Source organism: Mustela nivalis (assembly GCF_964662115.1).
Source record: "Mustela nivalis genome assembly, contig: HAP1_SCAFFOLD_1205, whole genome shotgun sequence".
Classification (NCBI taxonomy): domain Eukaryota; kingdom Metazoa; phylum Chordata; class Mammalia; order Carnivora; family Mustelidae; genus Mustela; species Mustela nivalis.
The window spans coordinates 8,078-80,166 of NW_028135459.1; the positions used below are offsets into that span (position 1 = coordinate 8,078).

The following is a 72,089-nucleotide window of genomic DNA, read 5'->3' on the forward strand; positions in this document are numbered from 1 at the left end:
GTTGCCATGTTCTGTGGAATGGAAGTGAATCACTAAATTCAGACCACACTCAGGGGAAAGGGTTGCAAAAGGATGTATACAGAGGAGTTGGGGAACCAGTACAGCCCCTGCAGGGAGAAGGTGATAATCCCTGAAGAATCGTTGCCTTGCCCAGAATCAGGCTAGTAGGAAGTATTATTATGTATGAACCCAGATCTTTGAGTTTCCTCAAAGGTTGGGTCCTGGATGTACCTAGTCATTCACTGGGGGCTCTGGAAAAGGTTGTCTAGAAGGAAGTGGCTGTAGACATGGAAATGGTATTGGGCTGAGGGTGATCATTGATGTCCTACATAGGAGACATCTCTCCATGTTCTTGTATGAGGAGGACCCCAGGTCATGGCAACTCAGTGAATGGACCCCTATCAACATCACACCATTTGGAAAGGAGGTCATGGCTTGCCTCACAGGACAGGCAGTCTCTAGGGGTAAGGGTGGATTCTGACCATCAAGGGCCAAGGCTCCAGTCCCTTCTTTAGGGTTTGCATGGAAAATTAGAAGCCTAAGGTCTTGGGAAGCTATTGCCCACCCCTCTCTAGGTGGGGCTGTCATCTTCTGGGACTCCAGAATGTGAGCACTGATGAACACTTGCATGCACACAGGAGTGAGTGTGCATGTGCACACAAAAACACACAAACCAGTCGGGACTGTGGGGTGGGATCTGACTAGAAGCAGATTCAAAGAAGTTGATAAGAGGAAGGAAGTTTGGTTGGTGATATTTCCTACATGTGACACTACTCCTCTAATATCATAGATATTATCCAACCTATACCTGTGAATATCTGGTAGAAGGGCTTGCTAGAATCATCTGTATTTTACAGAGAAGACCATTCCAGTTAGGCAAAATGGCTTATTTAGAGTCAAAAACAGGTAATAATAGAGAGCTGTGCCTGAAACCAGGTGCGTTTCCAAGCTGAGGCCGTGGCTGCACCCAGATCTTCCCTGGGGGCCTGTGGAGAGGGATGTGTTGTTGTCACTGTTTTCACATGTGGCCTTGCATGCAGAAAGGGTCTGAGGAGAGGGCAGACCAGAGCACTGTTTGTGTAGGTGCCAAATAAAGAGTGGACTCTGGTAGGGGATTCCAGGCAGTGATGTCACTTCCTCGACCAGAGACCCCAACAGAACTTGGTACCCCTGCAACCAGGCAACCACATTCTAGTGTAGTCCAGTATCAGAGTTACTTGGCTGGAGACATCTGATATGGAAAGATGTTCTCTTGCTTCTTGCCTACTTCCTGGGGCTCTGGCTCCCAGAAACCCCAGGGGAATGGCGTCTTACATGCTGGGGATGTTGGCTCAAACCCCAACCCCAATTCCTCAGGGCATTTGGCAGGAGGTGCTATAAGGTACTTAATACTGAGCAGACTAGGCGGTGCCCACCTCTCTGAACCATCCAAGGGCAGCCCCATTCCTTCCTCTTAAGTTTTAGGGAAAGAGGGCTATGTGTGGTTTCCCGCCCATGGCCTGGGGGAGGTTGAGCACAGTGGATGCCCTGGTGATCTCTTCTTGTTCACACCAATGTCATGGTGGGCAGGGTGGAAACAGGATTCCTGAGGTGACTGTTACCTGTACCAGAGCACATCCAAGGCCCTGAAGCTGTGCCACGTTTCTCTCTCCTTGGTGGAGGTGTGTGCATACTGGGGTATGGTGTGTCTGGAACAGAGTTCCCTAGATCTGAAGACCAACAAAGCCATTCAGACAGGGCTCTGAGGGCACCTGCCTGGCTGCCGGGCACTGCCTCTGTAGAACTCTACAAAGCAGATGAGGCAGAAGCTGAATGATGAGATACCCTGCTCTACCTCCGTGAAGGACACGAAGGTGCCCCACACTGCCAACAGAATCCAGTGCTGGCTCAGGGTGAGTGCACCTGAGTGCAGGTGCTAGGGGGAACTGACTCCCAGGGCACTGATTCAGCACAAAAGGCCCCACTTCCTAGAAGCCAGCCTGAGCTCCTAGAGTCCTGTACTCCCATGAATATGCATCCCATCTCTTCCCCAAACTTGCCCTCATGGTCCTGCCCATGCCTTGGATAGAAGCAGAGTCACTGTCCACATATTTATAGGAATAGAGACTTACTAAAGAGACTTTAAACTATGTCCCATCCCATTTATCTAGAATCCTTTTGCACTGTGCTATGGATTTTCCTAAATGGTGCTCCAGGTGTCCCCATTGGCCCCACAATCCTTCCCCAAATTCGACAAGTCTTGCAAATGATCATGGTGAGTTGGGAGACTTTTATCTAAAGGGACCTCTGGCTCATGGTACTATGTCTCTTGTTCTGCCCTTCTGTTTTGATGGAGCACATCTTTGGGGCCCTCCAGGGTCAGGAAGAGGGATGTCACTGCACTGCACCCCTTCCTGAATGCCAGTCATTTATCACAGACATTGAGCCCTTTACTGATTCAGGACTTTGATGTGATCCCCTTCTGTCACCAACACACAGTACTGCATCCAACATTCTCCATGCCCTAATATTCTAAGCTCTTTCACCTAAAACATCTCTGTGTTCTTGTCTCAAGAATGGGATATGTTATCAGTAATCACAGGATCCATGCCATTCATGCAAAGACGTGCTTCAATACTCAGCTCACATTGTGACCTGAGATACTATCAAGTTCAGACATCATTTCCTTCAATTCCTTTAATAGATGCCAAGAACATCTTTTTTTCTTTTTCCTTAAAGGTTTACTAATTGATTGGTCAATTGATGGATTTGAGAGAGAGTCAGGGGGAGGCTGGGGAGAAGCAGAGGGAGAGATAGAATCCTCAAGCAGACACTGCCCCATGTACACAGCCCTATGAGGAGCTCAGTCTCAGGACATTGGGACCATTACCTGGACCAAAACCAAGAGCCTTATGTTTAACCCAATGAAACACTGAGTCACCTTATTCTTTTTAGGACTGTGGGCCCTCTTGTCCCACCTGTTGCCACAAGTCACTGAGATCTGGGGGTTCAGTCTGCCCTCCAATCCCCACCTCTCCTGGTGGCTATAGCACTGACTCATGTCTCCTCTGATTCACCTCATGATAATAATGGATCAAACAGGAAGAGAAATGACACCTCCATGCTAGGGACCAACTGGCCCAACATGCTGGAGACAGAAATAAAACACCTGGTGCCTGCCTTCCTAAGAAGAGATCTTAAGTATGTCTACATGTTCCTGGGTACACACCAAGCCTTTGACACCACCCAAGATGTGTCGGACCTCTTATTTGCAAGATGAGCACCCTGCCCCTAAATACTAAGTGTGATTTGGCCAATGCGTAGTTGTGAGACTTTGGCATGTTCCCAAACTTCACAAAGCCTCAATTTGCTCCTACCTGGGGCAGAGTTATTATAAAGACTCAGTGGAGTCTTTTAGGGAAAGGACACCTGGGTGTCTGCTCCTGTGGAAAAGTGTGCTAGAGGGCCGTGGTCAGGAAATTTTAGCATTCTCCTGCTACTCATGATGAATCCTCTGCCTAATCCTTCACTATCACTATGGTCTTGCGCTGGGCTGTTTTGCCATTTAAAGGGAGATCTGAGACTCCATCTGGGGATCGTGGGTGTGAGTAAGGGGCAGGCCCACTCACATATCTGTGATGGCTGGTTGGGGCACCTTCATTCATCAAGCATTCAGGAAGCTCCAGTCAGTAGAGGCATTTATCTAGGAGCTGAATAGGATCCCTACAGAGAACAGGCAGTACCCCAGGGCTACAGAGTAGTAGGGGGTCAGATGTTGGCAGAGCCCAGAAGAAGCGGAACATTTGAGTGAGCTTTAGCTGATAAAGGAGGGCCTTCCCTCTCCACCGGTCAAGCGAGGTACTGTAAATTAGAGGGGCTGCTGGACCTTCAATCACACATCTGTTATTCGCGCTTTAGGATAAAGGTCTGAGCGCTTCTTCTGGAAAATGGGAAGTTGTCCTGGGGAGATGTGGTTGGTGTGTGAGCACTGTGGGAGAGCATAGGGGGATGGAGGACCTCTTGAACCCCTAAGAGGGTCATTCTCCATCCCTTCCTTCTCCTGGCTCTATCTCTACCCTATTCCGGGACCCTGAACTGAGGATTTAGGAACCATCACACAGCATTCTGTTGGAACCTGGACACTGGGTTCTCAGATGATTCTCAGGAGACCCAGTAAGAGTTAAGGGAGCAGACATCCCACACTCTGTGGGATATTAGTGTCAGTGGAAGGAGACCCACTCATGGCACCTAGTGAATAAGGCAGCACTTGCATACAGGAGGTAACGTTTGAGGCATTGGGAGGGTCCTGGGAAGGCCTGGCTAAAGACAAAGTCCCTTAGTTCCCTCCTTGGTTGGATCTTCACAGAGCAGTGACATGTGCAGTGAGGGTAATCAGGAGGCCAGACACCACCCCTCCTTGGCACATGCCAAGGAATTGAATTCAAGGGGCAAGTAGGCAAGGAGACATCAGGGGAGCTGGACACACTCCTCGGTCTAAGGACAGAAATGGTCACACCATTAATCAAGGACTCCCACTCACAGTGCCTTTTTGCCAGCCTGCTGTCTGTGACCAGGCCTGTCTCAGGCAGGACTGCCAGATCACAGGTGGACCAGGACTAGGACTGGACTCTGACAGGAACTGGAAACCCAGGGGCCCAGTTTCCCACAGGGGTTCCCTGGGATATTGGTTAGGATCGGTGCCCTGTCCTCTGACTTCTCTGCCTACCTGTCTGTCCCTAGGGCACTCTATTCCATCTTGAGCACATGGCTAGAGCAGTATCTTGGGGATTTTTTCCAGCCCCCAGAATTACCCAGCCTGAATATGCTGATGGCATACCTGGGGCTTAATATGCCAGGCTCAGACCTGGAATGCCGTGTCCAGCTTCTGCTCTCACAGCTGCAACAGCTTGAGCCCACAGAGCCAGAGCCTGGGGATGAGGAGGACTGGGGGTGGCTCATGGGATCCTGAGAAGGAGACAGTGTGGGCTACAGGTTGGGCCGAGGGGAGTGAGTAGTCTCAGATCCCTGTCCCTATGGGCTTCAGTTGGGGAGACCTTCCAGGAATTGGGTCTTGAATGCAGACCACACTGAGTGGTGGGAAAAGTTTATTTTATTATAAGGCAAAAGGAAATTCGGTCATGCTGATGATACTTTCTCTTCTTGGAGCTACACTACCAGCCCCAGAGCAAGGTCCTGATCCACCTCGGGAGCTCATCCTAAAACCTGCTCTGGCACCTGCTGCATCTTTGGATCCTGAGCTGGCCCACCCCATCGCTGCTGCTGTGGCTCACCCGTCAGGAAAAGCAGTGACAGCACTTGCCCTGTTGGGGCCAGTGCAGGTGGTAGTCAGGGCTCTAATGCACTCTCCTGAGATGGAAGAGCCATCAATCCCTTTGCCTGACCTGGATGTCCAGAAGGGTCCTGCCCCTGCTCCTGGGGTTCCTGAAGAGCATAAACCACCACCTGCCTCAGTGGAGCAACCAGCCTTAGACCCTGAGCATTAGCTGGTGCAGGCTGCAGCCCCAAACAATGCCTTCCCCTCCCCTGGCATTGCCTTCTTTATAATATTTGTGTTTTGTATACAATTGTGTAATGCCTTAATAGATTTTGTTCATTAAATAAGTAGAATTTGAGTTTACATAAAGTTTTACTCACATATTTTTCAATGGTATATTGATGTCTCATTAGGTACATTCAGAGTTTGGCACAACCACTTACTTCTACAACATTTCTATCAGAGACACCTGTGCTACTAATCACTCACAGCTCATTCCCTCACCCCAGTCCCGGAAACCACTGATCTTCTCTCTGGTACTCTTCTCTCTGGTACTTTACCTCGTCTTGGTTTTTCATGTGCCTGGAATCCTACAATATGGGCATCTGTGTGGGGCGCCTGGGTGGCTCAGTGGTTAAGCCGCTGCCTTCGGCTCAGGTCATGATCTCAGGGTCCTGGGATCGAGTCCCACATCGGGCTCTCTGCTCAGCAGGGAGCCTGCTTCCTCCTCTCTCTCTCTCTGCCTGCCTCTCTGCCTACTTGTGATTTCTCTCTGTCAAATAAATAAATAAAATCTTTAAAAAAAATATGGGCATCTGTGTCTGTCTGCAGATCATAAGAGTGATTCACATTTTCTAATTTTTTATACAAATAACATTTTATTACATAGGAATGTTCCTGAAAGAACAAAGATCACAGGAAGCCCCCAAATGAACTATTTTCATTATCTGTGATAGGGTTCCCTTTGACAAGGATCCCTTGAAAAGCAGAAAGCACAAGAGAAATGTCTGGGTCCATGAGACACCTTTCAATTCTTTCATTTTCCTGGATAGTCTACATTTAAAGTATTCTAATGGGCATATTATAAAATATTAAAATTATAGCTTAAATATTCTCATTTATTGCTAATAAGTTAGATAATAAGATAAATAATTCTTCAGGTTTTATCCAGACTATGTTTATTTAGTAAATAATGATTTAAATATGAAAAAAGGCACGTTCCTTCTACCAAGAAATAATTGCCCATAAGACACAGTAACCTTCTTCCCTGCCTTTCCCTGTAATTGTAGTGTGTGTGTGTGTGTGTGTGTGTGTGTGTGTGTGTGTGTGAGAGAGTGGGTCAGGGAAGCTTCCAGGACTGAGCCCTTGTTCTATCGTATGTCCCCACAGTGGACAGGCACTGTTGCTGCTGTCTCCTTGGGAATTCTCAGTGACAGCACTCAGCAGACCCCATAATTGAATAACTAAGCCATTTCCAATTATTTGACTCTCATAATGTAAGTGATAAGCATGTCTGTGCTATAAATCTCTGTTTCTTTAGGAATGATTTCTATAAACACCAATACTGACCCACATTTTGGGGGAACTGGCTGCTGGCTCCTCTATGCCCTCTTTATCAAGGAGAAACATTGCTTTGGAAAGGAAGGATCCCAGGTTCTATAGATGAGAACTGAGATCATGAGGAGGACAAGCCACCAGTGATGCCATCGGGGTATTGGTAGTGACCATAGAGCATGGAAGAGCCTGCACACAATGCCCCTCATATGTCCTCTCCCACAAGCTTCCTTGCCTTGTGTCCTGGAACACACCTCACCCATGCCCTGTCTGGTGACACACTCCAGCCACTCCAGCCCCTCATGCTTTGTAACACAGATTCTAACTAGAGCAACCAGACCCTGCTCCAGGCCAGCAGAGGCGTTCAGGCGAGGCCACTCTTCTCAGCTTGATCCCTGTCCTTACTGGCTGGACCCCATCATCTCAGGGAGGAACCTCTAAGGACAGTGCATGTTAGCGGGTTACAGACAAGTTGTAGTTTTAGTGGCAACATCAAGAACCACTTGAACTTGTGTGAGCAAGAGAGGCCTTTACAAACCCACTGGCTGCTCATGTAAGCTGCAGGATAGACAGAGCCTCAACCAGGGGCTTTCACACTTGACACAGCTCAACCACACCCCTCAGGATCCTCTAGCTGTGACCCCCTGACACTTCCAACCCCAAACTTGGCATCCCTCAAGTTGAACCTGTCTGAGAGAGGGGGCTGTGCTTCCTGCTGAGACCCTTTTACTCCCACAAAGTCAGGTAAAGAGGAGTCCACTTGATCTGATGCTGTAATAGAGGCCATCGTCAGTAATTCCTGTCTTCTCTGCCATAACATGGAGCTAACCAGGCACAGAAGGTACATCTTCAGAGAAAGGACATTTGGGGCTCTCTCTGCAGGAAGAGAGAGAAACACCTGTGAGTGGGTCTCAGTAAGAAAGGAGAGCTCTGAGCACTAAGGGAAGGGCTGCCATGGGCTGGGAACTGCCATATTGGTCCATGGCACAGGATTTCTGTTGGCTTGTAGGTAGTGGCCAGGCTTCATCCTACTAATAGGTCCAACCCAAACCAAAATGATGCCCATAAAATACTTCCAACTCCAACTACAGAAAGGCTCTAGGACCCAGCATCCAAGGAGGCCCAAGATGCTATGTACCAATGATTTCATGGTGGGGGAAAAGCGGGACAGTCGTGATGGAACTGAGGCAGCTCATTTCCCTGCTTTGGGGAGAAAGAGCCCCATCACAAGGCACCCCAATATTTGTTCCAAAAACGCGTAACAGCTGAGGGGGCTCCTGCCTCCCAGTCTCCACAATGAGAATTGTCCATGTCCGGACACAAGCTCTGGGTGACATATGGTCCCAGGGCTTTCCTTGGTCTGATGGATGAGCCCCAGTGTTGTGGGATTCCATAGTGGAGGGGATGAAGGATTTCTAGAAGGACAACTGAGTCAGGGGAGCCTGGATTGGCAGGCTGAAGGGACACAGTAAGGCAGAAGCCCAGAGCCCATGACAGCAATGTGCTCCCAATGAGCTAACTTTAACAGGCAAAGCTAAGGATTACTGAGTATTTTTTGAGAGAATGAATCATGTCAGTCAATCCCCCTAACAATTCCATGAGGAAGGTAGAAATACTATCTCTATTTGATGAGGAAGGAAACCAAGGTTTTAAGAAACTGCCCCTTTCCATGCTCCGCATTGAGTCCCAGGCAGGATTTGAACCCAGGGCTTCCAGCATTATGGGCCTGACCTCACAATAAAGTTGCACGCAGATGCTTCAGAAGAGACTTCTCAACTCTGATGTTAAATGAGCCTTTGTACCCAGGGAGAAACCTCCTCCTACCCAGACAAAAGCTGGCTGGTACTGGGAGAGTCCTTAGTGCCAAGGCACAGCATCATCAGACAACAGATGCGGGACAAGCCCCAGTCAGAGGTGGCACCACTGCCCCTTGGATTCAGTGAGGTCTCCAGGCCTGTGGAGCTTTCTGCACTCTGAGTTCCAGGAGTGAGTTGTGGATGGAACACAGGGTCCAGTGGCAGAGAGACAGCAGTTCTAGCCCCTGCTCAACCTCTTTGTTGCTGGGTGACCCCAAGCAGGGCTCTGAAGTTACATACCTCTTACCTAAATTGGAGAATGTAATGGGTACTGCTAAGTGGGATGTAGAAAGAAATGACTCCTACGGTTCCTGCTTGGTGCCTGGGAGCACGTGTGGAGCCCAGAGGGAAGGCATTTTTGTCAGTGACCAATTTACCCATGCACCTGTTCTTCCACTTGTTGATTCTGGTGTCGTCCTTAAAAAACAGATGCCAAAGCTAAGGTGATGAATATTTCTTCTTAGGCGTTCTTCTCTGAGGTTTATAGCTTTAGCTCTTAAATTAAGATTGTGACCCATATGGGGTTCATTTTGTGACTCCTCTGAGGGCAGGGTCCATGGACCTTCCTTCAGTCATTTATAACTTTATATATTTGTATGTGTAAGAAGGGTCTGGTCAATAGATCCGCAAGAATTTGTAGAATAATATTTATTCTATCCTTGAAGAAATTCACTGAGATTGTGAAAAGGAGGTTAACTTGTATCTTGAGTGGAGGTGGAGCAGTGTCCTTGTTAAGAGCACACTCCCCCCTCTGGTGGCCACAGGAGACATTGCAGTTCCCTGATGTGTCTGCAAAGCAATCCACAGTCAATGTTGGGCATCTTCAAGGATTCATAGAGAGATCCTAACATTTCTGTAAAATTTAATGTTTTGGAGGGTGTCTTCTAGGAAATCTGTGATAAAGTGCACTATTTAGAGAAATATTTTCTGAGAATCCTAGTCAGGCCCTGAGTTCCAAGATAGAAAGTAGGGAGAGTGGTGGATGCTTCCCAAGAGTCACAAGGAGTACAGTGGGGTATAGTGTGGAAGATAACTGGCCTACACCAAAGCTCTGTATATCCAGTTGAAAGAAACAAGCCATATTTATGGATTACTGTGCTTACATTAACCATAAAACATTTTAGAAAAATTGAAAACTATCACTCAGCATATCTGTATCCTCTTTTCCCAGTTAGATGACATCAACTTATATTCCCAGCTTATTTTTTACTTATTAGGAGAAGATGATGTCATATATTGAACCATTAATGACTTTACAAAAATCCTTGCAGAACTAACAGATGGATTAAGTCCTAAACTTATTGACACAGATTTAATATACAAAAATGAGTTTCATCTCTATACATGAATAATGTGCTGTCAAGAACAGAAATTAAGAAAATAGTTTGTAATTGATAATCACTCAAAAAGAATAAGATACATAGGAATTACTTTCACCCAGAGGTGGAAGACCTGCATACTAAAAACTTAAATGATTAATGAAAGAATTTGAAAAAGCCAGAATTAAGTCTGAAGACACCCCATGCTAATGGATCCCTAGAATATATGTAATCCAAAGGTCCACACTGTGTAAAGGAATCTAAATATTCGGTGAAAACCCCATCAAGATCTGATGACATTTTCAGAAATAAAACCAATAATCCTACAAAGTGAATGATACCACAGAAGGCCCTGAATAGACAAAGCCATCTGGGGAAAGAACAAAACTGGAGACATCATGCTTTCAGAGCAGAATATCCAGCAAAAAACCCACACATATGTAGTCGATTAATTTAGAACAAAAGCTCCAAGAATATAAAATTGGGAAGCAACAATCTCCATGAAAAGTGGCTTTGGAAATACTGGGCAACCTCAAGTAAAGCAATGCAACTGAATGTCTATCCAACCCCATCCACAACAACAAAATCACAATGTGTCAAGGACTTCAACAAAACAGCTACAGCCATAAAATTCATAGCTGAAAATTGGACAGAATGTTATTAACACCCCTGATTTTTTATAATAAATTCCATAAACAAAATTTGAACTCCAGATTCTGAGATCAAGAGTCAGATGCTGTGCTAACTAAGCCAGCCAAGAATCTATTAAAACAATGGGGCACAGAGACACCAGCAGAGATCTATTCATTTATCCCCTTTAACACATTTTTTAGAAGAATGTTTCTTGAGTTCCTTCTTGACACTGACTTTTGGATTTGACATCAAGAGCAAAAGCTACAATGAAAAATAAAATGGGACTGAATCAAACTAAAAGCCTTCTGTACAGCAAAGGAAATCTTCAGTCATCAGCACACTGAAAAGACAACATACTGAAGAGAAGAAAATATTTGCAAACTACCTAATTGTTAACTGTCTCATATCCAAAATATTTAAGAACTCATACCATCAGGGAAATGCAAATCAAAGCCCAAAATGATGTCACCTGTCACCATGACTAGTATCCAGTAGACCAAACTAGAAGGTTTGCCAAGATGTAGAGGAAAGGTGACTGTGCTCCTTTGGTGGGACTGTAAACAGGCTCTGTTGGTAGGACTGTAAGTGGGTGCAGCCACTATGGAAAACAGTATCAATTTTTCTTAAAAAAAAATTCAAAATAGGGGCACCTGGCTGACACAGTCAGAAGAGTGAGAGACTCTTGATGTCAGGGTCATGAGGTTGAGCCCCACATTGGGGGTAGAGAGTACTTTAAAAATGGATATAGAACAACCATATCATCCAGCAATTTCCTTACATATTAAAATGAATCCAAGTCTTCTCTCTTCTAAAATGAAGGTGTATATGGGTGCCTGGTTGGCTCAGTCGTTAAGTGTCTGCACTCAGCTCAAGTCATAATCTTAAGGTCCTGGGATCGAGTCCAACATTGGGCTCCATGCTCAGTGGAGAGTCTGCTTCTCCCTCTCCCACTCTCCCTGCTTGTGCTCTCTCTCTCTCTCTCTCTCTCTCTCGCTTTGTCTCTCTGTCAAATAAATAAATAAAATATTTTAAAAAATAAAATAAAATGAAGGCATATAGTTTTATGTGCCCCGCTGTTTCATTCCAGCACTGAGAGTCTCTGTTCCTTTGAAGTAGACTGTGAAGGGCCCTGGCCACCAAGGCTCAGGTAAACTTCCCTCCAGAGCTCTACTCAGATTCTGACAAGTTAGCTCTCAGTCTATTCCCCTTGTACCCACAACTCTGCCTCCCCAGTCTTTCAAGACCCAGCCCACCATCCCCTGGGAACTTGACATAGGTTTGTGGTTTGACTGACCCAGGAGTTGTTGAGTCAGCACTGCCCCAAAGCTATGTCCTGAGCGGTCCCCTATAAACATGCCTGGGTCATAGGAACTTACGAACTACTTAGCAGAATGCTCTCATAAGCACAGCTTCCCAACCTGTATACTTGCTGATCAGGGAGCACATCCCGGCCTTTGCTGTGTCACTGTATCCAATGAGCCATAAGGTGTTCTGTACAAATTCCTTCCACACTCATCCCTCAAGCAGCCAAGTCAGATGCACATGGTCACCAAAATGTTTCTGGCTTTAAGTCTTCTGCTACTAATGCAGCTATTTCCTTCCTACCTCAGCAGTATCTGGAAGTGAGGACACGCTACTGAGTCTTCTGATCTTGAAACCTTAGACCCTTCATCTATCTCATGGTCTGATGTGCTTGGTGTCTTCCTTCTGCTCTCAGGAATCTTTTTCTTCATAAGGTCCAGTCCTTGGCTCTGAGTGCTGCATTAACGAATGGAGTCCACCAGGTAAACTTCATGATCCTTAGAGTCTCCCTGCTGATAGCTTGGGAACAATAATCTGGAGTTTATGGATTTCTAGGAGTTTCTGGAGTGAATAAGTGATATATATCAGTCTAGCTGTCTCAGATTTTGTTTTGTGGAGGGAAACACTGACACTGACAAGGCAAACAAAGTCCATTCAAATGTAAGATATTTCATACATATACATGATCAAAAAGGAAAATTCAAACCATAATTTGTCTCATTTTATATTTATTCAAAATGATGACCTAAGTTTGTTTCCTTCAAAAGGCCCACATAAGAAAGCAAGAGCCTATTATAATTGGTCATTTTGACAGAAATCTAGGTGGTGTTTTCCTCTCCCATCACTGACCTTTTCTTCCTCCAACTTGCAACACATAGCCTATTCTTTTTTCTTCTTTGGAAGGAAGCCAGGTGCCCACCTTAATGCTCAATCCCTGAAGAATAGGGTCTTTGGATAATCACACAGAAACAATGGCTGGCCCAGTTGGGGCCAGTACCCACAAGGGAACTGCATTTCCACTTTTGGCAACATTATCTGAGTTGAAATTTTAGATCCCAATTGCGGAAATTTGGAGTGAATTTTCCTCAGCTCCTTCCAGAGGTGAATGTGGGACGTGACTGCCCCAGGGCCTGACTGCTACAGCAAGGAACACTGCTCCAGAACTCCAGACTATGAAGACTATGAGAGGATTAACTCTTAAACTGCCTGTAATCAAAAAAGAGTGTGAGTGAAGGAAGGAGAAACAGTGAAGCATCAGTGTGGGAAATACCCACTGGATAACAAAAGTACTTGAATGCTGAGCAAGGACTGGGCCTGATGTCTTGCACCTGGCATGTGTCCCCACAGAAGGCTCTCTCAAGCAAGGACTAAAGCCATAGTTGATGCCAAACTCAGTAGAAATTTACAGTCCCTTCCAGGCAGTGGAGATGTGAGAGAAAGTGTTTGGGCTTTGGAACCAAGGCACAAAAAGTTCAGTGTCCAGTTTCTCATATAGTAGTCCTCAAGTCTCTGTTCCCTCACACAGCACACAAAGACCATGATGGTGCCTTTTCTTTTCTCATGCTTGATCAAATGCCATGAGGGAAATCTAAAACCTCCTCAGAGGTGAGGGTTATTGTTAGATGAAGTTATTACTGACTCATTAACAGAGAATCTGAAGTGTGTTTTTTGTTCATTTATCACCCTGTGAACATGTTTTTCAGTGGTGATGACATTTATCCCCAGGTTTATTGAGGTGCTACTTGGTGTACAATAAACTGAGGCCCAAGCATCACCAGGCTTCCCTCAAGAGAAGGCACAGGGTCCAAGTGGATGCTCATTGCTCACAATCCTTGTCTTGACTTCTGGGCATTACCTGTAAGACTGGCCATTGGGGAAGTACAGTCAACATGAGTTAAAAATTTGCCATACTAGCATTTGTAGGAACTTTCACATGATGACCCCATGCCAATGCTTAAGTGGTTCTTTAGATAAACAGAAAAGAGAAGGAAAATAAATAGAAAAAGAGATAAATAGAAAGAGAATGAAAACTTCTCATCTCTGTCTATGAAGCTAGCATTAACCTGGTCCTCAAACTAGGCAAAGATCCCATGAAAAAGAAGAATTTCAGACCAATATCCCAATGAATATGGACACCAAGATTCTCGACAAGATTATAGCTAATAGGATCCAACAGAACTTTATTAGCACCATGCTCTAACCAACTGAGCTAACCGGCCACTTCCAACAGAACTTTAAAAGGATTATCTGCCATGACCAGGTGAGTTTGATCTCTGGGATGCGAAGGTGGTTCAATATCTGCAAATCAGTCAATGTGACAGAACAAATCAATAAGAGAAGAGAACCACATGGTCCTCTCAATTGATGCAGAAAAAGAATTTGACAAAATACATCATCCGTTCCTGATTAAAATGCTTCAAAGAATAGGGACAGAGGGAACATTCCTCAACTTCATCAAATCTATCTATGCAAAACCCACAGCAAATATCATCCTCAATGGGAAAAACCTGACAGCCTTCCCTTTGAGATCAGGAACACGACAAGGATGTTCACTCTCACCACTCCTGTTCAACATAGTACTAGAAGTCCTAGAAACAAGAGACAGCAAAAAGAAATAAAACGTACTCAATTTGGGAAAGAAGTCAAACTCTCTCTCTCTGCAGATGATGTGATACTTTATACCCCAAATACTCCACCCCCAAACTACCAGAACTCATATAACAATTCAGTAATGTGGCAAGATACAAAATCAATGCACAGATATAACTTGCTTTCTTATTCACTAACCATGAAAATACAGAAAGGGAAATTAGAGAATTTACTATAGCACCAAGAACCACAAAATACCTTGGAATAAACCTAACCAAAGACATAAAGCATCTGTACTTGAGGAACTAAAGAATATTCATGAAAGAAACTGAAAAAGACACAAAAAGTTGGAAAAGTATTCCATGCTCATGGAACAGAAGAATAAACATTGTTAAAATGTCTGTACTTCACAGAGCTTTCAATTCCATCCTGGTTCCATGGAACTTTCAATTCCATCCTGGTCAAAATTCCACCAGCATTGTTTAAGGTGCTGGAACAAGCAATCCCAAAATTTGTATGGAACCAGAAAAGATCCCAAATTTCTAAAGAAATGTTCAAAAAGAAAAACAAAGCCAGGGACATTATGTTGCCTGATTTGCATATGGATGCAAAACTCTATTGTCAAATAATCTTCGACAGAACAGGAAACAGTATCCAGTGGAAAAAAGACAGTCTCTTCAATAAATGTTACTGGGAAAATTGGACAGCTATATATACAAGAATGAAGCTTGACCATCCTCCTACACCATGTACAAAGATAAACTCAAAATGAATAAAAGACCTCAATGTGAGGCAGGAATCTATCAAAATCCTAGAGGAGAACATAAGCAGTAAGCTCTTCGACATCATCCACAGCAACTTCTTTCAAGACATGTCTCCAAATGCAAAGGAAACAAATGCAAAAATGAACTTTTGGGACTTCATCAAGATCAAAAACTTCTGCACAGCAAAGGAAACAGTCAATAAAACAAAGAGGTAACCCACGGATTGGGAGAAGATATTCGAAAATGATAGTACAGACAAAGGGCTGTTATCCAAGATCTATAAAGAACTCCTCAAATTCAACACTCAAAAAAGCATATAATCTTGTCAAAAAATGAGTAGACAGGAACAGACACTTCTCCAAAGAAAACATACAAATGGCTACCAGACACATGAAAAAATGTTCATTATCATTATCATCAGGGAGACTCAAATCAAAACCACTTTGAGATGCCACCTTACACCAATTAGAACGGCCAAAATTAACAGCACAGGAAACAGCAAGTGTTGGAGAAGAGATGGAGAAAGGGAAATCATTTTCCAGGGTCCTGTCCCTTGAGCTCTCCAATTGGGAAACACTGAGTCACACCCCGCAAGCCCACCTGCCACCCAGGCAGAAACGATGCCTTTCAGAGCTGTGGAAAAGCCTCAGAGTGAGAGAAACCTTTGTGACCCAACAGGGCCATATCCAAACTCTGGCGCCACGGCGGGACAAAAGTCAGAGACTGATGCCTGGCCACAACCCCTTCCTCAACTCTGCTCCAGGAAAGCTCCCCTGCGCTGGGGCCCCTGGGTGGGCCCCATCGTCTCCACACATTTTCCAGATGGCCGAGACATGCCCTAGGCAAAAAAGCGCTCTAGGCCACAGGAGACAGGGCAGTCCGAAGGGCTGCCCAACACCGACCAATTCTCACGAGCTTTCTGTCCAAACCTTTATCAATTTGGGCATAAAGCTCATGAGAATTGGCCAGAAAATCCCCAGCGAACTCGCTTCGTGTGACGCATGTCTGCCTGGCTCGGGATCCCGAGTTGTCCTGGCTCGAACCCTGCCAGAAGGCCCTCTTGTGAGTCAGGTGCAGGCGAGGCCAATGCCTCCTGCTCCTCAGCCTCCAGGGGTCCCCTCCCTGTCGCTGGCAGATGGGGCCTGCCATGGCCCTAGGCCCGGGCCTGAACCCTCACCTGGTTTTTCTGTCTTCCTTTTCCAGGGTCCTGTCCCTTGAGCCCTCCAGTTGGGGAACCCTGAGTCCCACTCCACGAGTCCACCAGCCACCGAGCCAGAAATGGTGCCTTTCAGAGCTGCAGAAAACCCTCAGAGTGAGAGAAACCTTCGTTCCCCCACTGAGGCCATCCCCAAACTATGGTGCCACAGCAGGCTGAAAAGTTGGAGACTGACACCCTGCCAAAACCTCTCCAACAACTCTGCTCTGGGAAAGCTCCACTGTGCCAGGGCTCCCAGGTGGGCCGCATTGTCTCAGTGCATTTTCCCAATGGCCGAGACATGCACCGAGTGAGAAAGCACTCTAGGCCACGGGGGACAGGGCGGTCCCCCATTGATTTGGGTAGAAAGCTCATGAGAATTGGCCGGCATTGGGCAGCAATTGGGACTGCACTGTCCCCTGTGGCCTAGAGCGATTTCTTGCTCGGTGCATGTCTCAGTCATCCGGAAAATGCGCCGAGATGACCCTGCCCACCCAAGGGCCCCTGCCCAGGGGAGCTTTCTAGGAGCAGAGTTAAGGGAGGGTTTCGAGCCAGGCATCAGCCTCCAACTTTTCCTCCCGGTTTGGTGTTGACAGTTGGGGATGGCCTCAGTGGGGGCATGAAGTTTTCTCTTGCTCTGAGGCTTTTTGCGCAGCTCTGAAAGGCAGTGTTTCCTCTTGGTGGCAGGTGGATTCATTGGGTGTGACTCGGAGTTTCCCCATTGGAGGTCTCAAGGAACAGGACCCTGAAGACGGAAGACTGAAAAACCAGGCGAGGGTCAGGGCCCTGGCCTAGGGGCATGGCAGGCCCCATCTACCAGTGCCACCAAGGGTACCTCAGGAGGCTGAGTAACAGGAGGTGGTGGCCTCACCTGTGCCTGACAAACTGTGGGCTTACTGGCAGGGTTCGAGCAGGGACAACTCAAGATCCTGTGAAAGGCCCAGGGGGTGGCCCTGCAGACATGTGGTGCATGAAGTGAATTCGCCACAGGTTTTCCAGCCAATTCTCATGAGCTTTCTGCCCAAATCGATAACTATATCGATTTAGGCAGAGAGCTCATGAAAATTAGCCAGTGTTGGGTGACTATTCAAACCGCACTGTCTCCATGCTGCCCAACCGAGGGCCCCTGTGCAGGGGAGCTTTCCAGGCGCACAGTTGAGGTAGGGAGTGTGGCCGGGCGTCAGCCTCTGACTCTTCGGCCCAGTGTGGCACCAATGGTTGGGGATGGCCTCAGTGTGGACATGAAAGTTTCTGACAGTATTCCACAGCTCTGAAAGGAACCATTTCCTCCTGGTTGACATGTGGACCCATGGGGTGTGACTCAGGGTTCCTCAACTGGAGGGCTCGATGGACAGGACCCTGGAAAAGGAAGGCTGAAAATCTAAGTGAGTGTGAAGGCCCAGGTCCCATCTGCCTGAGCGAGGGAGGGTACCCCCAGGAGGCTGAGTAGCAGGAGGTGGTGGCCTTACCAGCTCCTGACTCACTGAGGGCTTTCTCACAGGGTTCAAGCTGGTGGAACTCGGGATCCCAGGCCAGGCCCAGAAGGTGGCACTGCAGACTTGTAGCACATGAAGCGTGTTTGCTGGGTGTTTCTCGGCCAATTCACAGGAGCTTTCTGCCCAAATCCTTATCTCTTCACAGATGGCATCATGAGAGGTAAGGTGTTTAATGATCCTGACTACGCAGAAAAATGAGACTGCTAATCCACCGTGGAGGAAATGGAGGGCATGTCTGTAGTATAAGAGATTCCTTTGAGGCAGCAAGACCTGGTATGAAAGTCAGTGAAAAAAGACAGCTGTCCAATCCAGGCAGAACTACTGGTAGTCCATAAAACTCAGGAATGAAGGGTTGGGTCACTCCACCAGATAAAGAATTATGACCAGCTGAGGTGCTTGTTCACAGTGAATGTAATGTAGAATGAGCAGCCAAAGTAGCAGGTAAAATACCAGCTATGACCATGTGACCAGTTACAGAAATAAGGACTCTAATTCTTCTTTTCATAAGATTTTGTTCATTTGTTTCTTTGTTCAGAGTGCAAGTGTTGGGCGGGACAGAGGCAGAGGGAGAAAGAATCTTCAGCGATTCCATGCTGAGCACAGAGCCCCATGTGGTGCTCAGTGTCAGGACACTGACATCATGACCTGGGCCAAAACCAAGAGTCGGAAGCTTAACCAACTCAGTCACCCGGGCATTATAGGACTCTAATTCTTATGAGTATTTCTTCCCTATTTTGTTATGAGTATTTTTGTGTTGATCCATCTGTTTTCTTCCTTCTCTTGGTCCCTTATCAGAGAACATACGATGCACGTTTGTGATGGTTAATTCTATGTGACAACTTATGTAGGTCAGAGGATCCAGATAATTGATCAAATACAGGTCTGGATGTAACTGCAGAGGTATTTTTTTTATATGTGATTTTTACTTAAATTTTGAGAAAAGCAGATTATGCTCTGTAACGTGTGTGGGCCTCATCTAATCAGGTGAAGGTCTTAAAAGAAAAGATTGAGGTCCCCAAGTGTGAAGGAGTTCTGCCTCCAGGCAGGGATCAGACTCAAATTGGTCTGCGTCCAATCCCCAGAGTTCAAACATTCCAGCTTTCAAAGTCAGCAAATTCTTTAAAATAAATCTCTTTCTCTGTCTCTTTCTCTTTTTCTCTCTCTAGTAAACACACATACACATTCTGAAACCCTACTACAGAAAGTACTTCCCATTTGTAATTAAGAAAATGATGAATAAGGAATGGAAGATGGGCATCCTATTTACTCAGAAATTATTGGCATGTGTCTTGGCTATTAATTATAAAAATTCTAACGGAAGTTTCTAGTAAATTCTCAACAAGCACCTTAAAAGAAAGTATAGAAAAGGACTAGGCTATATACCAAAACCCAGAAAAAAATAAACAAAATGAAAATCCAGTAACTGCATGAAGTAGTAGGCAAAGTGATCATAAGAATAAAATTAAACAAATAAGAATCATACACAACTGCAACTAAGAAGGGACATATAGCCAGACATCAACAAAACATGAGCATGGGATTTGCTTCTCCTGGAGGCAATGGAGCCAGGATGCTGGGTTTCTCCAAACTCTGAGCAGGCCAGTCTGGATTTGATCCTCTGGCAGAGAGCTACCCACTGAAGAACTCAGGGGTGGTTCTCTTTCCTTCAGAGAATTGCTGACAGACCATCTGTCACACACTCAGCCTGAGCCTGAGCATAAAGAATAGCAGTGTCAGCCACAATTGTGATTCTTAAGAATGACTCTCAGCCCCATCCTAGTGCAGTATCCTCTCACGGAGAAGAGCCTGGTTAGGAAGCTCGGAAGCCAGGCGACTCACATTGGGCCAGGGCGCATGGCTCTGGGATCAGCTGTTCCCAGGACGGTTGGGAGATCTGATCAGCGTAAGAAGTGGGTCAGATTGAGCAGGGTGGAGATGCGTAACAAAGAAATAAATGTGGACACCCGTGGCTGGCTGATACTCAACCTAAATGGCTCAGTGGGTTAAGTGCCTGACTCTTGATTTCAGCTCAGGTCAGGATCTCAGGGTCAGCTGGGCTAACCAGCACTTAGCAGGGAGTCAGCTGAAGATTCTCTCTCTCTCTCTGCTCCTCCCCCCTCCATTGTACTTTCTATCACTCTCCCCAAATAAATATATAAATCTTTTTTAAAAAAAGAATGATAAGAAAGGCTGCAGGGCTAAACAAAGTGAAAGGCCAGTGAGTCATCATTACATCTCAGATTTCAAAATGATAATGAAGAAAGTGGAAAACAACCCAACCTCCAAAACAGGCCAAACTCCGTGGGGGGGGGGGATCTGTTGCCTTTTTAAAAAATGTGCCCTTGGAAAATATTTCCAAGGACACTTTCTGTTACTTGCTCATTGGGCTTCTTATGAATATTTATGGCACAGGTATGGAATGAATGCTGTTACATAGAGCATGAACATGAAAACAGGCAGAAGCCATGAACCGGCATCAGATAATGCATTGCTAAGGCAATTTCTGGTGCTTCAGGATTTCTTGTCAATTTGGCTGTGACTGTGATGGTATCTGTGGGGTGTTGTCTACTTAAGGACATGGCTCAGGGGCCAAGCCGTGGACTACGGCTTATCTTCCCAGGTGTGTTTAGAGAGAAGGCCAGAGCTCAGTATTAGGTAAATTGCACATTTTTATTAAAGCAATAATCTTTGAAGAGTTTAAGTACTGTTTTCCATTTCATATATTATGTACCACCTGAAGGGACAGTCAGCACTTAGCATCATGGAAAAACTGGGGGTGACCCATGGGTTTATGCTGTTGAATAAAGCTGCAAGAACCTGTAGGAGCTTCAGAAAAGCACACATTTGCTCAAAATAATTTTTTAAGTGAAACTGTATTAGGAACTAGTTTCAGTCCCTTTCTGGCTCACATTGGCCATTTTTAAAAAGGGGTAGAGGGAATGTAGCCACAGCACAGATTTATCCATTTTCACACCAGACCTGGGGAAACTCACGCTCTGCATTCTGTGTTCTTCAGAGAAGGAAGAGCACCACTGTGATCCAAAAAGCGTGACCAGACAGCATACCCATACTTTCATGTAACCTATGGCGCAGGTGGAAACACACGTGACCAGCCAGTCGGGCAAGTGATTGTAGCTGGGGTCGCTGGGGCCAGGGAGTTGGTCGGAGTCAAGTTGGCCCACAGAAGTGCATTTTAAAGGAAACTTGCTGTAATGGGGTGTAAACATTGGCAGAGAAAGGAGTCCTGGCGACTTCCTGCTCCTGCCCCCTACAAATACCACTGACTATCTCACTGTCAAGGAGGAGACATGCATCATTTGTTTTCTTTAAAGTGGAAGAATCAGAATCTACAAATGCCTTGATGTAATAGAACAGGTCTTATCAACTTGACATTCAGCACGATCCAATGTCCTAATACAGCCTGCTTCAGGTTCACTTCAACTTGCTTGGACTTCTGAGGATCCAAGGAGCTAATCAGTGCCATTTCCTAAAAATTTCCTAATGGGGGTTCAGGGCCAGATGGTTAAGTGTCTGCCTCTGTCTCATCTTTAGATCCTGGGACCCAGCCCTGTGAAGGCATCCCAGCTCAGTGGGAAGTCTGCTTTTCCCTCCCCCTCTGCCTGTCCCCCCTGTTTGTACTCTCTGTCTCTGTCTCTCTGTTTCTCAATTGAATAAATAAAATCTTAAAAAAGAAAATCTCCCAACATCATATCTAGGGAGGGACTGTAACTTCCTTGTCAATTAAAGATGACAATAACCCAAATTGTTGAAACTTTTGTGCATATCCCACTCTGATCCTGGGATAATTTGGTAGGTTGTCTTCATCATGTTGCTGGTTTCCTTTTCTGTGCACCATACTTTCCAGTGCTCTGAGAACATGAACGTAAGCCCATTTTTAAAATTCAACAGCTCCTCCTGGAATATTCTGGAGTTGATGACCACCACTCACACCTCACCAGGACATATGAGAGCACCTGTGATCCTGCTCCTTCCCCAGCATTTTTTAGCTTAGCCAGTCTGATGATTGAAACACCTTATCATATCCTCCACTGTGTGCAGTTCGCTCTGTCAATGGAAGACTCAGATAGGAGGCAGAGTAGTTGCAACTTCACTAATCCTAGAAAGATAACAGGCTAGAGAGGATATGAAGCAGAAGCATCCTCTGTGTAGTGAAAGGGACCACAAAAATCCTCCAGGTCTCACCGAACTGGATTTACAAAAAATATTTATATTGGAAGCTAAACTCCTTCTCTAGATACTAACATGAATATTAAGAAGGTTTCATTGAAGCCTGGGAGAAATGCAGAACCATTTGGGAGTTCTTGTCTATTTCAGGGAATGTCTTAGACTCTGGGGTTTGCGTCTTTCCGGCCCAGAGTTTGGGCAGGACCTCAACTGACCTTCCCGGATTTGAATAAAAGACACAGGCACAGATGTGCTCAGTGCTTCAACCTGAGTTGTTGAGTGAGCACTCCCAGGTAAAACATTTCTCAAACCTTGGCATTCATCACAGAAAAGGCAGGGTGGTACACCCTGTGTTCTATCATTGGAGATTTTATTATGTATCAGGTGAAGCACACGGAAGAGGAAAACAGGAATGGAGTCCATCTCTGTGAACATCAGTGTCAAAACCAAGCATGTAATAGTGCACTTCAGATGTCTGCCCAGTGTAAATACATGGAAATATTGTGCTTTTCTTACAAAAAGATACACATTATACCTAAATATGTAGACCAGTGTTTATAACTGAACAAGCAAAATACTCCAAACATGAAAGCCCCATCTAATTTTCTCCAAAAGCTGCTATATCTCTCAAATGCTTACTTTCCACCATGCTTTATTTATGAAAAGCTCCTTTTTCTCCATCACTTGTCAGGCTCAGGGCTTGTTAGCCTGAAAGTCCCTGGCTTAAATTCAAATACATTTTCACCTCCTGTTCTTTGATTTAATAAAATCCATCCCCAAGTGTGAGGCCTGGTCTGATCTGTTTTCTGTAAAGTCACAGAAAGCACTTGTTCCACAGAACCACAGAAACCGCTTGTTCCACAAGCCCTGGTGGTGGGCCAGCCGGACCCAGGCCCTGCTGCCTGGCACAGTCAGAATGCAGCCTGCTAACAGCCACAGCCCAATACCTTCATTTGCTGCTAAAAATCTCCAGCCTAGGAGGAAGCAAGTACCATCCACTAAGAATCAAAAGCCTGCATCTTGTTCTTTTAGGTCTGGGAACCATCAGAAAGTGACCTTAGTTGGATTCAGCTTGTCATAAACAGGGCAGTGGGGAGGTTTCAAAACTGAAAGTCACACTGGGCTCTTTAAGGTCTTGGCAACAAAGACCCCTGCAGGGGACAAAACGTCTTACAATCGGTTTTTCTCCTCCCTTCCTGTTGGCCATTTCATTTTTGCTATGTCTAATTTTATTTCCAAAGGGGTTGTTTACATTTTAGTGTATCTTAGTGTTTAAAAGTTGCAAGCTGACATTTATGAATTATATAGAAGATGTAAGGAATAAGGAAAAGAAACCCATACACATCCCAACCGTTCTAAGAAATGCAGTATCACCCACAGCTTTGGAGTCCTCTGTACATCCCTCCCCCTGTCTATCAGTCCTGTTCGCTATTCTCTGTGTTACTTTATGTTTTTACCAAATTAAATGCATTGCTAAATCGTATTTTATTTTGTATAGTTTCAAAAATAGAACAAATGCAACCATCCTTCACAATTTTTCTGCAAGTCGCTTTTATCTCTTCCTCAGTAGCACTGTAACTTGAGCATGATACTGCAGAGCACACACCTTCCACTCTACAGGACTGGGTTGGTCCCCATTTTTTATTACTACAAAATGGCAGGTTTTCTCTAGCTCTGGCAGCAGAATCACTCTTTCAACAGGCGTGCTCTCTTCAGCCTGGCCCAGATCATGGTGAAGCATTTTCAAAAGCGATGGCTCTAACTCACAGCCCTACCCCAGTCAGAACCCATGGGCAGAGGCATGACATCACCACACAGGCCGCTTTCCGTGGTGTCAGCAAAACACTCCATACCCAAGACATTCTCAGAACTGAGGCTACTTTCTAGACACCAACGTGAATGTTGAGAAACTTGGTCTGTCAGTAGCAGTTCACTGCAAGCCTGGGAGAAATGTAAAGTCATTTGGAAGTCCTTACCTACTTCCTCAGCTTTGTAAATTTTGAATAGTCATTAATTTTCTAAGTCCCTCTATCTGAAGTTAGTGAAGATTAATTGAAATAAAACATCTTAAGGTGTTTTCAAAATGTACATGGCTAAAGAAGCACAGAAGAAATTTGAGTTTCTTTTGTACTAGGGTGATGCAAGAAAAGAACATATTATGTAGGGAGACTGGAGCTACAGACAGAGGATAAAAGTTCCTGGAATTAACCAAAATTCCAAGGACAACTCCAGATTTTTTTTCCTTTTTTTTTTTTCAGTGTAACAGTATTCATTGTTTTTTCACAACACCCAGGGCTCCATGCAATACGTGCCCTCCCCAATACCCACCGCCTGGTTCCCCCATCCTCCCACCCCCTGCCCCTTCAAAACCCTCAGGTTGTTTTTCAGTGTCCATAGTCTCTCATGGTTCACCTCCCCTTCCAATGTCCCTCAACTCCCTTCTCCTCTCTGTCTCTCCATGTCTTCCATGTTACTTGTTACGCTCCACAAATAATTGACTCTCTTTGCTTAACTTATTTCACTCAGCATAATCTCTTCCAGTCCCACCCATGTTGATACAAAAGTTGGGTATTCATCCTTTCTGATGGAGGCATCAAACTCCATAGTGTATATGGATCACATCTTCCTTATCCATTTGCCCGCTGAAGGGCATCTTGGTTCTTTCCACAGTTTGGCGACCGTAACCATTGCTGCTATAATCATTGGGGTCAGATGGCCCTTCTTTTCACTACATCTGTATCTTTGGGGTAAATACCGAGTGGTGCAATTGCAGGGTCAGAGGGTAGCTCTATTTTTAATTTCTTGAGGAATTTCCACACTGTTCTCCAAAGTGGCTGCACCAACTTGCATTCCTACCAACAGTGGAAGAGGGTTCCCCTTTCTCCATATCCTCTACAACACACGTTTCCTGTCTTGCTAATTTTGGCCATTCTAACTGGTGTAATGTGATATCTCCACAGATTTTTAAAAGCTATGAAACTGATGGAGCACAACTGGAGATCTCAAGGGGAACAGGTATTCTCTGAGCTTCATGCAGGATGAAAGGCAAATTGACAAAGGTCTGTCTAGCACAGTGAGCGGGTAGGAGTGTCAGGCCTGGGAGGGTGGAGGGATGACAGAGCTACAGGGCTTGCAGTGGAGAGGGGATGTGGCTTGGCTACTTGTGTCCCTTACCTGCCCTCAATGGCCCTTTGTGACCAGACCACAGCTCTGTGATGTGGGCATGGGGCTTGTGTCTGTATGGACACACCCAGGGCTCAGTTGTCTGAGGGCAGCAGTGCGATCAGTCACTAACTCTCAGGGCTCAGTTACCTGAGGGCAGCAGTGCGATTGGAAAATAATTCTTTCCAGAGGGAAGAGATAATTCTCCAGAGATGGAGAATTATCTCTTCCCTCAGGAATTCCTTACGGATGGTTGGCTGAGCTCCAGTCCCACTCTCTGGGCAGTTAATGCCATCTTTGCCTTTGTGTGCGGACTGGGGCTCTTCGTCTTCATACTTTCGTATTTCCAGCCTGATCCGTCCTCACCACGAGGCAAGAAACATAGGAAGAGCAGGAAGGTAAGGAACCCTTGGCCCAGAGCCAGCAGAGTGTAACTCTATCATCTTTTCTATTATTCTTTCCACTTTTCCAAGTCACTGGAGAGACTCCTGAAATTGGAAAGAATAGAATGGGTATTCTCAGGAGAGAGTAGAGCACCATCCATCCAGGACAAGCCAGACCAGCCAATGGTTAGAGGGACATGAGGATTTCTCCCTGAAGATCTCGGGTCGGAGTCCAGGTGTGGTGGAGGGGTCCAGGGCAACGTCCCAAACACAGTGACCGGTGACTAAGGACCGGAGGTTAAGAGCTGCCTCTCTAGCAGAGGTCAGGCCCCTGAGCATTGGGTCATCTGCTGCTGGGGTGGGGGTCCCAGCCTCCCCGTGTTTTTTTATCTCAGTACCAAGTGGAGCCACGGAGAAGGAGCAATGGAATCAAATATCAGACCATGAAAGGTGAGTGTCCGTCACTCACCCCTGCGTGCCCCAGTTACACTGTGCCCCCCGCTCTGAAAGCCCAGTACCACCATCTCCAGGACACCAGAGCCTAAGCCCATCCCTCAGGAAACAGAGCCCTGGGTGGGGGTTGGGGGCTCTGAGGAGGGAGAATGAACCCGCAGGCTTCCCAGATTCTGCACCAGAACGAAGCCCCGAGGGGCTGGAAACTGATATCCTTCACCAGGCACCCCAGGGCCTGGACTGGGTGCGGGACCTCCCACTCCCACTGTGGACAAGCTGTTCAACTCTGCTTAGATTCCTCTGGAGGCTACAGTAGTCCTTCTTCCCCCAGCAAGCTCATGAATGAGGAAGCACTTTGGAAAAGACAAAGCGATCCCCATCATGAATCCTGTAATCTCCATGCAAGCATGTGGCCTTGGACAGTGCTGTTTGGGGCTCCCAAGTCCAATCCCCCTAAGGTCTCCCCTAAAGGGACATTGTACCCAACCTCCTGTAAGATCCCTGGACCCTGTCTTCTGCTGTGACCCAGTCTCCTGCTTCCAGGTTTCAGAGAATTTCTGAAGAATCTAGAAGAGGTTCAGGACCTATTCTCCCTTCTGGAAAGGTAAAGAATCTGCCCCCTTCTCCCCTGGGTGGGCCTTCCCGAGTCTATGGTGTGACCCCTAGGCTGCCTCTGGGTCTGTTTGCAGGGGCTGGGAGGAGCTGTGGGGACAGACTGTGACCAAAGCCCGGGGCTGAGGGACAGCAGGAGCATTGTGATGTGGGCATGGGGCGTGGAGGGCCATGGGGACTGCTCCCAGCCCCAACTGCTACAGCAGCAGCTCATGCCTCCTGTCTCCCACAGCCACCTGGAGAGGCTCTCTGGCCAGGGGGGCTTTCACCAGTTCTTACGTCAAGCAGCCCCTGGACAGGTGCGCCGAGGGATGCCAGCTAGAGCCCGTCAGCCATGCAGGGAGCCTCTGAAAGATGCTGCTCCCGCTGTGGCCCCATCACCTGCCCTAACTCCACTGACGGGGTCCCCTCAGCCTCTGGCCTCCACCCTGCCAGCAGGACCAATGTCCTCTTCAATTGCTGTTGCTTCACACTCCTCCCTGACTACTTCCTGGCTAGCAGAGCCTTTCCTCCCCCGGGATGGCTTTCCACACCAGCCACTTGCTCTTCCTCCTTCCCCACCATGTCTCCCTTCTTCAGAGGCCTCCCCTGGGCCTCTGACAGCCTCCTTGGCCCCAGAGTGGCCGGACTCTCCTTTGACTCTCCCTCAGTGTGACTCAAGGGCATCCCTGCCGTTCCCCATCCCACAGAGCTCGGCTCCACACACGCCCTGGTCAGCTGACAGGTCAGCTTCTCCTGTCCCAGCCATCTCGGGCCTGGCCCGCTCACACTGCCCCATTTCGGCCCTGTCCTGGTGGCAAGCGGCTGCCAATGCCTGGAACCTGTCCACCTCAACACGCCTGGAGTCCCATCAAGCGCCTGTGTCCCATGGCCCACCAGAAGCCTTGTTCTGGGGAGACCCCACACACAAACAGGAAGAGACTAAGATCCCCCCTTCCATCAAACCGGACGTCCAGAAGATTCTGGAGATACTAACTGCCAAGACAAAAGAACTGAAGTCTTGGAGGGAGGACAAGAAAGAAAGGTCAAAATACCAGCTGACCTCTTTCGGGAGAATGTTCAAGTCCCCAGGTGACAGGCAGGACACCATGGGCCGCCCATCCTTCTGGAGCATGAGGGGCAAAGCAAAACAGCTGCTTGGCCCTGAGAAGCCCCCACATCCCAAGATTCCAAGGCACAATTTGGAGCAGAAATGCCTCCAGCTCTTCTGGGGTCTCCCCTTTCTGCACAGCGAGTCCCTGGTGGCCACTCTCAGAGTGACTGATCCCCCACTGGAGTTCCCGTCTGTCATATTCAATGAGCTCTCTCATGCCTTGCCACTCCAGATTCAAGGCAACGTGACTCCAAGCCTCTCCCTGACCCATGACTTAAATCACCCTTCGGCTCGGCCCCAACCCCTCCCTCTAACTCAGTCCCAGCCCCTCCTTCTGGATCAGCCCCTGCCCCTGCCCCTCCCTCTGACTCAGCCCCAGCCCCTCCCTGTGACTCAGCCTCTGCCCCTCTCTCTGACTCAGCCCCAGCCCCTCCCTGTGACTCAGCCTCTGCCCCAACCCCTACCTCAGACTCAGCCCCAGCCCCTCCCTCTGGATCAGCCCACCAGGAGCAGCACAGTCGAGAAGCACCCAGAGAAGGACCTGAGAGACCATTTCAGGAAGTTGGGGCAGTTCAGAGAGGGTCAGATGCCTTTGGATGTTCATCCTTCCAGGCTTGCTGCCCACCATGCCTTGGACCATCCTGGAAAGCCACGCCCTCATGGGAAACCGGGAAAGCCAGTGCTTTCCAAGTGCTGGGAACCCTCCCATGATTTTTCCATCCTCAGTCCATATGCTCAGCGGATGCTAGAAGCACATATCATGAGGCTCAGGGTGAAGCACCGGTGGGGCCTCCCCCTCAAGGTTCTCAAGATTATAAACCTCTTCAAGTTGAAGGGCTTCATCCTTTCCCAGTCCTTCCCTTCCCGCTCAGCCACCTGCATATCCAAGGCTGGCTTGGGCACCAAGTTCGGGGGAAATCCTCCTCAGCCCTATCAAGGAGAGGTGATGAAAGAGTCTTACGCCGCATGGGGAGGTCCCCTCAGTGCTCCCCAGCCTACGTGTAAGGAAATCCAGCAGGCTCTGGAAGGGACCTCACCTGGGGGTGGTCCTTTGGCTCTACAGGGGCCCAGGCCACCTTCTCGGACCTTCACATACAGCTTTGTGGGCAGAATCTGGCACAGTGAGACTGCCTCTAGGACTCTTATAAACAGCAACTTAGAGTCAAGTCCAAGTCCAGGATCGGCCACAAAGGAGCCAAGGAGGGTTAATGGGGGTTCGGCCTCACGGGACGTGACCATGCTAGAGGTCAACTTAGAGCCCCAGAATTTGAGTGCCAAAGAGCCCGGGGAGGTGGGGGAGTTCAAGGAGGACCCTGCCTGGGGAGTCACCTTAGAACCCCGTGTGCTGGCCAACAACCAAGGCCTCCGTGGCAAGCTGAGATCAGGGTCTGCAGGGAAAAGTGACATCCCCCTACAACATACAAAGTTGGTCATCCGAGACCCCAAAGAGCTATGCCTTGAGGCACAATGCAGGGGATCGGAGCCCCGGAAGTTGATGGAGTCAGAGAACCGGCCTCGTGATGCCACCCCCACCATGCTCCTTCAAGACTGTGAAACTGGGGTCCTCCTTCAAGACTGTGCGACGGAGAGTCTCTTTCAAGACTGTCAGTCCAACATGTTCCTCGCTGCCAACATCTTGGCTGCTCAGGGATCACTGTCTGGCTTCCAGAGCAGGTCCAGTGAAGACACATCTACTTCTGAGGTGCTGCATGGCCAAAGATCCCATGAGCAGAGCCCCCACAGGCAGCTAGGACCCCTGGGACTGCAGCACCAGTGTAAGAGCCTGAGGAAGTCATGTGTCCCCTGTGAGGAGAGAGAGAGCTCCAGGAGGTCCCCCTTGAGAGAGCCTGCCAAAGGGTTGTCAGAAATGAAGTTGCTCCAGATCAGTGAAGTGAGACGTCCAGCCCAGAGCAAGGAGTCAAGAGAGGCCTCGGGAAGCAAGGCCTGTGAGATCTTGCTGAAGAAGGAGGAGGCGCCTCCGGAAAACTATTTCAGGAGAAGGATGATGCACTTGCTCCAGTGGTTCTTTCCCAGTAGACGTAGAGGACTGGAAGATTCCATTCAAAAGGGCAAGGCTTCATCATCCCAGGGCCGGGGACAAGTCATGGGCAGGTCAGCCATGGACAGCGCTTCTGCGGAGGCTCAGATGGTCGTGAGGGCTGTTAGGCAGATCTTACAGGAGAAAGTTTTGCCATACCAGGGACTCAGGATCCCAGAGGTCGGCTGGTGCAAAAAGGATCTCCAGGCTTTGGCAGACCCCGATGTCTGCTACCAAAGACTTCTCTCCTACCAAGAGCAGAGGAGAGTGATGAGGGACACAGTGAGTCCACAGGGCACCACCAGGGCTCAGAACTATGCCAACAAGACCAAGTGCATCGAGTGGCCCTTCCCCACCAGGGTGCCAGAGTGCCCAAGCAGACCCTGCCAGAATGGGTCCCTGGTGCCGGGCCCTTCAGGCCGCACCCTGCAGGCCGACTACCCCAGGCACTCCCTCCTTAAAAAAGACAGTTCACCTGGTCAGCGACTGTGTGCTTCTAATGCCTTTCCTGGCAGGACAACTTTCCTCCAAGAAAAAACACAAACGGTGCAGAGAAAAACTTTTTTTTCTCACATTAGTACATCATCTATGGGCTAATGGCGTCTTCATGCCACAGTTACTTAGCTTCCCCAAAATAAATTTTTTTTTTCCCCTCATAAGTGGTGATGGCTTCTGTGTGTGCCCTGCTGTTGTGGGAGGGAAGGATCAGGGTCTTCTCTCCCCGAGGACCTGCTTTGGCTTCCAGAATGAATGGGGCTTGGAGGACGGTTTATCTCGGGGTCCACCCCCACCCCCTTCCTCCCTCTTCTTCAGTTTCCTTGACAAGGTGAACAAAACCCAGACTGGGACCTCGCACTGCCCATCCTCTCCTGCTCTCCCTCCACCTGGAGATTGTGTGGCTTTAGGGAGGGTTTGCCGAGGCAGAAATCCCTCACAGGCTTTAGGAAGGATGGAATCCTAGATTAGAGTGGGGCCGCAGTTGGGAGACACATGGCTGGCCTTGAGGGCAGAGGTGAGAAATCCTGCCCCACCCCCTGCAGTCTCCTGCGGGGAGTAGTGGAGGGCCACCCTAGGAGCCTTCTCACCCCAGAGAATCCCATCTTAGCGCCCTCAGCTCCTCTTCTCACACTCAGAGCCGCAAGGGACAAGCTCGATCCCGGAGCTGAGGGTGTGTGGGGCGTGCCACAGAGATCCCCAGGGACCCAATGCCCAGGCCCAGGGCACTGAAGGGGACTGCCCACCAGCACCCCCTTCCCCTCTTGGGGGATTGAGGGAGTGTGGCTGTGGGCAGGGGTCCCGGTTCTTAGGGTGGGATGCCAGGAAGGAGGTCAAGTGACAGAGTGTGCCCATGCCTGATGTGAGGACTGAAGACCCTTGGTGTTCCACTGCCACCTATGTGCCTTGGGGCTGTCCCTGCAGGGTCTGCGCCCCACTGCAGCTGCCAATTCCAGGGGTGGGGGGGGTTGGAGTGGGGTGGGGGTTGTACAGAAGCCACCTGAGCTCCCACACAGACAGACAGGTGCCCAGAGGCAGCAAGGCCTTCAGGCAGAGAAGTTAATTTCTGCATAATTTGATAAGCTTGTAGGACTGGGGGCCCCAGACAGACTTGTGGTCTGTGACCCTTATGTACATGTGTGGCCCAAGGATGGCTCCCAGGAGACTGGTGGGGACCACTTCCCCTAACCCCTCCCCTAACCCCTCCTCCAATGACTTCTCTAACCCCTACTTTAGCCACACCCCTAACCACTCCCACCTTCAAAGGAACCAATCCATGTGACTGATGAAGAGCAGGAAAGTTTCTTGCTGTTGTCTGCTTTGTAAAACAAGGTTGCTTGTTGCCACCTCTCTTCTGTATTATTTCACAGACAGACAAAGCTTTAGAATAAAGTTCTCCCTCATCTAAGAGAGTGGATCTTCCCACATTTACGTTTTATCACAAACCTTTCCTACAAACATTTCAGAAATGCCAATATAATATATAATACTTTCTACAAATGAATAAAAGCAAAGATTTATCTCATTCATGTAAATGCTAAGAAAGCAAGACAGCAAATTAGTGATTGAAGCCTCACACCTGAGGCTCATGCAGACGAGCAGAGACCTGCAGCCGATCAGCTACAGAGAAGGATGATACACGTAACTGATGTCGACTTTGCAATCACAGGGAAAACTATGATGTGGGATATGAAAAGTCATAGAAATGGTCACTGCCTTTCAAAACATCCCTCCTATTCTTCCCCCCCAGGGTCCAAGAGGCCGATGAGGCCTCAAACTTTTGATTTACCATGAGCCATAAAAGCTTTTCAATCTGGAGAAGTCCCTTTCTGAAATGGAACCACCCTTTTATGGCATTCTTTTAAGTCAGGTTCTCTCCTTCATTTCTTCATCCAAACATATTTGTTGAACAGCCAGGGTCGGCATAGAGCTGGAAGAGAAGTCCCCATCAGCCTCTCTGCTGGCTTGAACCACACAGACAGAGAACTAAAGAAAAGGTCCCACCTGTGTTGAGATCTGACTGTTTCCAGGACACTAAATGTGATTTTTTTTCATAAGCAGGTTCTCAAGAAATCCATGCCATGGCCCTGTGTGTTAAGGTTAATCAGGCTGTTTTTTATGGCAAGAAAGAAAAACAGAGGTTGAGGTCTGAAAAGTTTCTTGGCCAAGGGGTCATCCCTGGAGAGGCCTGCCCCTGAGACTGAGGGTGGGAGGTTTCTGGAATAATGTCCCCCACACTAGGGCACTTGCTGGGAGGAATGCACTTACTTACAGGAGGTTTTATCTACACATACTCCTTGGTTTTCCTACCAAATAGGACTGCTGAATCATGAAAACACTAAGTAGGAATTCTCAGGGGAAATGCCAAGAAAGAAACATTGAGACTAGGGTGCTGAGTGACTGTCTGTCTTAAGTCAATCTTTCATCTGTCTCATGCCTTCAAACTACCCTTTGTTTTATGCCACAACTACCTACTACCTATGTCAGCATGTGGAGGGTTTGCACAGATGGGCTTAGAAGCCCTACAAACTCTGACTAAAAGAAAGACCCCATGACAAGATTTCACTCATGCCCAGGAGTTTAAAGGACAGCAGAGAGAGCCAAGATTCCACATCAGAAGAAGCCAGGGACATCTGGAGGAGAAAGGTACAGCTTAGTCCCTCACAGGCCTGCTTCGCATGGAAAGAAAGGCAGAAAATTCTGGCACTCCTTCCCGTGAGCATTGAAAGACCATTCTTCCTTCACTCAAAAATTACCACCCCCCAAAACAAACAAACAAACAAACAAACAAACGTAACATGCAGAAAGGCTAAGCCAGGGGCAGTGGTTTCTATCCCAACTATTCCTAAGTCAGTATTATGGTCTTGCAATACCTCACTTTTATTGTTTAACTGTCTCTTCTCTGAATACATTTCAGCGAAAATTCTTAAGTGAGCATTCAAGTGAAGCAATAAAAATGTTATGTACTGTGATCAAGTGGGCATTTTAACGACTTATAATTGCGCTTCTAATGTAGGAACCACTCCATACCTCCCAAGCTAAGCTTGTTAGGGGTCAGACAGATTCATGAATGTGTGCAGTCTCTATTATATTTCTGTCCCAGGTTGTTTTACTTATAAATGTTTATAGATGCTTAAACAGTGATTGAGAAAAAAAAAATACTTTCACTATATTTTTTCACTCTACAAACCCACTTTAAATATTCTGGAAATATTAAAAGATATAATTCTCTCATTCCGTTCTCATGTCTCGAAGCCTTTTAGTTTGTGTTTTTGAGAATGCTGTGCACTGAAAGTGATGGAAGTGTGCTTGGGTGTCCTGATACAAGGGTGGTGTTTTCCATTCGATGCCTGTTTCTTGAAGGCTCACTTAAGCCCAGAGGAGCTTCTGACATATTCTGCTGCTTCTGTGGGGGCTCTGCCTGTCCCATCACTGGGCTTACTTGCCCTGCTCTGTGCCACCAATAGTTTACTGGACTCCTGGGGGTCTAGGTTCTGGGATCATGGCTTCTCAGCTGGATGTACTGGGAGAGACCTGGAGACCACATGATCTGCCTACAGAGTCATACCATGGCCCGGGGTAGTAACAGGGAAGATCAAGGGTTGAGTGAATGCTCAGCACTGCTTCCCTGGGCTCCCCGCCCCCACCCCCTTGCCAGGGCAGCACCCCACCTCAGCTTCTGGCCACCCACTCCCAGGACACAGTGGTGGGTGCTACAAACTAGGGTTGTAAGAGCCTTCTGCCCACATGTGACATAAATGTAATCTTAGTGAGGCAGTGATGAACCAGGGAAGAAAACAGTATCTGTTAAGTAGCTTTAATGCAAAGTGTGACTGTCCTGCAGTGTCTGTGCCTACATTTCTGACTCTTCATGGACTTCCACTCTTTTTCCATGCAAAACTGAAGGGACAGTGATGCCTTGGCTAGCCCCTACCATGGAGTAGGGAAGGGGTGCTTGTGATTTATAGACTGAGAGGAAAGCACAGGAATCCCATGGGCAATGATTTGTGGAACCAGGCCAGGTAGAAAGAAGTAAAAGAAGGAACAAAAAGAGAAAGATGCAGTGTCCTTTTCTTTCAGAGCAGAGTGTGAAAGGTGGCCAGGAGCTGGGATCCAGGGCCCTGTGGACACCACAGACCTCTGAGCCTCAGCTGAATGCACAAATCTCAGTCCCACATCACCATTAATGAACTGAAATGTCTCCTCTCTGTCAGTTTCAGGTGATGAAAGACTATTTATATATTTTGGAACTGTCCTGGGCAGTACCAGAGTCTTGGTTCTCTTACCTGAGAAGGAAAGTAAGGTTGAAAATGAGAATAAAGGGTAAAGACTGATCATAAATTGTTAACTTTTCCTCTCCCCCTGATGACTCAACATCGCCAGGCAGAGGCTGTGAGCCCCCTCTGGGGCTCACCAGGGTGGTCAGGCTGGCTCCTGTCACAAGGTCTCCATCTCACCTTCCTATGTCTATAACCCAGGGACTCCAAACATAACAGTGAAATCCCCTCAAGTCTTTGTGGCCATCCCAACTTGAAATACATGGAGCTGACCAGGTGTTCTCAGTGGTTCAGGACTGTACCTGCTGGATACAGTTACCTCCTAGGCCCGCCTGCCATGTGGCCACCAGCAAGGAGTGCCGATTGTGCCTCCTGCCCTAGCACCCAAGGGCGTAACAAGTCCGGTCATTTCTTAGCTTTCCTGTGTGTGACTTCCACGACCATGCTGGAATGTTCCTTAAAGACCCTACAAGGGGGACTAACCTCCCCCACTCACAATACAGTGGTATTGGCAGAAAACAGAATCTTCATTACAAATACATGTGGTCCGGGAAAGCTAAGAGACTCACTAAACCAGACTTCTAGAAGGTGTCCTGCATCCCAGATGCCTGATGAACTCAGAGAGCCCATTTCCTGCCCATTTCAGTGGATCACAACAGCTCAGTTCCTCCCTGCCCCAAATCCTTGCTTCCCTGACTGACCCTGCTCTCATGACCATCAGTTGTGGCTTATGACTAGTCAATGCCAATTGTGTAAAATACACTAGAAGGAGGACCTTGCATGACAAATGATTGAGACAGAAGAAGTCATACTTCTGCCACAGTCTCTTAAAACACCAAGAAACTTCTTTAAACTTGAATCAGAAGAAGTCAGGATATCTAGCACAGGAGGCTATGCATCTCTGTCTGAGTGGGCCAGTCCCTCAGATCACTCACCATCTACGACTGATTTTAAAAAGACAGTGTGTACTAAGTAAATGTAATTTAACTTATATAATTTTGGAATGCTTTACAAAAAGGACAGAATTCCTGATATTATCTTTTAATGATTAAGAAAAGAGTTAGTTTGACCTTTGCTCCGTATTTATTCAAGTGTGATTTTTAAGCCTCATTTTACTAAATGAGATGAACCATAAAGCTATGGAATATTGTAGCATGAGCAATTCAGAAGTCCTGAATGCAGCTGAAAGGCTAACCTGTGCAGAGAGGATCTAAGGGCAGGGGACCCGGAACAACGTGCTTGTAGATGTCACCATAGGCTTATGTCATGCACAACTTTTCAGTCTCATAATGAATGGGTTTTGTGAATTCAAAATTATTCTGTAGAAGCGGTCATAGCTGTCCTTGCCCTCCGTCATCACTCTGGTGACTGGGCACTAGGAATCCTGTAAAATATTTTACATCAGACCTACCCACCCACCAGTGATAAAACTATAATATGCTCTATATACAAAGAATCATTTAAAAGGATTTTTAGGAGCTGGGATTCTATGAGAAGACAGCTGCTTTCACCTGAAAATGCCGTAAATACTTTCCTTACAAGATTCCAATGGCTGATGGGTGAGAAAACATACTAGACACCAAGTGCAAGGGGCCAGAGCCAGGCTCTCAGGGCTGTGCAGGCTGGGACTGTGGGCCATGAACCAGCACCACCAGATCAGGAGCCCCAGAGCCTGGGGTCCACAGCGAAATGCAGTAGGTGCACTGGTCTGAAGTCAGGGAGTGCTCCCTGGAGGAGGAGGCAGTAGATGCGGGGTTTCCACAGCAGAGTTTAGACTGAGGCCACCAGAGCAGGGATGACGTGGGCAGGGCACACCTGCAGGGAAGAAACCAAGGGGAAGGAGGACACAGGGGGCTAGCAGGCTGCCCCCAGGACACGGGAGGATGTTTAGGACATGGGCTGGCCAGGGGACGAGCCTGCAAACCAGGTCAGGACGTCGCACTGTGAGGGGTACTGAGTGTCCGAGCCAGAAGGGCGATGCAGACCCCAGACAAGGAGAACTCAGGGAGGCTTCAGGGTGCAGACCGGCACCTGCTCCAGTGGGATGACCCAGCAGGGCCTGGTTGGGGGAGGGGAGTGGGGTTGCTGTGAACCTGGGCTGGGAATCTATCTTTACAGACTGTACCTGAAATGGAGCTAATTAGTGATCAGGACTGAGTGAAATGGAGTGAGTCCAGTTCTTGGAAAGTTGCAAGGTGGTTTGCCTCCTGGTGTCCAGCCTGGCTTTTGTCGTTGTTGGGTTTCCCTTTTTTTCCAACTAGCTGCCGTGAAATCAGCATCTGTTAGAGTTCCAGTGACTAGCTGGACGTGGGTGGGGGCCATGGGAAGCAGGGTCCCCATCTTCTCATGTGGATGCAGCTCACTCAGGGCTTCCTGGGGGAGGGCCTGCGCCCTGAGAGTCTCACGAGGATTCCGAGTCCTTGACCCTCCACAGGCTGAGGTCAGAGAGAGGACTGTCCCTCCTTCCTCTGGAGGGGGTGCCCTGGAGAGGGCCCTGAGAGGGGGCCTGTGGACCTGTCCCTTCTTTGCCAGTGGCCTCCCTGCTGCACTTGTTGGGGTCCCTTGGTTGTGAGGATGTGCCCCACAGAAGTGGTAATTTAGTGATTCCCCAATATGGCACTGCTTCCCCCCCGGGTGACGGTCACATCCAGCTGGCCCTCAGGAAACATCTCATAGGAAATGGGAAGTGAGGGTGCCTGAAAATGGGCTGCAGGGAAGGGCAGAGGGGATTTGCAGAGCCAGTGATAGAGGTACACAGGACATGGCTGGAGGTCAGCAGGGACATGGGAGGAGCCTGAGTACTGCGTCCCAGGTGGGGTTCCAGCTCTCCGTCAGCCCACAAACCTCCCCTGAGGAGGGAAGGCTGCTTTGGTTGCCAGCGTGTTATTACATTAACTATCATGGCCTGAGCACCAGTGGGATGGTCCCTGGTACCTGGGAGCCTTGGCAGTGCCCTTTCATGCTATGAGTGTCCAGACACATGGTGTTTCCAGCAGCATCTGGAGAGATGGATACCAGCCCTCAGTGCAGGAAACACATCTGTGTGCAAGGAGGAGCCTCTCCACTCACACACGGTCCATCGGTTTAAAGGTCCTCTTAGGCATCACACATATCAGTCTGACAGGGTAAAGACTTCTTATTCCAGCAGTAACTGGAACCCACTCACACTGTGTTTTCATTTTAAAAATATGGAAACTGGGAGACGAAAATAACAGAACACGAACATGTATGCACCAGCACATTTTGAAATAGACTGGATATTTTAAAAACTTACTTAAAAATTCAGGAGAGTGATGTCAGCAAGATGACACACAAGAAAACTCCAGGCTTGTTCCCTCCACAGAAACACCAAAAACAACTAGAGACTGACCAAAATAACCTTTGGGAACTATGGGAATGGCCAGAGTCACAGCAACCAAGTGAGTGCTTGGTCAAGAAGGAGCCACATGTGGCAGGGCAGGAAATTCCGTGACTGTGTTGGGCAGAACACCTTGAGCAGAGTAGTCACCATAAGTGAGTCCCCTTTGCAAACCAGAGAGAGCAAAGTGGACTACTTTGAGACCTTTTGATTTCTAACCTGTCTAGGGGATACCTGAGGGACTGGTCTTGGGACACCCAACACAGAGTTCAGACAACCAAAAGTGGCTCACAGCTCAGAAAAGGGGAAAACAGTGGAAGCAGCAGGTATGACTTATGAAAAACGTCCTAAAGGTCATTACAGACACAGACATCTGGGGCAAGTGATTATAGATTGAGGAATACAATAGAACAGCTAACATCCCTAAAATGAGCAAGGGTGTGAGCCTTACAAAAAGGAAGACATTAAAAACAGCCATACCAATGGGAGAACTGGGAAGAGAGCATGTGCACAGATGTAGGGATAACACAGGTATGAGAAAAGTGCATGCCAGGCTGATTAGCAAGGGTCTCCCCTGCATGAAGCCAGCATGCAAAGCCTGGGAGAGGGGGCTGTTTTTAAAAATATCCAGTTTTCAATATGAGATCACAAGCTATATAAAGAAGAAGTAAAATATGGCTCATTCAAAGGAACAAAATACATCTCCAGAAACCATGCCAAAAGAAACATTGGCTTTGGACTTACTAGAGAATGGCTTTAAAACAATTGCCTTAAATATGCTCTAAAGGCTAAAGGAAAACATGGACAAAAGAAATAAGGGAAATCAAGAAAATATATGAGCAAAATATTTATAATATAATATTTACAAAGAATTTGGAATTATTAGAAACAATCAAATGGAGGGGCACCTGGGTGGCTCAGTGGGTTAAAGCCTCTGCCTTTGGCTCAGTTCATGATCCCAGGGTCCTGAGATGGAGCCCTGCATCCAGCTCTCTGCTCCCCCCACCCCATCTCTGCCTGCCTCTCTGCCTACTTGTGATCTCGGACTGTCATATAAATAATAAAATCCTTAAAAAAAAGAATCAATCAAATAGAAATTTTGGAGATGAAAAATACAAAGTTGAATTGAAAAAAAGTCATTTGAGGGGTTAAATAGAAGAGGCAAATAGAAAGAAAGGCTCAGCGAACTTGAATACAGGTCCCTTGAAACTATTGAGACTGAAGAGTAAAACGAGAAAAAAAGGACAGTGAGCCAAAGCCTGAGAGACTTATGATGGGAGAACATCAAGCTGAACCATATAGACATTATGGGACATGCAGGGGAGAAATGACAGAAAAAAAGGTGGAGTAGTAATGACCATGCATTTCACAAGTCTGAGGAAAGTCGTGGATATAGCAATACAAGCTTAACAAATGCCAAGGAGGATAAACACAAACAGACCCACACCAAAAGAAGAGTGGCTCATCATATACGGGGTAGCCTCTGTAAAACTATCAGTGGGTTCCTCGGGCAAAAAGACAGGTCAGGGAGAATTCAACATTAGGCAAATGTCCTGCAAAAATGAGTGAGAAAGAAAGACATTCCCAGATCAACAACAGAAACTGAGAATGTCCATAACCACTAGACCTGCCATACAAGAAATGCTAAAGAACGTCTATCAAGTTGGAATTAAGGACGCTAGATGGCAACTCAAAACCATAGGAAAATATCATATTCTCCAGGAGAGAAAAGTACATGGACAAATACAAAAACCAGCAAAGTATTATTGTAATTTTGGATTGTTACTCCTTTCCACTTCTCTTGAGAAATTACTGACATCCATTATAACTCCACTTTTTATTCTTCTACAAGATTAGCAACAAACAGCCATATAAGTATATATTTAAGTATATATAATACTTATAAATCTATGTTACTAAGTACAAAATATATAAAGATGTAATTTGTAAATAAGGTAAAGTGTGTGTGAATAAATAAACAAATGAATAAGATGTGGGTAAAAAAGCTAAAAGGAGGGTTTGTATGCAATAAAGTTAAATATCAGGTAAAAACAGGTTATCATAACTTTAAGATATTATATGCAATACCCATAGAAATCACAAAGAAAATATTATAGAATTTACAGAAAAGAAAATGAAAGTTAAATCAAAATGAATAAATCAAAATGAGTAAAAAAGTTAAATTCAAAAGAAGACAATAAAGGAAGAACAAGACAGTTAAGACCGAAAGACAACAAATAACAAAATGCCAATAGTAGGCAATCCTACCAGTAACCACTTTAAATGTAAGTGAATTAAGTTCCCCAATGAAAAGGCCTGTATTGGTGGAATGATACCAAAAAACTAAGACCAAAAAACCCAGGATCCAACTTTATTCTTTCTATAACATTCTCATTTTAGATGTAAGGATATAAACATAGATTGGGAAGTAAAAAAGGTAGAACAAGATATTCCATGCAATTAGTAACCAAAAGACCAGGGTTGGGTATACTAATATCAGATAAAACAGACTAAGGCAAGAAGTGTTTCAAGCAATGAAGAAGAACATTATACAATGATAAGAGCTCAATTCACAAAGAGGATATAAGAATTATAAATAAATGTGCAACCAACATCAGAGCACCTACATATCAAACTGACAAAACTGAAGGGAGAAATAGACTGATCTAGAATAAAAGAAGGAGACTTCAATACCACATATTCAATAACAAACAGAATAATCACACAGAAGATCAGTAAAAATTAGGGGACCTCAACAAGACTATAAGCCAATTGGTCACAACAGAGATTTACAAAATACTCCATCCAACAAGAGTAGAATACACATCTTTTCTCAAAAAGACATGGAACATTCTCTAGTATAGACCAGATGTTAGCCCATAAAACAAGTCTTAAAAAAATTTAGAAAGGTGGGGATTGTGAATAATATATTTTCTGATCAAAATGAAATGAAACCAGAAATGTTTCAGAAGGAAAACTGGAAAATCTACAAATATGTGGAAATTGAACATTACCGTCAACAACAAATGAGTCAAAGAATAAATCACAAAGGAAATGTGAAAATTTATTGAGACAAATGGGAATGAAACCACAACCTAGCAAAACTTATGGGATGTAGTAAAAGAAGTGCTAACAGGGAAATTTATAACTATCAATGCTTACATTGAAAAAGAAGAAATATCTCAAGTCAGCAACCTAACATTACACCGTAAGGAACTAGAAAAAAAAAGAACAAATGAAATCAAAAGCTAGCAGAAGGAAAAAAAAATAATAAAAATTAGCAAAATAGAGATAGCAAAATAGAGAATAAAAACAAGATAAACAAAACAAGATAAGCAAAATAGAAAATAGAAACAGAAAATCCACAAAATCAAGAGTTGAATCTTCAAAAATCAAAATAAAAATCTTAGCAACACTGACTAATTAAAAAACAGAGACTACTCAAACAGCTAAAGGCAACAATGAAAGTTGGTCATTACGACAGATTTTATAGATAGGGAAGGGTTATAAGAGAATACAGTGAACACTGTATAGTAACAAATTGAATAACTGAGATGAAATGGATTAGTTCCTAAAAATATGAAATTTCACCAAGACTAACCTAGAAAGAAATAGAAAATATGAACAGATCCATAACAAGTAAGGCTACTGAATCAGTCATCAGGTCTCCTTACAAAGAAAAGTATCTGACTTGATGGCTTCACTGGTGATTTTACCAAATATTTAAAGAAGAGCCAACACCAATCCTCTTAAACATTTCCAGAAATATGAAGAGGAGAGAGAACTCCCTGACTCATTCAATGAGTTCAGCATTACTCCATAATCCAGAGATACTACAAGAAAAAAAAAAAAAAACTACAGACCAATGCAAGAATTGTCAACAACATACTAGCAAACTGAATTTGGTAGCATATGAAAAGGATTATGCACCATTACCAAGTGCGATTAATTCCTGGAATGCAAGAATGAGTCAATACACAAGAAACATTCAGTGTCATAGGTCACATTACGAAAAGAAGGGCAAGTCACATGATCATCTCAATTGATGCAGAAAAAGCACTTGACAACATTCAGCACATTTTCATGATAAAAGCACTCAACAGACTACTAATAGAAGAAACTATATCAACATAAGAAAATCCATATATGAAAAACACACAGTGAGTATCATACCCCCCCAGGGAAAGGTTACAAGTTTTTTCCACTAAGATCAGGAACAATTCAGGGATGCCAGATTTTTGTCAATTCTACTAAACATAATACTGGAAAGTACAAGCCAGAACCCTTAGCCATGAAAGGGAATCCAAATTGGAAAGAAATAAGTAAAATTATCTCTGTTTGCAGATGGCATTATCTTATATGTAGAAAACCCTGAAGATTCCAGGGAAACAACAACACTTTTAGAATTAATCAATGATAGTTGACCAAAATCAACATACAGAAATCTGTTGCAATTCAATACCCCAGCAATGAATAATTTAAAAAGGAGACTAAGAAAACAATTTCATGTGTAACAGCATCAAAAAGAATAGAATACATTGGAATAATCTTAACCAAGAGGTAGTAGAGCTGTACACTGGAAACTATGAAATGCTGCTGAAAGAAATGAAATTTGTAAATTTATAACTGGAAGGCTATACCATGTTCATGTTTTGGAAACCTTGATATTTTTAAGATGTTAATGCTTTGCAAAGGGATCTACAAATAATTTTCAACATGGGTGCCAGGATTACACAACAGGGAAAGGATGGTTTTCCAACAACCGAGGTTAGGAGAATCGGATAACAGTATGCAAAGGAATAAAAATGGACCTTCACCTTATACAGCATACAAAAATTAATTCAAAATGAATTAAAGTTCTCAGCACAAGACCTAGGGCTATAAAAACTCTTCAGGAAGAAAAACCGGACAAAAGCTTTATCACATTAAATTTGATGATGATTTCTTGGATAGGACACTAAAAGCACAGACAACATAAGATAAAATAGATAAATTCAAATCCATCAACATTTAAAACTTTTGTGCTTCAAAGAATGCCATCAACAGAGTGAAATGGCAACCCATGAATGACAGAAAATATCTGCAAATTCTCTATCTGATTAGGGGTTCATATCCATAATATATAAAGAACGTTGTACATCCCAGCAAACAAAAACTGAAACACCTTGATTTTAAAATGCACAAAGTACTTCAATAGATATTTATCCAAAGAAAACATACAAATGCCCAAAGAACACATGAAAAGATGCTCAACATCAGAAGTCATCAGGGAAATGCAAATCAAAACTACAGTGAGACACCACTTCCCAACCTTTCACTATTTTTTTTTTAAATAAGATGTGTTGATGAGCATGAGTTGCAGCTGCGGTGCACTGCTGGTATGTAACACAGCAAAGCAGACAGTTCCTCAAAAACTTAAAAATAGAATTGTCACAGAATCCAGGAATTGCACTTGTAGGAATACACCCAAAAGAACTGAAAGCAAGGTGTCAAAGATATTTGTTCACCCAAATTCACAGCAACTTTATTCACTACAGCCAAAAGGTGGAAAAGTCCACAGATCCCCCAGGAGAGGAGATGAGCAGAACTGGCATATATATATTGTAAAACATTCTTCAGAATTAGACACACGCCCCAGCACTGATCGACCTAGAGGACATTATGCTACATTAGATCCACCTGTCACGGAAGGACCAAAATGGTATGACGCCACTTAGATGAGGTGCCCAGATGAGTCAAATTCATGGATACAGAAAGTGGAAAGGCAGTTGCCAGGGTCTGGAGAAAGGGAGGGATGGGGAATTAGTATCTAGAGGGCAGTGAGTTTCAGTTCGGCAAGATGGCAAGGATTCTGGAGAGACCACAATGTGAAAATGCTAATGCCATTGACCCATCTACTTAAAAATAGTTACAAAGCTAACTTCTATGTTATGTCTGTTTTACCACAATAAGAAATATTTAAACAAGAAGTGCACTTCCATTAACGTGAAGGAAACCCAGCCTGATTTGTAATGCAGTGAGAAACCCAATTCCTCACCTACACTCCCTGGGGTGATGGGGAACCCCACCCAACCCCACCTCTCAGTGCAGATCTCCTGGTCTCCTTGTTAGTCAGCCACCATGCTCACTACCAACATCATGGCAGTGACATGGGACTCACCTGCCATCATGCCTCGTTTGGAGTCACAGAGTGGCAGGATGCTTGGCAAAATTTCTCACCTGTTCTAACACAGTGGGAATATACCCACCACCAACTTCACACAGTGAGGGCCCCCAAATGCCTCACTCTGGTGTTTCTTTTTGTTTTTGTTTTTTTAAGGCTTTATTAATATATTTGAGAAAGAGAGAATGCATGTGCATACACTGAGAGCACATAAGCTGGGACAGGAGAGAGTGAGAAGCAGCCGCCCCACTGAGTAGGGAGCCCGAGGCGGGGCTCGATCCCAGGACCCCAGGATCATTACTGAGCTAAAGGCAGATGCTTCACCACCTGAGCCCCCCAGGCACTCAGAATGCCCAGTCTCTTAACCTAGATGTAGCTACCACCAACAACTTTTATCTTCAGGGTAATAAACTCTGACTCATTAATCCAAACAGAACAGTGAAACACAGGAAGTTAACAATCCATGACTCCATTAGGATAAAGGCAGAGGCTTCCCCTCTCACCCCCTTATGATTTGCACAGGGGCAGGGCATACAGCTGAGCAGTCAGGTCTCACTGAAACTCCCCCACCCCACCCCAAGAACAGGTAGCACCCTCTCCCAGAAGGTTGTGAGCCTGTCCCCACTGGGCTTCTTGGGGACTGCGAAGCAGGAGAGGGTCATCTCCAGAGGCTGCTCAATAGGCTAAGCAGGATTGAGGTAACAAAATCTGCCTTTGGCAAACATAAAATGTCTAGTCTAATTTAAAAAAAAGTATAACTTGGGAGTCACAATGCTAAAATCAGGTGTAAGAAGCAGAAAGCAAAACCGAAGCACATTCAGCTGCAACGTGTGAAGGAGAAACTTAAAATGAGAGTTGAAAATGACATGAAATGGCTGAATGGAGAGCCTTGGCTCTGGGGTGCTGTCCAGCCCCCTGCCCAAGGAGCTGCAGGGAGACTGGCAGTCAAGTGGCAGGCGTCTGAGTCTCTGCACGAGGTGCTGGAGCTGGGAACTTCCATCTGCCTCTCCCCTGTGTCCCCTACCCTTCTGATTCATTCCTGACCTACAGTGGTTCCTCAGGATCAGGCTCCAGGTTTGGAGTGATCCAGAGAACAAGAGGTATAAGGGCTGGATAGGAAGATCTCCTAAGACAGCTGCTTCAGAGAGAAAGGATATGAAAGCCAGAAAGGCAGAGAGGGAAGTGAACTCAGAGACACCGTGTCCAGGCCAGACGCAAGTCTAGGATGCCCATCTTCACTGCCTTGTATTTACCTGAACCAAGATGCCCTGAGATGCTGAGCAAGTCCCCAGCCCAGGATGAGGCAGGTGATGCATTTTCCCAATGCTGAGAATCTCTCTTTGCTGGCACCCCAACCTGGAAGTAACTGCCTTGGCTGCTCTGCATTTCACTCCCACCAGAGAGAAACCATCAGCAGCGGCACCATGGGGGAACTCTGAATAAGATGGCAGAGCTCTATGGACCGAGCCCAGGAGGAGCTTGGACAGCAGCCAAAACACATCATTCTGTAATGCCACAGAGGATCTCAAGAGCAGCAAGTGCCCAGACATCTCCTGACCACTGTCCTTGGGTGCACCTTCACTTGCAGAACCCAAACCTTGGGGGACCTAGATCTGCCTCTACCTCCCCAAGGGCATGGCCATCCTCTCATGCCTCCTCCCCCTATTCTGTAAGGCTCTCTTCTGCATGGGCCAGGAATGGATCTCAAATCAGGCAACAAGAACAAGAGCGAAAAGGAAAATAAACAACTATGTTGATCTTACCTAACACTATTCTAGGGTAGCACTGAAACTGACCATTGTGCAACTCGGAGCTTCAGTTTCTCATTCTGCAATTTGAAGACACCTGCTGAACAAGACCAAATGACATAAAGCACCTGGAATGCTTGAAACCACGTCTGGCTCATAGTAAATGCTCACTAAATGTTGGATGCCAAGCCCCGGGCATCATCTTGGCTCACACACCCACTTCCTTCTCTCGGTCCCACTGCATGTTGCACTTGGGGTGCTCTTTGCTCATCTTCCCACATTCTTCAAAAGCATTTTTCTTCGGGAGCCTGGGTGGCTCAGTGGGTTAAGCCACTGCCTTCGGCTCAGGTCATGATCTCAGGGTCCTGGGATCGAGTCCCGCATCGGGCTCTCTGCTCAGCAGGGAGCCTGCTTCCTCCTCTCTCTCTGCCTGCCTCTCTGCCTGCTTGTAATCTCTCTCTGTCAAATAAATAAATAAATCTTTAAGAAAAAAAAGCATTTTTCTTCAATTTCCTATGAATTCCAGATTATTGCTCTTCCTCCCTTATAAAAAATGCTCACAACAGCCAAAATGAGAAAGTCTATCTCTGCAACTGCCCCTCAGAACAATGTATTACTTAAACTATAACCCCTGGATGATTTTAGTAGTTACCAAGCACATTTAGATACGGCCTTAAGAAATACATATACCGGCAACAGGTCTTTGGGGGAAAGGACGATATAAGACCTTGAAGCTGAGCAGCTGGGGTAGCTCAGCAGCAGAACGCCACCAGCTTCCTGGAAGCAAGCAGCTGGGAATGCCCGGCCTGCTCAGGGCTGACCACTGCCTGCTTCCCTTTTCCATTGTCTCTCCTTTCTCCTCAAAATAGCACCTGTTGTTAGTTAGATGTGTCCTTTGAATGTGCTTGTTTAACTATAAACTTTACCCTCCTTCTTGTTTGTCCACAAGACATGTGACTAATGTTTGACCTTCATCAACTCTTTTGTTGGTTATTGTTTCTATCTAATAAAAGTGAGACTGAGGAGTTGCTTGGTGAAGCAGTCTTTTTGACTGTTGTCCTCTGCTCCCTTTCTCTTGCAGCCGACTTGTTTGTGCCTAATTCTTCTCCTGTTCATGGACTGGAAGGGCATAGCTATCATTTGACTACAGCTGCCTTTGTCCTTCCTGGCCATTGTCATGTTGGGATGTGTTGGAATCCCAGTACTGGGACCTGTGAATGTGACCTCGTTTGTTATCTGGTCTTTGCAACAGTCAAGTTACGGTCACTGGGATGGGCCCTAATCCAGTATGACTGGATGGTTTGTAAGACAGATGAGAGTAGAGGGGAGACAACAAGAAGACACATGGAAGATGCCTTGTGATGACAGAGGCAGACATCCCAGTGATCCATCTACAAGCCAGGGGCCCCAAGAATCACCAACAACATCAAACTATTAGAAGGACATGGAAGCACTGGGTGTAGTGCAAAAATAATGAATACTGTTATGCTGAAAATAAATAAAAAATAAATTTTAAAAAAAGGAGGACATGGAAGGTTCTCCCCTAGACCCTCTGGGTGAAGTATGTCCCTGACAACATATTTGAGTTTGTATTTCTAGCCTCCAGAGTCGTGCAAGCATAAATTTCTGTTGTTTTAAGCCCAAGGTACTTAGTAACAATGCCTAGAAATATCTTACAGGGATAGACTTAATTCCTTCCCACCTCAAGTTGCCCAGGAGTGTCTGAGAGGCAGGTTTTCCAAGAGAGCCAGGAGCTCACTGTGTGCCTCCTTAATAATCAATTAATGAATTTATTGAATTTAAGGGTAGAAAATATTCAACAAGGTGATGAATGCACTGAGCATTTTACTTATTATTTGGGGGCATACAGAAAAAAGCACTACCACATTAACTTTGCCTTCCATTTGAGACATTTTTCTAACCCTCAAGTTTCCTCCCAGGAAATAGGAACTGGTGCTGGGTTTGAATCTTCCTTCAGTGGGAACTTCCAGTAATAAAGCTCTTACTGCAGAATGTGCCCAGCTCCCTGGGGGTGGGGGCGGGGGTGGGGGTGTATCTTTCTGTGGTCCTGCAAATTTTCTCTTCTTTTAAAAAGAAGGCTACTGAATTAGTACAGTGATCAAAACTCTGAAAGGAAGATAAGCCACTTGGGTTTGAATGATTAAGTGCCTTTGCCTAATGCACATCAAATGGGGAGGATTTTAAACTTCTCTCTCGGTCACAGATGTGACACGAGGCAAAGTTCGGGGGCATCTGCTGCCTGCCTTTCTCCTCCTGGAAAAAGGGTCTGACCTTGGATTCTTTTTCAAAACTGGACTCTTTTGATAGTTTTTAACTGATTTATCCTCAAGGGCAGAAGGAACAAGATTATGCCAATAAGAAAGTAAAAAGAGTTCTGAGCATAGCACAGCATCACAGGGACTATGACTGGCAGGAGATCTGGTGTCTCCAGTGTGGAGCTCAGCCGGCAGACAGGAATGGGACAGAGAGACACGCTCATCTCCATACACACAGGCCTCTGTACCATAATTCTAGAGGCATCTTGCCCTTTTATGTGCAAGATGAAAGTCACCTAAAGAAGTTTTTCTTAAATTGGAGTAGTATTTATTCTTGTCTGTATCATCAAAAAGCCTATATTAGAAATATAGTAACAGATGACTTAAGATTCTATTTACATGAAGGACACTCAAGCCTAAATCCTCATTTCAGCTGACTATCTCAAATAAATAGCGAGCATATTTTTATTTTTTTATGTGTAATAAAAAGAGCATGAATGATATGACTTGTAGCCATTAGCCTGTAGATCTTAGAATCGACACAATTTATGTCAAGGGTGTAATCTGGGGAGAAAGGCCAGCACAGAGCATTATGAAAGAGAGAAGTCAGGAACTGGAAGTTTCCAATTGCCATCAGGGAAAGACTGGCATCATGGAAGTCACAACCATCCTGGAAAAAAAAAAAAAAACCAGGAATGACAGCGTTTTGGAAGCCATTCCCCCAACAGAGAAGATGTGGCTTCATGAATATGGGGCCAACTCATCAGGCCTTTTTGAGAACCACAGAGATGCAAAGGCTCCTACTGCTTTAGAGGACAAGAGCACAGAGCTTGGGGAGATCCATGTAGAGTGAGCAGAAGCAAACCTGGACTGGGTCTGGGGAGGCAGCCCCTCAGCTCTCAGGGTTGCTATTCTGATACACCCTGATAATGGCCTCCAGGGTCTTGCGCTCCTAGAATACCTGGCAAGGACATGTGGGGCCACTCAGGTTCACTGGGGATTACCTGTCCTTACAAAGCCTATGGGTAAGAGAACCATAGAAACACACTGTGTAGATGAGAAATTAGAACCCCTGTGTACTGTGGTGGGAATGCAAAATGGTGCAGCCCTTGAGGAAAAGATTTTGGAGCTTCCTCAAAAACTTAAAATAGAATAAACATATCCAGCAATTACACTTCCCGGGATACGTCCAAGAAACTTCAAAGCAGGATCTCCAAGAGACAGGTGCACACCCATGTTCAATGCAGTATTATTCATATTAACCAAGATGTAGAATCTACTTAAGGGGCCTTTGATGGATGAAGGGATATCTCAATCCATTCAGGCAGGTAGAACAAAACAATGAAGACTGGGTGCCTTCTAAACGACAGAAAATTACCGCTCACAGTTCTAGAGGCTGGAAATATGGGGTTGGTGTGCCAACATGACCAGTGAGGATCCTTTTCTGGGCCACACACGTTCACTGCGTCCTCACAGGGCAGAAGAGTGTAGGCATGTGCCTGAGCCTCTTTGAAAAGGCACCGTCTGGTTCTAGAGGATTCTGAACCCATGACCTAAGCACCTCCCAAAGGTTCCACCTGCTAATACCATCATCACCACTGGGGGTTGGGGTTAGAGCAATGACTTCAGGTGGGACACAAACATTCAGATCATCACAACAGATAAAGAAAAGATGGTGTCTCAAGACAATGGAATATTATGCAGCCATTACAAGGAAAGAGGTCCTGTCCCATCAAAGACCTTATGCTGAGTGAAGCAAGCCAGCCACAGCTAAATTTATGCTATAGGATACCACTTACACAAAGCACCTGAAGCAGTCAAAGTCCTAGACACAGTTGCTGAAATGTGGTTTCTAAATGCTGGGGAGAGGAGGAAGGGGAACTTGGTGTTCAGTGTGTTCAGACCTCCTTCCATTTTACAAGATGAGAAACTTCTAGAGATGTGTTGCTCAACACCATGAATATACTTAATATATTAACTTAATATAATTATCTTCAGTAATTATACTTAAACACGTAAAACCCATTAAAATAGTAAATTTAACGTTATGTGCTTTTTACCACAATAAAAATGAACCGTTTTTTATTTTGTTTTTTAAATCCTTTCAAACCAGTACTTAACCAAACAGCAATATATACATGTAGTTTAAAAATAACAATTATTTCCAGAGTGGCTGCACCAGCTTGCATTCCCACCAACAGTGTAGGAGGGTTCCCCTTTCTCCACATCCTCGCCAGCATCTGTCATTTCCTGACTTGTTGATTTTAGCCATTCTGACTGGCGTGAGGTGATATCTCATTGTGGTTTTGATTTGTATTTCCCTGATGCCGAGTGATATGGAGCACTTTTTCATGTGTCTGTTGGCCATCTGGATGTCTTCTTTGCAGAAATGTCTGTTCATGTCCTCTGCCCATTTCTTGATTGGATTATTTGTTCTTTGGGTGTTGAGTTTGCTAAGTTCTTTATAGATTCCGGACACTAGTCCTTTATCCGAATGTTTATAGCAGCAATGTCCACAATAGCCAAACTATGGAAAGAACCTAGATGTCCATCCACAGATGAATGGATCAAGAAGATGTGGTATATATACACAATGGAATACTATGCAGCCATCAAAAGAAATGAAATCTTGCCATTTGCGACAACATGGATGGAACTAGAGCGTATCATGCTTAGCGAAATAAGTCAAGCAGAGAAAGACAACTATCATATGATCTCCCTGATATGAGGAAGTGGTGATGCAACATGGAGGCTTAAGTGGGCAGGAGAAGAATAAATGAAAGAAGATGGGATTGGGAGGGAGACAAACCATAAGTGACTCTTAATCTCACAAAACAAACTGAGGGTTGCTGGGGGGAGGGGGTTTGGGAGAAGGGGGTGGGATTATGGACATTGGGGAGGGTATGTGCTTTGGTGAGTGCTGTGAAGTGTGTAAACCTGGTGATTCACAGACCTGTACCCCTGGGGATAAAAATATATGTTTATAAAAAATAAAAAGTTAAAAAAAATAACAATTATTGTGTATTTTTAGCCCCCAGCCCCTTCCACAGAGTGAGAAATGCTATTACTAATTTGTTGTGTGTCTTTCCAGAATTAATGCGTGTGCACACATGCATGCATATGTGCATGTTCATCTCAGGGACTTCGGATGGGAGCACAGTGTGTGTACTGCTTCTCCTCACTTTGAAATACTGTTTCCTAAGTCTTGTTATCAATAAATAGATTCACTTCTCTCTTTTCAAAGGAAGGCATTCTATGAAATACTGCACTTTAGCATGCTTTATCTCTGCACTCGCCAGCGGCAGAGAACCAGACCATGACTGTGATGACATGAGCACTGTCCTCACAGGAGTAATCTGTGCAGCTCACGTGTCCCTGTGGGATTCATTCCTAGGAGTGGAGTTTCTACTCTGTTTAGACAGTGTACCGAAGGGACTTAAGGTCCTGCTCCTTCCTGTCATCTTCAGAGCTAAAAGCAGGTGTTTGGGAACCCCTTTACTTAATTTTATGGAAATTGTCCTCCAAGGGTTTGTGAGAGTGAAAAACTTTTCATATATTTATAAAACTCTCGCTTTCATTTTATTTACAGCCTATTTCTATCTTTACCCATTTTTTTTCAAGAATATTTATTTATTTGTCAGAGAGAGAGAAAGCGCCGAAGAACAGAGAGCAGCAGGCACAATAGGCAGAGCAGGCAAAGGGAGAGGCAGGCTCACTGCTGAGAAAGGAACCCAGTGTGGGACTTGATCCCAGGACCCTGGGGTCATGACCAGAGCTGAAGAAAGATGCTTAACCAACTGAGCCACCCAGGCATCCGTATCTTTACCCATTTTTAAAATCTTACCCATTTATTTACAAGAATGCTTTATAAATAAAGAGAACTTCCTTTGTCATATATATTTAAATTTTCCTCAATTTATCTTTGGTGTTTTCTCACAGCAATTTTTTTCCCCACATCATTTTTAATTATTCTGATTTATCAATCTTTTTTATTTTTTGTAGCATTTGGTTTTCCCATTTTCCTTAGCATGCTCTTTCCAATAAGCCACACAAAACATTTTCTAATTGCATCTAGTCCTTTCTCTGTGGCTGACTTATTTTAAATTGTATCTATTTAAGATGTAAAATAGGGATCCAACATTATTTTTTTCCAGGTTGTCCCAGTATCACTTATTGAATAATCCATTTTTCATCACTAATTTGAAATGCCACATTTATTTTTTGCTAATTCTGTAAATATATTTAACGAACCCTATTATGTTTCTGCACTAATCTTGCATTATTATGCTAATATAAACAATATTAATATTAAGTAGTTTCAAACAGCTACGTTTAAGCTTCATAAGGCATTTTACTAACTTAATAGGAATAATTCCCTTTAATAATATTCTTTTTACCAATTGCTGTGGCTACTTCTGCATGCAAACATTTTAAAATGTAAGTTAGAAAGACTTCATATTAGGGGGGCCTGGGTGGCTCAGTGGTTCAGTGTCTGCTTTCAGCTCAGGTCATGATCCCAGGGTCCTGGGATCAAGGCCCACATCAGCCTCCCTGCTCAGCGGGAAGCCTGCTTCTCCCTCTACCACTCCCCATGCCTGTGTTGTCTCTCTCACTGTCTCTCTCTTTCTGTCAAATAAATAAAATTGATCGAAAGGAAGGAATGAAGAGAGAAAGAGAGGGGGAAAAAAAGACAGTCTTCATTTTATTTTATTTCATTTCAGGGTTAGTTAAGGATGAGCATACATCATACATCATTACACTATCAAGTCCTAATACCCAAGGACAAGGATTAATCCCACTTTTCTGTGATGCTCCTTAATGGTGTTTTAAGTACTTTTTGAGCATTTCTTATCAATTTTATTGTTTGTGATTCTATTCTAAATGAAGTCCATGGCTCCTTCATCATTTAACTAATTACTTATAGGTACAAAGAGAAATTAATTAATTTTGGAAATTATTTTCCTAAGAAGGTAGTTATTTTTTTCAAAATTATTTCCCAGGAGATTTTCTATGGTTCTCCAAGAACATACACTGATAATTTATCTTCATTTGTAATTTTTATGCCTCTTGTATTATTTCCTTCTCTATCTGAATGTACTTCATAACTTGAGAATGTAAGGTTAGAGGCTTAGAAAGGAGGGCTTAACATGTTCATCTTTTAAGGTCATGTGGGATAAGTGCTTTTAAAAAGCCCTCCAAATTCTCAAAAGTAAAGGAAATCCCAGATTGATTATCTCTGACACAAATTCTGAAATAAGGCATAAGTAGAAGTTTAAAACTTAATCTGGATGAACAAACAATAAGGGGAAAGACTACTTTCCTCCTATGTAAGACAACCCATTATTAAGACAAGTCACCCATAAGACCTCATGACTGAAACTTGAAAAACACTGGTATCCTTCAGATTGCCAAGCAGGTGTTTGTTTTTCATCCATGTTAATGCTGTTCCCTGCGTAACACTGCTCAGTAAATGATACTGTAGCAACTAGCAGCCATCTGGAAAAATCCATAAGCACGGATCCCTACCTCATGCCTTAGACAGATACAAAATGGACTAAACCAGGAATCAAGCAACCTGTAGCCCAAAGCCAAATGCAACCGGTGCATGTTTTTGTAAATAAACTTTTATTAGAACACAGCCACACTTACACAATGCCTGTGGCTGCTTTCACACAAGGGAGGTGCTACAACAGAGACTGTATGGTCTACAACACTGAAAACATTTGTTATCTGCCCCTTTACAAGCTATCAGACCCCTGAGACACACCAGCAGTCCTCTCAGTGTAAGAAATCTGAATGTATTTAAAGGGCCTCCAGCTTCTCAACTAATGGCCCCGACAGTACTGGCTGGAAAATTTGAGGACTGCTAATCGGAAATTCTCATCATCTCGGAGTTTTAAGACCAGCTATATTAACATTTTTTTTTAAATAGTAAAAACCTGTCATCCTCTTCTGCAAAATACTATTTTTTATTTCATTGTTGCCTTTGTCTATACAAATTTATAAAATGTGCTCCGCATCAAAGGTGAAAAATTGTTCTAACTGCAGGCAGGCACAATTTCTGGAACTTTCAGAGATACTGTACATATACAGAATGCATAAGTACACACCACACTTGCACATTCTGTATATTTACAGTGTCTGCAAGTTGTAGAAAGTATAGAGTTGACAGTCCCTCCATCTGAGACCAAGTGTTGGTACAACATCCTCTGATGTTCAGCTGCCTGAGTTGCAAGGGGCTGGGAAGAATCTCCAGGAGACTCTACTAGATTCCCTAAGCTTCCTTGCCTTCTGCCTCCCTGAGACTCACTCAGCTCAATGATGTTTCCTTTCAATGACTGTGCTGTTGCAGAAACTTTTCTGTAAGAATTTAATTTTTCCATTGTTCACTTTTCCTGCTTAACACAAAAAGGATATTTTATTTTTTATTTTTATTCTCTTTCAAGAAATTAAAAAATTTCTACTTTTAATGAATTAGGTACAAAGGATAGACAAAGAAACAAGTCAGAGACCCTGACTCCAGAGCCGATGTGAAATACTCACGAGATGAATGAATGGAGTGAAAGAGAGTAGTGAGCGAGAGATGAGATTAGTGAGCGAGACACGAGAGAGTAATGTGTGAGACATGAGAGAGTAGTGTGCAAGATATGAGAGTAGTGAGTGAGCCATCAGAGAGTAGTGTGTCAGACATGAGTGAGTAGTGAGTGAGATATGAGAGCAGTGTGCAAGACATGAGAGAGTAGTATGTCAGACATGAGAGTAGTGAGTGAGACATGAGAGTAGTGAGCGAGACACGAGAGAGTAGTGTGTGAGACATGAGAGAGTAGTGTGCAAGATGAGAGTAGTGAGTGAGAGATGAGAGAGTAGTGTCAGACATGAGAGAGTAGAGTGTGAGACATGAGAGTAGTGAGCGAGAGATAAGAGAATAGTGAGCGAGACATGAGAGAGTCGTGTGCAAGATGAGAGTGTAGTGTGCGAGACATGAGTGGTGAGTGAGACATGAGAGTAGTGAGCGAGAGATAAGAGAATAGTGAGGGAGACATGAGAGTAGTGTGCAAGACATGAAAGAGTAGTGTGCGAGATGAGATAGTGAGTGAAACATGAGAGAATAGGGAGTGAGACATGAGAGAGTAGTGAGCGAGACATGAGTAGTGTGCAAGATGAGAGAGTAGTGTGCCAGTTGAGAAAGTAAAAGAAAAAGAAGTAAAAGGTATTCAAATTGGCAAAGAAGTCAAACTCTCTCTTTGAAGATGACGTGGTACTTTATATGAAAAACCCAAAAGACTCCATCCCCAAACTACTAGAGCTAATTCAGCAATTCAGCAATGTGGCCAGATACAAAGTGCATGTACAGGAATCAGCTGCTTTCTTGTACACCAACAATGAAAATACAGAAAGGGAAATTAGAGAATTGATTCCATTTACTATAGCACCAAGAACCATAAGGTACCTGGGAATCAACCTAACCAAAGAGGTAATGGATCTGTACTCAAGGAACTAGAGATCCACTCTTCAGAGAGATCAAAGAAGACACAAAAAGATGGAAGACCATTCCATGCTCACTGATTGGAAGAATAAATATTATTAAAATGTCTATACTGCTCAGAGCCATCTATATTTCAATGTCATCTGGATAAAAATTCCACCAGCATTTTTTAAAGAGCTGGAGCAAACAATCCTAAAATTTGTATGGAACTGGAAGAGACCCCGAATTGCTAAGGAAACGTTAAAAAGGAAAAGCAAAACTGGGGGCATCCCATTGCCTGATTTCAAGCTTTACTACAAAGCTGTGATCACCAAGACAGCATGGTACTGATGTCCTATTTTTATTAAACTATCACACTTGGGTATTATTTCTGCTTAAGCAGTAAACTACCAAGAACTTATTTTTAAAAAGTAAAACAATGTATATTTACCCACATGATTATCATTTTTGGCAGTCTTTATTTTTAATGATTTTTAATGATTCGTTCTGCCTGGTAAAAGACATTATATTTGAAGAAATAAGAGTTGTTGTTTGCAAAATGACTCAGAATAAATAAAATGAATTTGTTTTATTTTTATTGTTCTCATTCCTTCATTGAATAATCTCAAATTGGGATTACCTATCAAGTACGTATTATACACAAGCAAAACAAACAGCATTTGCAAATGCGAATACCACTTGTTCTCACCTGGAGACCATTTTTCAGGTCTCCAGATTTGCTAAAATCCCAAGGATTGTGGGTTTTTTGGTTGCTGTGAAAACTAGGTGGGGTGGGTGCGGTACTGGCATCAGTGGGCAGAGCACATGCAGGCTGTCAAACGCCCTGCAGGGCACCAGTCCGGGCCCTGCAACGAAGAAGAATCTGGCCCAAGATGTGAATCATGTGGCCGGTGAAACACTGAGACTGGTGCGTGAGGCACCACGGCTCGTTCTGCAAACTGTGTCTGTGTGGCGGCAAAGACGTGAGCCGTGTTTGTGAGGAACCAGCCCAGGGTCCCACGTGCCCTGCAGCAGGGTCTGGAGCTCGCCGTGCGGGACAGAAAGCGTGGGGCGCGCTCACGGATGACTGTCACCAACAACACAGTGTGAAGAGACTGCGCGGTGGTTCCAGAGCCGGACCGCGGAGCATGGGGCGCACATGAGGTAAGAAAGGCGTGGGCTTTAAGAAGACCAAAGACAAAACCACCGTCTGGATTGGGGCCAGGGGGAATAAGCCCAGGTTTCAGCCTTGACAGCCGGGGAGGCTGCGGCTCGGTGGGTCCGGAGCGCTGGCAAGAGGCTGGGTCTGAGAGCCGGAGAGCCCGCAAGGGCAGCGGCCAGGAGGTCGCGGCTGGGCGCTCGGGGTGTGGGGGGCTGGGCCTTAAGGCGCTGGAGCATTAGGAGGCACACGTCGGGGTTACCAGGACACCTGGGAGAGGGGACGGCAGGAGCGCCCGACACGCGGAAGGAACCAGGCAGGCACCGTCCTGGGGGCGGACACCGAGAGGTCCGGCACTCGCGCTGTCCAACGCCGCCCAGGACTTCCGCGCTCACAGGGGACGAGGCCCGCGGTCCTGGCCACCGAGTAGGCAGGCTGCACGTGCTCCACCCCCGTAGCCTGTCCAGCACCTCGACCCCGCAGCCGGTAGCTTACCGCTCGTCACGGTCCGACGCCGCCGGGTATCTGCCCCATGGGCCAGAGGAGAGGCTCCTGGAAGGCAGGCTGGGGGGGGGGGCAGCACCCCACGCGGGGCATGGCCAGGCCCACTGCCCCCCCCACGCTCGTGGGGACCCGCGGGGACACATATCGCGGCTCTCACGTGTCCCCTCTGCTAGGCGGTTGAGGTGCGGTGGGAGCAAGGCGCCTTCTCTTGCGGGGCGACGAAGCCGGTGCTGTGGGGGTGTGGGGACACCGAAGGAAAACATGGGGGGCGTGGGCAACTGTTTGCCGCCAAGGTGGGGCGCGTCTGTGGGCCGCGCGGCCGGGGAGCCGCTGGTTCGGAGCGTGGCTGAGGGCGCCGCCTGCGGGGTCGAGCAGCGGACACGTGAGGGCGTTGGTGTGGAGAAGACGCTTTGCTCCTGCCAGGCTGTTGGTGGGCTCTGGTGCTGTGTGTCCTGGGAGCGCAGACCCGCTGCGGGTCCGGGAGGGCGGCTCTGGGGCCTGATCTGTCCCTCCGCCAGACACCGCGGTGCGGCCACCGCCGGAACCCCCGCGGGACACCGTGTGGACATGCGAGCGGACACCGGGGAGCCACGCGGGCCCGCGGGCGCGACAGAACGCTGGCCACTGTGCACCCTCGCGGACATGCAGTCGGAATGCGGCTGGACGGCAGGGAGCAGCGCTGGGGGTCCGCACGAGGTGAGGAAGCAGCCGCGTCAGGTCCTGCCCTGCACCCCGAGTGGACGGCGCCGTTGTCCTCGTTGCTCAGGACAGCCCAGACGGGACAGCTTGGTGCGCGCTGGGGGGCGCTTGTGGGAGGAGATGTGACACATGCACACGCACGACACTGATATATCAGCCGACTGTGAAGAAGACGGAGTGACCGCACGGACGGGGCTGCCGCCATGACGCCGAGTAACCGCAGTCTGCCAGGGACAGACGCAGATGCTGTCCGAGTGCACTTCTGCATGCGCGAAGCTTGGCCCGACCTCCAGCACCACCGCCACAGCCGAGAACAGCTCTGGAGCAGGGAACAGCTGGGGTGTGTGTGGGCCTCAAGGCAGGGGCGCGGGAACGAGAGAAATGGGCGAACTGCCTTGTTGGTTATGTTTAAATCAACCCGGGCCGAAGTTAGCGTTCTCGCCGGGATCCAGGATGTCAGACATGACCCGACCCTACCCTCTTCTGGGCCCCACCCGGCCCTCAACCTCGGGCCAGCTTCCTGCCCCAGGAAACCTCTTCTGAGAGTTGGTCTCCATCCTGACCGCTCCGTGGCACTCCTTTCCCCAGAAAACCAACTCGCCCTTCCTTCCCTGCTGAGGATCATTGCCCACAGCGGCTCTAGCTGCAGGCTTTTCAGCACCCGTTGCTGCCCTTTCTGACTCCCAGTGCTCGCGCTGGACACACTGGCGCTCCCTGAACCAGGCTTTCTTTTCTCTGTAGAAGTGACCGCTGACATGCCCTGTGCTCTACTGATGCATTGGCTTCTCCGTCTCTGTGCTGGAGAGGATTCTGTGCTTGACCTCCCGTGTTGTCTGGGCACAGAGTCTCCCTTGCTCTCTTTCCAGCTCCGCTCATGCTCAAGAGATCACTCTCTCGGGCCCTTGGTTAGCTCAGTCCACGAAGACCTGCCTTTGGCTCCAGTTATGTTCTTGGGATTGAGTTCCACCGAGTAGGCAACCAGCCTCTCCTTCTCCCTTTGCCTCCCTCCACCCAGGTGGTCATTGCTCTAGCTCTCTATCAAATAAGTAAATAAGATCTTAAAAAAAAAAAAAAAAGAAAAGGAAAGATAAGACTACCCTTCATGAACTATCCAGCGTGTGCTTGCCTGGTTGGACCTGTGGCTGGACCCTGAGACTCCTAAGCCAGAAATCATTTCTGCATCCAGTGTGGACTTGAGGGGAACCTGGTGCACTGCCTCTGAGAGCTGGTCTCCTGTGGAGCAGGTAGGACTTGCAAACAGGCTTTTTGAAATGCTAAGCCATATGAAGAATGCTGGCAGCCCATGCCTGTGAAGACACAGGAGGCAGTGAGGATTGAAGGTCTAATAACATCATCTTGGACCTAATAATTTAGCTTTTTAAGATCTCCTTTTAGCTATGTTTTCTTGACTGTGACACAATTGTGGTTTTATTTCCCATACTTGAAGGAATAGCGGTGGTGGCTGCTTCGGCTCTCTTGAAATTGGCGGGACACAGCCACACCACAGGAACATGAAACAGGGCAGCCTGAGCAGGCAGGAATTCACTGTGTGTTCAGCAAAGTCACATTTGGCATGGCCAGAGATGTGCACAGCATCTGCCATGCTTCATGGCAGGTGAGACATCCAAATGGTAGAAGATCGTAAATCACTGGGTGAAATTACTTTGCACAGATAAATCAGCTTACATTTCTTCTTTTTGCTTTGTTATATGTTAGTGGTTAAGAGCTATTTCATACTTTTCTGTGTAATCTAGTTAATACTCTTTTAAAAACCTGTCATCATTTAACCTCAGGAAAAGGAACATTTTAGCCTGTTCAGGAATATAAAGATTCTTACATCACAAAATGTTAAAATGTATTTGATGTGTGCTACACATGTAAATATCCTGGTTCTGAGTCTGTGCCTATGAATTACATGTTTGATTTAATGGTTGTTACAACTTATAACATTTTTTAAAGTAGGCTCCACAGAGCTCAAACTCGTAACCCTGGGATCAAGACCTGAGCCGAGATCAAGTCAGACACTTAACCTACTGAGCCACCCAGGCAATGCAGGTTGTGAATGATTTTTTTAAAAAACCTCTTATCTTTAAGGTGGTGAAGTTCATTTTGGGCTGCTATGTAATGAAGCCACATGGCTACTAGGTGGAGGTGATGTACAGCGCAGAGCACACTGCCCTTCTGCAGAGACTTTTCATTATTTTAAAAGTTGTTTTTTTTTTTTAAAGTAAACTCTGCACACAATGTGGAGCTTGAACTCATAACCCTAAGATCAAGAGTCGCACACTCATCTGATTCAGCCAGCCGGGCACCCAGAGACTTTTACTGCTTAATACAAAAAATCAAATGGAAAAGTTCTGTGGAAGTGGACGTTTTTGAATATACATCCATTTAAGGTTTCAAAGCACTAAATACGATCAAAATATTCAGGACAAAAATTGTGAAGATAAATTATCCTGGTAGTGTTATTCTGCATTTTCCTCTTTTTTGAGGGTTTATTCATTTTTCTTTCACATATTTTCAGTTTCAAATTCCATGTGTAGTATATAAAAGGAAAATGCATCACTATCTAAAAGAGCACACATGCATACACCTAGACACATAAATACATAGTTCTTACTGTAGTATTTACAAGGGGGAAAGCAATGACCTCTTTTGTCATGAAAGAACCTTTGATCTTTCTATGTATATTTCTCTTTTTCTTAGTAACTAGAAAAGTAGCAACATAGTTTAAATTTCTTTTTTTATGTTTAGATACTGGCTGCTTACAAAATTGATAATGTAGACTGTCAGAAAATACAACATTGCATGTCAGAATGCTTTTGAAGGTTCTGGTGTGTTTATATTGCTTTGCTGTGATACAGAATTCGAAAGGCCTTTGCTCCATTCTGTGTGTTTGCTGTGCAGAAGCTTTTGATTTTGATGAAGTCCCAAAAGTTTATTTTCGCTTTTGTTTCCTTTGCCTTTGGAGACATATCTTGAAAGAAGTTGCTGTGGCTGATATCGAAGAGATTACTGCCTATGTTCTCCTCTAGGATTCTGATGGATTCCTGTCTCACCTTGAGGTCTTTTATCCATTGGGGAGACAAGATAGCGGGGAAGTAGGAGGAGGCGCCCTTTCAACCTGTACCCTAAAGTGAGCTGATTACCTTCTAAAGAAATCATTCTTTTTTTTAAAAAAGATTTTATTTATTTATTTGAGAGAGATAATTCAGCACAGTGGCCATAACTCAGAGGTTTGTAGCTGAGAAGCTTGACAGGCAGGATTTCTGCTGGGGCCCCAGCGTGAGAAGGAGAGGAAGCCTTGGGTGCAGGAGAGCTCTGCCGAGATCCCTCCCCTTCTGCCCTCCTGGGAGTCAGCTTCCATCAAATAAAGATCTGTTGTTAGTGTGTTATGCTTCTCATTGGATCTCATTTTGCTCTCCTGGGACTCCCTCGCTTTTAGGTTAATATAAACAACACATTTTGAGTCATTTTAATTAAAAAATGGGTACTGACTCAGTGTCCATCATGAAACCACCATGAGAGTGTTCTATTCTGGAAACTGCTAGTAGCAACTCAGACCAGCCTCGGACACTATTCTTTGCACATCGCAATAGGCCCTTTTCAGCAACCCTGTTCTTCTGACAAACTCCTGCTCATGCTTTGAGCCTCTGCACAAATGCCACCTCCTCTGGGAAGCCCTCCCTGCTTCCACCCAGGCTTGACTTGATGATACGTCCTTGACATCATTTCTGTAGTACTTTCCCCATTTCTGCAAGGTTTTCTTCACAATCTTCATAAACCTTAAGGGTTGGCCAATTCCTTTAGAAATAAACACACAACTATCTTACAATTCAGCGTTCACACTCAGGTATTTGTCTAAGACACGCAAACGCGCGTCTGCACAGAGCTTTGCACACGATGTTCATAGCAGCTTTAATCGTCCTCGTCAAAGCAAGAAGCAGGGCAGCTGTCCATCAGCTGGTGAGTGGGTGCAGAGCATAGTCTGTCCACACAGTGCAAGGCCACCCAGCAACAGAAGTGTCGAACCAATGTGTGCAGAAGCACGGGGATTTCTCAGACACGTTTTATGAGCCAAAGAAGCCAGACACAAGCGTGTATACTGTGATTCCATTTACAGGAAATTCTAGAAAAGATCAATCTAAGTTACAGCCTGGAAAGCAGAGCAGTGGTTGACTAGGGCTGTGGGGCAGGCAAAGATAGCTGCTGGGAGGGGGTGGGGATCAGTGATGGGATGTCCTGGCCTCAGATGTGGTTCCCAAAAGGGCAATCTTGTGTCCAAATCAATGTCCATGGGGAGTGGGCAGGACGGGATAAGGGTTGGTTTTGCAATCCAAGGGGCTGCTTTGCAGGGAATAGGACTTCTGAGCAGTGGATAGACAGCTCCACAGCTGGAAAATGAGAAGGGGCAGGGGACAGGGTCCCCTGAGATGGTGGCTGGGGTTAAAGGTATAGGGGCAAAAGTGGGCTAGTTAGTTACGGGGACAGAAGCCAAGTGAATCCGGGAGGGTGAAGGGAATCGATTCCTCAAACAGAAGTTGTAGAGAGACCAGGGATCCTAAACATGAGCCGTCTCCTATAGCTGAAATCAGCACGGCCCCTGTGGAAGGCAGAAAAAGGCTAGCCCAGATGAGGGCTCGACCTGGGAGTCAATCCTAATCTGGAGAGACACTCTGCTTCTGAACCACGTTGCCAGCCTCTGCCTTTCCCCTGCTGGAGCCAAGGTGCTGTGATGCTTAACAGTGGAATCTCTATTACGTGCAGCCTTGACATTGGGGTATAGTGGGAGAGGCCCAGATGGCCTAGCCACATGCTCCGCCCACTTTGTCCCCCAGGCAGGGTCCCCCGGCCTAGCAGGTCTGCTGATCCCAGGCCCAGGTGTGCCTCACTTCCCTCCACGGTCAGCATATATGACTGAGAAATTGCTGTCAGTCTCATCTGTCCTATGTTGGGAGCTGTGTGTTGGGCCCTCCCTGGAAGGCGAGGTGGGACACCCGCCTTCATCAGGACACACAGGGAGTCTTTGAAGAGTCACGGAAGAAGCATATTTCTGTGAGACTTCTTGTCCCTTTGGGCATGGCAAGTGTCAGCAGGGAGACACCAGCTCCAGGGCAGTGAGCCTGCAGTGCTTATGGGGCAGAAGTCCACCTGCCTCTCAGTCCTCTCTCCTGAGAACCTGTCTTCGCAGGGCTGGCCTTGCCCCTCTGTCCCCACTCTGAGCATAGGAGCATCTCTGCTTTCCTCCTCCGGTTCCATGTCCTCTCCTCAGATCTGTCCCAGAGGACAGCAGTGAGCACCATTGTCCTTGCCCACACCCCTGAATCTCCCCCCCCCCCAACAGATGGGATGACCTTGCTTCCACTTCCCAGGAGCCCTTCTGCTCCTGTTGTGGTTTCCAGCTCAGGAAAGGTGGTTTATAGAGCAAATTCGAGAGGTCACGTGTATCAGACTCCCAGCAGGGGATGGTGTGACCACCTCCAGGGCAAATCAGGGCTTTTCCTCATTGCAAGGCTTCAGAATAACTGGGATGGGGGCAGAAGCGAGCGTGGGAGCCCCACCTTCTTTGCTGCTCTATGAAAAGTGTGAAATCATGGGAGGATGTTTGGGTCAGTCCAGTCAAAACAGCAGCTGCTTCTTTTCAATTTCTCTCCAAGTGACTGCCATCTGGGACTCCTGAAGGCTGAACTGGGTTGTCATTAGGGTGAGCCTTTTTGACTCATGCTGTTGTGTGTTCCCTAAGTGTAGGGGAGGGGCACACAGCAGCTTCTGCAGCTTCCAGGACCCCTGGTCCCTAGGGTGGCTCATTGAGGGGCTCCGGACTCAGACGCTGACCCTAGTTCTGATGTGTGGCCCCCCGCAACACCAAGCAAGTAACTCTGTTCTGACAGCATCTACCTGGAGATGGCATCAGATCCTCCAGGCTGCGGACGCAGTCCCACAAAACTGGTCCTTACCTGGAGTCAGAAGTCAGTTTTGAACCCAGGCTGTGCCCTGTGCTCCAGGCCTGGCTCTAGGTTGGGTCTCATGATCCACTCTCCCAGACCTACCCTGGTTTTTATAAATTTGCTAAAATGACTGCAGAACTCAGAGACGTTTTACTTCCTGGAATACAGGTTTATGATAAAAGGATAAAACTTGGGAACAGACATATGGGAGTGAGGCACAGAGCCCGGCATAGGGAAGGACACAGAACTTCCATGCTCCCTCCAGGGACTACCTCTCCAAACCCCGACCCCACTCCTTCACCCTTTGGGGATTTGTGGCTTTATCATCATCATTATTATTAGTTTTCTGTCACTTCTGTTCCCTGAAATAGCACTCTACTTAAAGTAACTTGCAAAAAACTCGCATAACCACCATAAATTACCTAAATGCATCATGGAATGTCAAATGCATCTCTTCACATAGAAAATACTGTTTACTTCCTACTAAGTGGGGAGTACTTTTTAAATATTCTTATTCCAAGTGTTTATAAACGCTTTTCCAAATGCATTACAGATGATCTGTCACACCAGCACACTCTGTTCAACAAGGGCCTAAATAAGGAACACAAACAATTCAGCTTTCAAGCAGAGGGACTTTGGGGAGCCTGGCTGGCTCTGTCAGGAGAGGATGGCCACTCTTGATGTTGGAGTCGCAGTTTGGAACCCCATGTTGAAGGTAGAGTTTACTCAGAAAAAAAAAAAAGACATAAAACATAAAATTTAAGTTATTGGGGAAGATGATACTATTGTGCATAATCCCTAAAATAAAACAAAACTCAACATATGGTGTGACGTCCATAAGATAAGTTTTACCAGCATGCCAAGGAAATTAAGCAGTGCCTTCCACACAGGGATAGGGTTCACATGGGTAACACAGGTGCCAATGAGTCAGGTGGTAAACTGAGACCACCTAGAGATGAGTCACTAGGGTTGGCCACATTCTGTTTATAGGGCCCAGTCAGGAGTGGGGCTCCCAACCTCCAGGAAGCAGCGACTGTGACCCAGAGCTGGTGCCATGAGTGGACTTGTTCCCTAGGACCAAAAAGCAGATGACCAGGTTTCTCCTTTCCTTCTGCTTCCCAGTTTTCCACCAGTGTGTCCTCTGGTAGAACCATCGAGAAACCAACCCGGGTGCCTAGGAAATGCAGCTGGCAGGAACTATCCCCACAATACAGGGAGAAGCAGGGAGAGTTGAGGGATGATCTAGGAGCGGCCTGGTCAAGGACGGTACAGTTTATAGAGTTGACACACGGTGTATGAATTCCGGCAACAAGGTGATCCCATGGATGCTTTCCTGGGCTCATTTCCTTCTTATTTCCAAAGCTGAGATCACGCTTTCTTTATAATTTTGTTCTTTCTTTTTAACATTCTGTCTCAATAATTTCTCCCATCCCTGAAACAGGACGTGAACACTCAGAGTCTTTAATAGTCCATTTTATTAGTGGGCCACATGATCCTTGATATGCTTCTATCTTGCACGGTAAGAGCACGTCCAGTATTTCACAAATGTAACTCTGTGAGACACATCTTCATGCATTATTCAGAGTTCAGACTTCTCCTCTGTCACCTGTTTATGGAATTATTGGTCCAAGTATCCAAAAGTTCCCATGACTCTTGAAGTCTGTGCTCTAATTCCTTTTCAGTATTTGTGTTTTTCAGCCTCTTCCTTTTTACTTCAATGGTCACGAGTGTTTGTCAGCTGTACTGATCCCTGTGGGTGTCCTCTGTCTTTCACTGCTCCTGGTGAAAGAAAAAAAATACTCTCCATAGTTCTAATTATGTTTATCTTTTGAAGACTTAGTATTTTTAATATACATTTGCCCTTTTTATTGCAAATACTGTGGTGTGTCTTTTTTTCTGCTCATTTATGTATTGGGATTATTATAATGTTTTGTGGGTTGGAACAGACTTATGTGTAATAATCTTGATTCCTTTATTTCCTCTACTTTCAGAAAAACCCTGGGTGTGTGTTTGTTTCTGTTCCTTTTTGAAAAAGCATCCCTGTGGCTGATGGAACTTCCTGCTGGAGCTCAACTGCCAAATGACACATTTGCTCTTGGTCAGGTCCTGTCCCTTGTACCTTGGGGACTATGATGTCCACATTTGTCAGGGACCACCTCTGGCCGGGAAAGTCCCTGCCATTACAAGATGGTGCTTGCCTCACTGCCAGCAAAATACGCTGCAAGTAAACAACGAACGTTCTGGTGAAGCCCGCCTAAAGGAGGACATAGTCATTGGCTGTTTCAAATTTAATCAGCATAGTAACAGGACTCTCATTGGCTCTTCCCATTGCTTGGCCCCTTATTGGTCACTCTGCCGCATATAAGCTAAGGAAGTTGACGAAATAAACAGATGAAGCATTAACACCATACCAGGCTGATTGTCGTTCTTGCGGCCGAGGGCAACACACCTTCTGTAACAGTGCTTCTCCAGGCCATTGTTTCTCTTTCCCTTCAGAGCAACAACCCACTGCCTGGCACAGCCAGGTGTGGGCTGGGGCACCTACGTGACCTATATGTGGAGCCATTTGCCTGAGGGCCACCTGCACACGGCCTGGGTCTCCATGTTACCACCAAGTCCACGGTGGTGCAGCCACGAGCAGGGGGCCCCTGTGACGGTTGTCCAAGGAGCAGATACATGAGCCTTCTTACAGTCATACCTGCCCTTCTTTCTCCCAGGCCCAGCAGGCCCGAAACTGAGCCCTCCCATGCACCTGTGATAACTGCTCACATCACTGATTGGCTGTTTGAGTTAAACTTGCTTGTCAACCTTGTTCACATATTATTTTGAAAAGATCGGAAACAGCTTGTGCCTTTACAGAACATGTGTCCCAGGTCCCTGGTACCTTGTGATGCTCCCATGGAGAGGAGTACCGGTAAGTCACCAGGGAAATGCACTTTTTCTGTCTTTGCCTCTGCCCTTGTCCTACCTAAAATCAAGCTCCTTTTCTCTCCTAAAATATGTTAGATTTCATGTCCTCTGTTTACATGTCATCTCTTCTCATTGTGGGATTCACTACCCTGTACCAGTGTTACTCTCCCAGGGCTTAGGAAGGATGGACTGACAAGACAGGGGAAAAGGACACATGACAAATGAGCTATGTTTTCAGCGGAGAGACAAGTTAACTTTCGTGCATTTGCAGAACTGGGGCATGAAGCTGTGATTTTGGGGTGTATATGCTAGCTTCCTGGGGACACCTTGACAAGCAATCCCAACTCAGGCTGGTTGTGGGCACGGCTCTGGCTAACAGGCAGCCTCCTCTTGCACACTTTCCCTACTGGCCTTGGAAAAAGTTTGGTTGGAATTGTCCACCACTCTCCCCATATCTCAAATGGACAAATGAATACATTGATGTCTCCTGTGCGTTAATCTGATTTACCTCCTAAGAGGTTTCAAAAAGTAATTTTCATGTGGCTTTATTTTCTTCTCACCCTTAAGTAACAAAGACTGGTTTTCCTCTCCCCCTCCAGTTTCCGTGGGGCTGTGCATTGCCCAGAGGTTAGCAAGGCAGCCCCCGGGCTTGGGGGGAGTGCATGGTGAAGATAACAATGTGTGGCAGACACCAGAGTGGGAACATGCACTTCTGGGAAGGCTCCGTGCTCAGAGCTAGAATCAGTGTGGAAAGTCAGTGTGTGAGGACAGTGTCTAAGGAACCTGATTGGCCAAAATGTTGGGACAGTTTGCTGTAGGCATGGAATTACATGAGAAAAATCCTTCGGCGTGTGGTCCAGACTGGCTTGGAGGAAGGACAGAGCAAGGAAAGAGCTCGGGTCACGTGGCCATATGAGATGAAAAAGACTCAAGTGTTTGGATTCCTCTGAACACAACATTGCTATGGAAGGTCCTAGAGCTTGTGACCTTATCCCTCCACAGGTTTAGATGGGCAGGTGCTGTGGACTGAATGTTGGGTCCTCCAGCCCCTCAGTTCATATGCAGAATCTGATGATGGTCAGTTATTAAGTCCTTGGGAGATGAACAGCCACTCTCCGGGGACTTAACCAGACTATCCCTACAATTCAACACCCATTTTCAAAAATCAGTGAGCAGTGCCTCTCTACTAAAATGTGAAGTATAATATTTGATGGTCTTGTGAACAGTGAACTTTTCTTTTTCCGCATGGCATCCACGTGGCAGTGTTGCCAAGCGGAGGGATAGACACCTGTCCTGGGACAGGTTTTTTGAGGATTGAGCACTCAACCCTCAGGGAACCTGTCCCAGGGCAGATGTCTATCCCTCCTCTTTGCAGGTTATGTTCCTACTTAAAAACAACTCTGTCAACCTCCACAAATCCAGCCGCGAAGGGTACCAGAGAAAAGGAGCATAAAACAAAAGTAAAACTCAGTGGGATGCATCTCATGATACCACAGTAGGGCTGAGGCTGATTTTCCAATTAACTAGTGAATGAATGCCATTGACCCCATGTGGGCTGGGCTCTCCTCATACTCTCCCATTGGAACCTTTAAGGACCGCAACCTCAGAGTCACTTAAGACAACCTGAAGGAAACAACTTCCATTATGACAACAGCCCTTCATTGTTCTAACCCCTTCCAAATTCCACGCTGAACCTCAGAGCATGATCTAAGACAGACATGTCTTTAAGGATCTGTCAACAGACATTTGGTGAACACACCGGAATTATGGGAGGACACGATACCCAGTCCCTGGAGTGGTAAAGGTTTACGATTTCTGGGAAGTTCACCACATGACAGTGAATCATACCTTCTTCTCCCTCACACGAGTTTCTTGATCACCAGGTAAAGTCAGGATTAGACACATGATAGATGCCAACCCACTCTGCTCAATTGCAGAGCGCATCCTGGGGGGAGCTTCTGGGGGAAGCTGAGATGTCCTCCCAGTCCGTCATGAGAAATCCCATCAGATGGAGCCATCCCATGACAGAAAGAAAAAAATATCTACTTATTGCAGAAATGGTTTGGATGTTTCCAGTGAAAATTATTTAAACGCTACACGGATTTCACCACAAGAAAATGGGTTGTGCTTTTCACGTTTGGAGAGCACCCCCCCCCCATGCCATGCTGTTTAAACTCAAAATGTAATGGACACAAATATTTCCAATGAAATTTAAGATTGCTCATGAACAAAGAAAACAAAAATAAAATGTGCCAAAAGCTTTTAAACATCCTGAGTTATAAATTCTCCACTAGAAGTCAGACCTTTTCTTTTTCTTGTCTTTTTTCCTGTTTTCAGCAATCCCCGGGCTTGCAGGAACCCACTCCTGGCCCAGCACCATGCACTCAGGACCTAGGTGTTGGCAGGAGGAGGGTTTCCCGGGGTCTCCCGGGTGATTGGGTACTCAGATGTCTACCCACAGGAGCACCTGTGCTCACAGAGTTCTACCACGCAACATTTTCCCCCACTTGCTTATGTTTGTTTGCTTGTAAGCTTCTCAAAGGAGCTGGGAGTGTTGGGGGCCCTTGTGGTATTTTTGAATGCTTTCTGGAATATTCAACAATTCTTCAAATAGTGTAATCATGTGGTTATACCCAACCACAGGAAGCCATTTACAAAAATTATACTTTTTCTGTTTTTTGTCTTCAGTGGACTTCCCAGACATTCAGAGCCCTGCTCAGAAAACTAGCTTCTCATGAGAATGCATGAGCCTGAATTGGAAGTAAGTGTGATTTTGGGGGGAAAGACAACTTAGTAGCAAGAAAAAAAAGGGGGGGGCCTGGATAAAAGTCTAGTATAGGACGAGGCCACAGTGAGAAGACTGGCTTCCTGTAACTCGTTTCACAAGAGACAGTGGATATTTCTAGGATGATACCACATGGTAAGCTGCCAAGAAATAAAGTCACAGGGTCATTAAAACACAGAAGAAAGTGAGACTACTATGTGTCAGGGAAGAAAATGAGATTCCATTTTGAAAACTAAAATTTATCAGGGGCAAATGTCGTCACAGTATTACTTGCTTTAATCCCTGAAGCAGTCAAAAGGTGAGGTGATACATTTTCTATTATGTTTAAATAAATGATCTTTTCTCCATGTGTAGGGTTTATGCTCTAGGTGAAAATTTACACCTGCATTTTCCAAGCTTCGATTCAATGCTGGCATTCTGTGCTTCTGACGTGGGTCTGGGAAAGGTACCCCAGTTCCATACAAAGGCCCAGAATCTTGAGTGTGACTGCATAACCCACTGTGGTCATGTCATACAGCACGCAGAACAGGGAGATTATCTGGCAGTGCCTGATCGAATGACACACGCCCTTAAAACCTGAGAACTTTCTCTGGCTGGTGGCAGAAGAGAGAAGCAAAAGGAGAAGTCAGAGTCCACACACTGCAAGGATTTGACTCACCATTGTCGCCTTGAATGTGAAGGATGCCAGGTGGGAGGGAGCATGGGCCACCTCCAGGGAGCAGAGTGTGACCCTCCAAGTGACAACCAGCAAGATACCAGCATTCTCAGGCCTGCAATCATGGGGAACAGGATTCTGCCCTCAATCCAAATAAGCCACAGGAGACCCAGAGGCAAGCCCAGGCCAGCTCTCCTGAACGCCTGACTTACAAAACCAAGACAATAAATCGATTCTGTTTGAGCCCCTAAGGCTCTGTCTGGTACTTGCTGGAAGAAAACTAAGACAGCTGGCCTGTGCATTTATCAAATTCCTAAGTGATTTAATGCCATTGGAGTCAATGGTCAGATCCAGAACTGGCTACCTACCCGCCACGTGTGTTCTCCCACATATGACTTACACATTCTGTGTTGTTGTCTTCTTTTCATCTGAACGCAAATACATATACAGCTCTTTTTATTTATTTTTATTTTTTAATTTTTTTTAAAAAGATTTTATTTATTTACTTGAGAGAGAGACAGTGAGAGAGAGCATGAACGAGGAGAAGGTCAGAGAGTCCGATGCAGGACTTGATCCCGGGACTCCAGGATCATGACCCGAGCCGAAGGCAGTCGTCCAACCACCTGAGCCACCCAGGCGTCCCAATAAACAGCTCTTTTTAAAGCGGTAAGACCAGGCCATCATGTTGACTTGGTTTTTTCCTTCTAACTTGTTTGAAATCTGGGGGTCTTTTATTTTCATCACTAGCGAAATCCAGCAGACACAGGCAACGCATAATCCTCTGAAGTTGACTGGTTCTCTCTGGAGAGATGGGGACTGTTGTTTCTTGTACCAAGTTTGAGTGCATTCAAACCTGCCAGAATCAGATTTCACATTGCAAAATTCACCTTCATTTTTTTGTGGATGTTTGGGGTTGGGATGGCTTAGCGAGTTTCCCGTGCCCCAGCTCACTGACTTTCATGTGTTCACGATGCACGTGAGGGGAGTCTGTCATGCATGAATTGTTCTAAAGAAAATCAAACTCATTCTAAGGTTTAACTCCCTTTAAAAGAGTAGTTTCTACATTGTTCGTGCAAAGTTCCAGTTCAGGTTGGGCATTAAAGGCTGATTTTGGGGACAATCAGAGCGCAAATCAGAGCCAGCCCCAGGTGCACCAACCAGCATACAACATCTTTGCTGCGGCATGAGACACAGAAGGAGGTATTTGGCATGAGCCCAAGTATGCAATCTTGGGAGCGATCCATGATATTTTGTGCATGTGTTCCTTCCTTTTCCTCCCATTGGATGATCAATGTCCTTATTTTCCCCTTGATTTGACTCTCCTGGAAACATCTAGCAAAACTAATTCAAGCAAGGGCTTAAAAGCCCAGGAGAGGGCAATGCCAAGAAGCCAAGGATAGAGACAGGACATAAAAGTTATAAAAATGTGGAAAGTGGGGAACTAGGCAGATACAATGCTTGAGAAATAATTCCCACCTGCACAGACAGTGTTTGTGGCCACAGCTCTCTAGCAGGTGGTGTGGACACAGCTCCTGGTGCACATACTTTATGCTGGGAGAGGCAGAGACCTACAAGCCATCATTTCCTCCTTCAGGGACACCCTCTGGTGACCTGTCCCCATGACAGCAGCGATGCCAGGCTACTGAGCTCAAATTCTGTCTCCCCTGTGAACACTGTATTATCACTGCAGGGGCATCTGTTGTTGCTTCAGACTTCTGGAATATGTCCTGGTTATTCTGCTCTTCTGTAAACAACATGA

General features: G+C 46.0%; 1 protein-coding gene and 1 long non-coding RNA gene across 2 annotated transcripts; both read left to right on the top strand.

Moving 5' to 3' along the window:
• Nucleotides 1–17,970: 17,970 nt before the first annotated feature.
• On the top strand, nt 17,971–25,989 carry LOC309857320. Its single transcript, XR_014307630.1, has 3 exons — nt 17,971–18,122; nt 25,108–25,206; nt 25,660–25,989. It is a non-coding gene; the product is annotated as an uncharacterized lncRNA (long non-coding RNA).
• A 146-nt stretch (nt 25,990–26,135) lies between these two features.
• On the top strand, nt 26,136–58,158 carry LOC309857318 (spermatogenesis-associated protein 31A6-like; the record flags this gene model as incomplete). The annotated part of the gene is made up of 4 exons (XM_082750053.1): nt 26,136–26,142; nt 26,689–26,749; nt 26,990–30,366; nt 56,927–58,158. The coding sequence occupies 4 exons, from the start codon at nt 26,136–26,138 to the stop codon at nt 58,156–58,158; spliced, it is 4,677 nt and encodes a 1,558-aa protein (XP_082606179.1).
• Between the last annotated feature and the right edge of the window lie 13,931 nt (nt 58,159–72,089).